Genomic DNA, 70,163 nt, shown 5'->3' on the forward strand with positions numbered 1-70,163 from the left:
CGGAAACCGCTGAATGGAAAAATTTGTAACTTGGCACAACATTGTCAAGTACTTCCAATAGGGAACAAAAGCATGATAATGATGACATATGTGAAGTGGTATACTAGTCAAAAATGTTTGAATGAAATTCCTTATCATAAAAATCTTAAATTGCATGCATATGATCTATGACCCATTCGTATTAATATATTAAATTCATAACATCATAGGTCACATGATTTGGCAGCCATATTGGATATAGCCCTAAACCTTAAAAAAGCATCTTCTCCCAAACCACCAAATTGTTTGACTCAAAACTTTACGTGTGTCATTGACAAGGCATGGTGATTAAAATATTATCAAGAAAACATCATTGGTCACATGGTGTGGCAGCCATTTTGGATTGAAGGAAAATATTTAATAACTATATCTCTGAAACCGCTTACCCTATCGATGCGAAATTTTACAAATATCATCTCGTACCATTGCTGCATATAGTTTGAAAATGATGATGTCGTAGGTCACATGGTTTGGTAGCCATCATGGATAGAAAAACTAACCTTATCCGATGAACACAAAACTTCACAAACGCGATACTCTACCCATACATATGCAGAGTGTACATTTTTTAAAGGTCATATGTCATGTGGTATGGCAGCCATATTAGCTTGAAAGCCGATATTTAAAGAAATCCCTTCTCTGAAACCGCTTCACCGATCGAGGTGAAACCTGTCATGGCTGGTGAAAATGTGATGCTTGAAAACAGCTGAAGGGATTTAGCTCAAACTTGTTTATTTTTAGGACAGTGAACGAGGGCATCTACCCATTGTGGGACTATGCGGAGGCATATTGGTGACAGTCGCATTGCTCTAGTTTGATTTGTTTTGTCTGGATCTAAACTCTAAAGGCCTTAGGCTTGAATTTGAGGACTTCCACCTTTCCACTGTAATCTTTTAATCAACTGGTGGAATTGGTTGGGTCTCAATCTCAAGGCCCTGCACTTGAATTGATCGACTCCACTATTACTGTGTGATCTTCTTTTCACTTGCTCTAACCATTACACCACTGAGTGTAACTGAGCGGATGCTGTAACCATTACACCACCGAATCTGGTAGAAATAATATACCATTTAATTTTGGTTGTGGCAATTAAAGATGAGACTCATTTTATTCTACAAAACAGAGGATCATGAAAGAGCGTGGCGACAGATGACCACGCACTGACAGCGGAGTAATGAACAGGAAAAGTGGTGATTGGACACTCACATGACCCCTACGAGGATGCACGAAAAACAGACGTGAAGGTGCACAACACGCAAACGCATTACATTCGCAAACTAACTCCAACCAACAACTGTTAAACCAGACTATTCCTGAAAAGATATCCTCAGCTTTTGAAGACAGTCTCTCGAAGCACAGAAAATGGCATCTGGTCAGGATGGAACCTTTTTAGGAGCATCCAACCCCCACCCCTCAGTTATTTCCTTAATAAATGTCGACATAAGTGGTGGTTTCGATGTAAATTGATAGGGTACATGTCGAAGCATGTTCAGGAGAAACCTAAACGTCTTTCTCTGCCATTCTGCAATGTCTATCTCCCGCTACCCCAACTCCAATCCTCTAAATCGCCCCATCGGAAATCTGTCTGAATGTTCTCTTTGAAGTATTTATGAGTGGCTGCTGTGCACGAATGGGACTAATATGAAGGGAGGGAGGGAGGGAACACACCATGTCGTAGAACAGCACGTCGGCGGCTGTACCAGGACACTAAACATCTTGCAAGGCCGGAAGATTCAGGAAAGTGAGGCTGCTCCAGCCGAGATAATTAAAAGGCTGTACGGCAGAGCTGTGTTATGGAGCTGGTGTGCTTGGTTGGAATTGCTGGCTCGGTACGATTAAACAGAGAGTCGGTTGAGGGTCCATTTGTGTGAGGCTGGATGAAGGTGCGTAAAAGGACAAAAAAGACGTGAACGGCGACTGGCTAGGCCTGTGGAGGCTGATGGACCTCACGGCACGTTCGGAGGAGGATGGCAGCAATGCGGTCACGCAATCCCCACGACTGCCATTCACGCTGCCACCACTAAGCGACACCCCGTGCAAAGAAAGGTTTTTCTGTCTTGCTGCCAGTGGTGTGAGTGGTTTAAATAATTGACAAGTCGCTGGAACGACATGAAGAACGTGCGGTTGGATTATAAAAGCACGGTTATGATAAAACCTGCGACTTAGAAATTGGTGCCAACTTCGTTAGGATGACTAAGTTACAGTGGGTTTTGCTAATGGGTGCCCCATTTGCCTGCCCCTCATTTTCAAACCGACGGAAGCATCGCAGGTGGCTGACTTGTTGAGGTTTGTGTGTTAACAGAAGCAAATATCTATATAGGCTTTCCTGGAAGACGTACAGCCCCATTCCAGGGAATCTGTCACTAGATCGGTGACGGTCCGGGTGGGAGATTTGTACCCGTCCACTTGGTCCACCGTAACAAAATATAGTACAATTTCATGTTCAATGATGTGATTTTGATTTCAACCCACTCATTCCCTGTTCCACCTCAAATGCCCCTTCCATGATCTTGACGAAAATAGAAAATAACCAAAATATTTTCCGTGCACAAAACCATCCTTCTTCTTCCACCAAGTTCAAGATCAAGTTCTTCCACCCAGCCCTCTACCCCACATGTCGGTTCTCATAAACTTGCATAATTGTTCTTTCTCTTCTTTGATCCAGAATAAATCCGAGGTTCTGCCCTTTCCCAACAATGAGCAGCCTTTCTCCTTGCCGGAGGAAATCATGGCTGTGAGAGCGAGCAAGAATGGTGAGAGTCACAGGGTTCTTGTTGGGTATGCAAAGGAAGGCCTGTTATTATTTGCTGATTACCAGGGGAGCTCCCCAACTATGAAGCAAACGGTTTTCCTGGTTTTGGGAGTTTTTAGATTTGTCAAGGAACCTGATGGTGGGGAGGGAGGTAATCTAGCCTTGACTTAACTTCAAATTGAATCGTTAAAATCACAGCAATATCTTGTCGTTTGCAATTGCAGTGAAAGGAGGGGAAGGTTTCAATGACATGGACAAGCCCAGTCAACCATGCACGTCTGCTGAGAAGAGCAAGATGGTGGCGAGCGTCTCCTTGAAGGGTGAATATGTCTGTCGCTATCAATGGAACCTTCTTATTACTTGCAAAATCGAAGATTTTTCAAGTATATTTGTTGGTTGCGTTTGTTATTCTGTCTGTTTGTTTGTCACCGGCCCAGGCCCACAGGTCACAATTCTAAACCGATCGTCATGAAACTTCAAGCTGAAGAGGTCGTCACAATTGAGAAGCCTATTGATTTTGAGGTCAATGGTCAAAGGACACATGGTCAAACTTCCAAAATCATCAATTTTCATCTCGCAAACCATCGATTTTCATCAGATTAACTTGGAAATTAAATAGGAATTGCACAGTGCCTCACTGAATTGAGAAACCAACTATTTTAAGGTCAAAATTTCAAAGGTCGACTCGAGGTCAAACTTCAAAAATGATCATTTTCATCCTATTAACTTGAAAATGAATGAAGGAATGATCGTTTTAAGGCCATTTTTCCCCGCTATAGCGGGGGTTAGCCTTGCGGGCCCCATGACAATCATGGTTCCCTGTTTGAGGCAATGTTTTTATGGCCGGATGCCCTTCCCGACACCAACCCTTGGTCACGCTTTTTCGATGCGCAGGGATACGGTGTACCTATTCTAAATCGGGGTACACACCGTGATCATTCATCCCAGCAAGCTGGTACTCAATTTGCCGACCTCGGAAGGATGACAGGCTGAGTCAACCCCCCTGGCGTTAATTCAGTGATCGACCGGGATTCGAACCCAGGGTCCTAGGATCCCCAGCCGGCACCCTAACCGCTAGGCCAACACCAGGCTTTTATTAACTTGAAAAATTAACAGCAATTACGTAGTGTACCGCTGGTTTGGGAAACCTACTATTAAGGGCAAAACGTCAAAGGTAAGCTCAAGGTCAAAGGCCAGCTCAAGGTCAAAGGTCAACTCAAGGTCAAAAGTCTTCTTGAGGTCAAATTTATATCAATTTTCATCTGAAAAATCATCCATTTTTAATCCAGTTGATCCTAGCTTTGATTTAGATCATCAATTTAAATCTTAGTGAAATGGACAATTTGATGTATCAATAACAACGTTTTGGGGGGGGGGGGGGGGGGGGAGGGTGGATTTTGCAAGTATTGTGCTCTTCATGACGTCTTCTTGTTTTTTAGCTCACCTGGAACTAAGTTTAGAGGAGCTTATGCGATGGCGCGTCATCCATCCATCCATCCATCCGTCAGTCTGTCCAAAAACACTTGAAACTTCTTCTCCGAAACCGCTGATGGGATTGCGACCAAATTTGGCACAAATGATACTGCTGTGACTAAAGTTTGTTTACGGCATTAAAAAAAAATCGGGGTCTAAGGAGTCTGCCAGGGGTCAAAGTGGATCCAGGTTTGACCCCCCCCCCCCCCCCAAAAAATAGGAATTTGCAGAGTTTGTTCACAGTACTAAGAAGATTGAAGTCTAAGGGGGTCAAAGTGAGTCCAGGTTTGACCCCCCCCCCCCCCCCCCCAAAAAAAAATCGATGTTTGCTTTCTTCTCAGAAACTACACACACAATTTTGATAAAACTTCACCACAACCTACATCATCCATGTTGTACCAAACTTTGATCCTGGCATTAAAAAAATTGGGGTCTAAGGTGGTCTATGGGAGGGGGGGGGGGCGGAGTAGGGTGGTTGCCCCCCAAAATAGTTATTTTTTTGTTTGTTTAAAGTCTTATGATTATGTTGGCACGATTCTACATGCTTCCCTGTGTCTAACAAGCATTGAAATTGGTTTAAAATACCTTTAGTCAGTGCAGTATACTGTTTATTCTACCAGGTGAGGGCCTGGGGTATTGCCCCTATGTTTATCTTTTGTGCCTTTGCATTTTTTTTTTCGTTTTGATAGCAAGTGCTAGCTATTACGACCACCTCTTTCCCATCCCGCATAACTATCCCCTTCATCCACGCCACACATTCTCCATTTTGCTATCTGTTGGTTTAAGTATGTAACAGCCAGGCAATTCGGTAAACACATGATCCGATGTGGCTTTTTCAGGGATAATTTCCAATGGTGAAGGGATTCAAGTCAAACGTGGTTTAAGTATGTATAATGATGCAAAGATGAACTGCTTAGATTTTGGACTCAAAAGGTCAGAGGTCATGTGAGGTAAAAATTCTGTGGCTGCGATAACTTGTGAACCAGTGATGGGATTTTGACCAAATTTGGTACAAGTATGTATTATGATGCAAAGATGAACTGATTAGATTTTGGGGGTAAGAGGTCAAAGGTCAAATGTCAGACATCCTGTCAGGTAAAAATTCTGTGACTGAGCTATCTTGTGAACCAATAATGGTATTTTCACCAAACTTGGTATGATTATATATTATGATGCAAAGATAAACGGATTCGATTTTGGGGTGAAGAGGTCAAAGATCAGAGGTCATGCTAAGTTACAATTATTGTTTTACCGTGATAACTTAAGAACGGCTGAAGGGATGCAAGTCAAACTTGGTGCAGGTATGTATAATAATGTTGAAATGAACTGATTAGATTTTGGGGTCAAGGTAGAGTGGGGGTAGAGGCACTGTTGTCTCTTGCTCACCCCTCCCAGCTTTTTTTGTTCTGTGAAGACAACTTTCTGCATTTGTCTTGTTTCAATCCAAGGGGCTGGCTGTTCTGCTTTTGTTGTCCCCCGTCGCACCGCGGAGCGAAAGGGGGACTATGGTTTTCCCGTCCGTCCATGCGTGTGTGCGTAAGCGAAGGACCGCATTCGAATTTGGTGTGTGGGTGCAACCCACGTCAAAATCCAAGATGGCCGCCACCATATATATGTCTGAACCTTGTGAGCAAAATATCTTGAAAAATAAGCGAAGTACCAACTTCTAATCTGGTGTGTGGGTGTATCTCGGCATAAGGAAGAACGCTGTTTAAAATTGGGTCGCCACGTCAAAATACAAGATGGCCGCCGCCATGTATGTCTGAACCTTGTGAGCGAAATATCTTGAAAAATAAGCGAAGTACCAACTTATATTCTGGTGTGTGGGTGTATCAAGGCATAAGGAAGAACCCTATTGAAAATTGGGTCGCCACGTCAAAATCCAAGATGGCCTTCGCCATGTATGTCTGAACCTTGTGAGCGGAATATCTTGAAAAATAAGCGAACTACCAACTTCTAATTTGGTGTGTGGGTGTATCTAGGCATTAGGAAGAACGCTATTGAAAATTGGGTCGCCACGTCAAAAATCCAAGATGGCCGCCTTGCGTCTTCCACTTTGTCAACTCACATTACATCACCGACGGGTGACCTAGGCATAACGCTTGTTTTGTTTTTACTTTCTCTCTTTGTTTTACTCATTTCACTTTCCATCCTCTTCTTCATCCAATCGCTGATATTTTGTGGATTTTTATTTTCAATTGCACCATAATGTTAAATTTTTCATAAAATTGTTGACTTCTCTTTTTCTTTCCTTCTACACACTCTATTCTCTTTTTCACAGACCCTGTGTTGAAGAACGGGCAAGAGGGGGGCAAGGGTAGTGAAAAGGCGAAGCCTGGTCACCTCAGAACCTCCACAGGGCAAAATAGCCACCCCTCACGTCCGAGGGGCGTTGGGAAGGTGACCGCTGTTAAACGCAAGCGTGAGTGAAACAACTTCACCTTGTCCACTCACAGCCACACGTTCTTCTTAGCCCACAAGTGCCTTGATGAAGAGAAACATTAATACTTTGTAATTACATCTGAATTGAGCTGTAGGATATTCTGTTTTTGAGACAAAATGTGGTATGTGATTCATAAGGGATTGCGTTTCGTAATTGTAAGGGTACGTTATGACAAGCTCATGATAGCCCTCCTGGGTGGCCTGCATTAACGCGGCGCCCCTCTGCAGGCCTACTTTAACGTCTCGCCTGTCTGCAGGCCAACGTTGGCGTCACACCCATGGGCGATGCTTTGCTGATGTTTGCTCAATGTCGTGAACTAATGATGTTATCCCCCCTGACTGGAGAAAAGGCTCCATTGTATAGCTGCCCAAGAAAGAATATCTTGGTAACTGTGACAACTAGCGGGGCATAACACTACCTTTAATCCCCAGCAAGGTCTTTTATAGGCTACACCTCAAAAGAATCGACATCAAGTTGAGATGGGAGCAAGTAGGGTTCAGAGCAGGAAGAGGGAGGCATTGACAAAATCTTTCCACAACGTAACATCCAAGAGCGTTGTAACCATATGTGTCGGTAGAACTCGGAGATGAGTCTGTAGAAGTCGGAGTCGGTAGCAGTCCAAGTCAGAGTCGGTAGAAGTCGGAGTCGGAAGAAGGAGTAGGAGGAGTCGGTATGCCCTCCAAGTGTGATGAAACAATTTCACTTTTCATCCTCATGTAGAAAAGGTAGAAAAGGGTAGAAAAGCGGGAGGGCCGACGGGAGTTGTGGGAGATATGTTGAAGGCAGCAGGAAGTTGGGGTGTGAAGAGAATGACAGAGATCTGTAATCTGGTGGTGAAAAAAGGCCGCATTCCAGTGGATTGGGAACTGAGTACCCTCGTCCCTCTATACAAGGGGAAAGGTGACCCTCTGGAGTGTGGCTCGTACCGAGCGATAAAGTTATTGGAGCATGGAATGAAGGTATTGGAACGGGTGTTGGAGAGGAGGATAAGGAAGAAAGTGAAGATCGACGAAATGCAGTTTGGATTCATGCCAGGAAGAGGAACGACAGACGCGCTTTTCATTGTGAGGCAGTTGCAGGAGAAGTACATGGAGAAGAGGAAGAAGTTGTTTCTTGGGTTTGTTGATCTGGAGAAAGCATTCGATCGGGTTCCACGCAAAGTATTGACATGGGCATTGAGGAAGTTAGGAGTGGAGGAATGGTTGATCAGAGTAGTGATGGCAATGTACAAAAGAGCGCGCACAGCTGTAAGGACGAAGGACGGGAACAGTGGTGAATTTGAGGTGAAGGTGGGAATGCATCAGGGGTCGGTACTAAGTCCACTACTATTTGTAGCTGTGATGGAGGTGCTGGCTCAGAACGTAAAGGAGGGTTTCCCATGGGAGTTGTTGTATGCAGATGATCTGGTGTTGATTGCGGAAAGTATGGATGGACTGAAGGAAAAGATGAACACGTGGAAGGAATGTTTGGAGACAAAAGGTCTGAAGGTGAATATCGGAAAGACGAAGGTGATGGCAAGTGGTAAAGCATGTGGTGAGGTGGAAAGAACTGGGAAGTGGCCCTGTGCTGTGTGTAGGAAGGGTGTCGGAGTGAACTCCATTCAGTGTACAATGTGCGCTGAGTGGGTTCATCAAAAATGTAGTGGTCTGAGAGGGTCATTAACCAGTGGGGCAGCTACATTCAAATGTAAGGTGTGCACAGAGGGAGCTGCAGATGGAGGAAATGTTGAGTTGGATCTTGGAGACGGCGTGAAGCTGGAAGGTGTGAAAACATTTTGCTACCTCGGAGACATGCTGAATGGAGAAGGTGGATCAGACTCGGCAACGGTTGCTCGAGTGAGATGTGCATGGAAGAAGTTTCGGGAATTGAGTGGCGTGCTGATGATGAGAGGAGTGTCGTTGAGGTGTCGTTGAGTGTCGTTGAATGAACACGTGGAAGGAATGTTTGGAGACAAAAGGTCTGAAGGTGAATATCGTTGTTGTGTCGTTGGGAAAGGTGTATGCTGCATGTGTGAGAAGTGTTATGATTTATGGGAGCGAGACATGGGTAATGAACGTAGAGCAGCAACGAAGGTTGGAAAGGGTGGAAATGCGAATGGTTCGACGGATGTGCGGAGTATCGTTGAGAGAGAGGAAGACAAATGATGAATTGCGAAAGATGATGGGAATAGAGCCTGTGATTGATGCTGTGAAGAGGAACAGGTTGAGATGGTTTGGTCATGTGTTGAGGAAGGATGAAAGTGACTGGTTGAGAAGAGTGATGGAAATGAATGTAGAAGGAAGTAGAAGACGAGGAAGACCGAGAAAGACTTGGCTAAAGATGGTGGAGGAAGAAATGCGGGCAAAGGGGGTTAACAAGGAGAGATGCAGAAAATAGGGCAAAATGGAGAAGATTGTCATGGGGACCGCAAGGCTAACCCCCGCTCTAGCAGGGAAAATGGCCTTTAAAATGCATGTTGTTGTATCCTCATGATCATCGAATTGCTGATATTTTTTGTGGATTGTTATTTATAATTGCACCTTCATGTTCTTTTTTTTCCTTAAAATTGTTGACTTACCTTTTCTTTTATTTTTTCCTTCTCCACACTCTCTTCCCTTTTTCACAGAACGTGTGCCAAGGAAGGGGCAAGAGGAGGGCAAGAGGAGTAAAAAGGCAAAGCCTGGGCACCCCAGAACCTCCACAGGGCAAAATATCAACCCCTCACGTCCGAGGGGTGTTGGGAAGGTGACCGCTGTTAAACGCAAGCGTGAGTGAAACAACTTCACCTTGTCCACTCACAGCCACACGCCCTTCATTGCCCACTCCTGTCTTGACGAAGAAAAAATATGAATACTTTGTAATTACTTCTGAATTGAGCTGTAGGATATTCTGTTTTTGAGACAAAATGTGGTATGTGATTCATAAGGGATTGCGTTTCGTAATTGTAAGGGTACGTTATGACAAGCTCATGATAGCCCTCCTGGGTGGCCTGCATTAACGCGGCGCCCCTCTGCAGGCCTACTTAAACGTCTCGCCTGTCTGCAGGCCAACGTTGGCGTCACACCCATGGGCGATGCTTTGCTGATGTTTGCTCAATGTCGTGAACTAATGATGTTATCCCCCCTGACTGGAGAAAAGGCTCCATTGTATAGCTGCCCAAGAAAGAATATCTTGGTAACTGTGACAACTAGCGGGGCATAACACTACCTTTAATCTCCAGCAAGGTCTTTTATAGGCTACACCTCAAAAGAATCGACATCAAGTTGAGATGGGAGCAAGTAGGGTTCAGAGCAGGAAGAGGGAGGCATTGACGAAATCTTTCCACAACGTAACATCCAAGAGCGTTGTAACCATATGTGTCGGTAGAACTCGGAGACGAGTCTGTAGAAGTCGGAGTCGGTAGCAGTCCAAGTCGGAGTCGGTAGAAGTCGGAAGAAGGAGTAGGAGGAGTCGGTATGCCCTCCAAGTGTGATGAAACAATTTCACTTTTCATCCTCATGTAGAAAAGGTAGAAAAGGGTAGAAAAGGGTAGAAAAGCGGGAGGGCCGACGGGAGTTGTGGGAGATATGTTGAAGGCAGCAGGAAGTTGGGGTGTGAAGAGAATGACAGAGATCTGTAATCTGGTGGTGAAAGAAGGCCGCATTCCAGTGGATTGGGAACTGAGTACCCTCGTCCCTCTATACAAGGGGAAAGGTGACCCTCTGGAGTGTGGCTCGTACCGAGCGATAAAGTTATTGGAGCATGGAATGAAGGTATTGGAAAGGGTGTTGGAGAGGAGGATAAGGAAGAAAGTGAAGATCGACGAAATGCAGTTTGGATTCATGCCAGGAAGAGGAACGACAGACGCGCTTTTCATTGTGAGGCAGTTGCAGGAGAAGTACATGGAGAAGAGGAAGAAGTTGTTTCTTGGGTTTGTTGATCTGGAGAAAGCATTCGATCGGGTTCCACGCAAAGTATTGACATGGGCATTGAGGAAGTTAGGAGTGGAGGAATGGTTGATCAGAGTAGTGATGGCAATGTACAAAAGAGCGCGCACAGCTGTAAGGACGAAGGACGGGAACAGTGGTGAGTTTGAGGTGAAGGTGGGAGTGCATCAGGGGTCGGTACTAAGTCCACTACTATTTGTAGCTGTGATGGAGGTGCTGGCTCAGAACGTAAAGGAGGGTTTACCGTGGGAGTTGTTGTATGCAGATGATCTGGTGTTGATTGCGGAAAGTATGGATGGACTGAAGGAAAAGATGAACACGTGGAAGGAATGTTTGGAGACAAAAGGTCTGAAGGCGAATATCGGAAAGACGAAGGTGATGGCAAGTGGTAAAGCATGTGGTGAGGTGGAAAGAACTGGGAAGTGGCCCTGTGCTGTGTGTAGGAAGGGTGTCGGAGTGAACTCCATTCAGTGTACAATGTGCACTGAGTGGGTTCATCAAAAATGTAGTGGTCTGAGAGGGTAGGGTCATTAACCAGTGTGGCAGCTACATTCAAATGTAAGGTGTGCACAGAGGGAGCTGCAGATGGAGGAAATGTTGAGTTGGATCTTGGAGACGGCGTGAAGCTGGAAGGTGTGAAAACATTTTGCTACCTCGGAGACATGCTGAATGGAGAAGGTGGATCAGACTCGGCAACGGTTGCTCGAGTGAGATGTGCATGGAAGAAGTTTCGGGAATTGAGTGGCGTGCTGATGATGAGAGGAGTGTCGTTGAGGTGTCGTTGAGTGTCGTTGAATGAACACGTGGAAGGAATGTTTGGAGACAAAAGGTCTGAAGGTGAATATCGTTGTTGTGTCGTTGGGAAAGGTGTATGCTGCATGTGTGAGAAGTGTTATGATTTATGGGAGCGAGACATGGGTAATGAACGTAGAGCAGCAATGAAGGTTGGAAAGGGTGGAAATGCGAATGGTTCGACGGATGTGCGGAGTATCGGATGTGCGGAGTATCGTTGAGAGAGAGGAAGACAAATGATGAATTGCGAAAGATGATGGGAATAGAGCCTGTGATTGATGCTGTGAAGAGGAACAGGTTGAGATGGTTTGGTCATGTGTTGAGGAAGGATGAAAGTGACTGGTTGAGAAGAGTGATGGAAATGAATGTAGAAGGAAGTAGAAGACGATGAAGACTTGGCTAAAGATGGTGGAGGAAGAAATGCGGGCAAGGGGGTTAACAAGGAGAGATGCAGAAAATAGGGCAAAATGGAGAAGATTGTCATGGGGACCGCAAGGCTAACCTCCGCTCTAGCAGGGAAAATGGCCTTTAAAATGCATGTTGTTGTATCCTCATGATCATCGAATTGCTGATATTTTTGTGGATTGTTATTTATAATTGCACCTTCATGTTCTTTTTTTTCCTTTAAATTGTTGCCTTACCTTTTCTTTTATTTTTTCCTTCTCCACACTCTCTTCCCTTTTTCACAGAACCTGTGTCAAGGAAGGGGCAAGAGGAGGGCAAGGGGAGTAAAAAGGCAAAGCCTGGGCACCCCAGAACCTCCACAGGGCAAAATATCAACCCCTCACGTCCGAGGGGTGTTGGGAAAGTGACCGCTGTTAAACGCAAGCGTGAGTGAAACAACTTCACCTTGTCCACTCACAGCCACACGCCCTTCATTGCCCACTCCTGTCTTGACGAAGAAAAAATATGAATACTTTGTAATTACCTCTGAATTGAGCTGTAGGATATTCTGTTTTTGAGACAAAATGTGGTATGTGATTCATAAGGCATTGCGTTTCGTTATTGTAAGGGTACGTTTTGGTGTCCACTGGGCTTCATTGCTGTTTGCATTAACAGCAGTTATGGTTTGTCTCCACCAGCAAGTTCTAACTTGTCTGGATCCTCGAGGGTCTTATTGAAAGCATTGCAAGTGCATGATAGCCCCCCTGGGCACCCTACCTTCATGTGGTGCATCTGGGCGGCCTACCTTCATGTGGTGCGTCTAGGTGGCCGACCTTCATGTGGTGCGTCTGGGTATCCTACTTTCACGTAGTGCCCCTGGGTGGCCTTCTTTCACGCAGTGCCCCTGGGTGGCCTTCTTTCACGTGGTGCCCCTGGTTGGCCTTCTTTAACGCGGTCCCACTGGGCAGCCTACGTTAACATGGTGCCTCACTGCAGACCTACTTTAATGTCACATCCATAGGCAATGCTTTGCTGATGACTGCTCTCAATAGCTTGGACCAATGATGTAATCCCCTCCTGACTTGACAAAAGGCTCCATTGTCAAGCTGCCGAAAAAAGGTGATCTTGGAAACCGTGACAACTGGCAGGGATTACACTCCTTTTAATCCCCAGTAAGGTTTTTTTTATAGGCTCCTCAACAGAATCAACAAGGATATTGACATCCAGTTGAGACGGGAGCAAGCGGGATTCAGAGCAGGAAGAGGGTGTATCGACCAAATCTTTCCACCACCTAAAATCCAAGAGCGATGTAACCATATGTGTCGGTCGAAGTCGGAGAGGAGTCGGTCGAAGTAGGAGTAGGACTCGGTCGAAGTAGGAGTAAGACTCGGTCGAAGTAGGAGTAGGACTCGGTCGAAGTAGGAGTAGGACTCGGTCGGAGTAGGAGTCGGACTCGGTCGGAGTAGGAGTCGGACTCGGTCGGAGTAGGAGTCGGACTCGGTCGGAGTAGGAGTCGGACTCGGTCGGAGTAGGAGTCGGACTCGGTAGGAGTCGGACTCGGTCGGAGTAGGAGTCGGACTCGGTCGGAGTAGGAGTCGGACTCGGTCGGAGTAGGAGTCGGACTCGGTCGGAGTAGGAGTCGGACTCGGTCGGAGTAGGAGTCGGACTCGGTCGGAGTAGGAGTCGGACTCGGTCGGAGTAGGAGTCGGACTCGGTCGGAGTAGGAGTCGGACTCGGTCGGAGTAGGAGTCGGACTCGGTCGGAGTAGGAGTCGGACTCGGTCGGAGTAGGAGTCGGACTCGGTCGGAGTAGGAGTCGGACTCGGTCGGAGTAGGAGTCGGACTCGGTAGGAGTCGGACTCGGTCGGAGTAGGAGTCGGACTCGGTCGGAGTAGGAGTCGGACTCGGTCGGAGTAGGAGTCGGACTCGGTCGGAGTAGGAGTCGGACTCGGTCGGAGTAGGAGTCGGACTCGGTCGGAGTAGGAGTCGGACTCGGTCGGAGTAGGAGTCGGACTCGGTCGGAGTAGGAGTCGGACTCGGTCGGAGTAGGAGTCGGACTCGGTCGGAGTAGGAGTCGGACTCGGTCGGAGTAGGAGTCGGACTCGGTCGGAGTAGGAGTCGGACTCGGTCGGAGTAGGAGTCGGACTCGGTCGGAGTAGGAGTCGGACTCGGTCGGAGTAGGAGTCGGACTCGGTCGGAGTAGGAGTCGGACTCGGTCGGAGTAGGAGTCGGACTCGGTCGGAGTAGGAGTCGGACTCGGTCGGAGTAGGAGTCGGACTCGGTCGGAGTAGGAGTCGGACTCGGTCGGAGTAGGAGTCGGACTCGGTCGGAGTAGGAGTCGGACTCGGTCGGAGTAGGAGTCGGAGTCGGACTCGGTCGGAGTAGGAGTAGGAGTCGGACTCGGTCGGAGTAGGAGTCGGACTCGGAGTAGGAGTAGGAGTCGGTCGGAGTAGGAGTAGGAGTAGGAGTCGGTCGGAGTAGGAGTAGGAGTCGGTCGGAGTAGGAGTAGGAGTAGGAGTCGGTCGGAGTAGGAGTAGGAGTCGGTCGGAGTAGGAGTAGGAGTCGGTCGGAGTAGGAGTAGGAGTAGGAGTCGGTCGGAGTAGGAGTAGGAGTAGGAGTCGGTCGGAGTAGGAGTAGGAGTCGGGGTCGGAGTAGGAGTAGGAGTAGGAGTCGGACTCGGTCGGAGTAGGAGTAGGACTCGGTCGGCGTAGGAGTAGGACTCGGTCGGAGTAGGAGTAGGACTCGGTCGGAGTAGGAGTAGGAGTCGGACTCGGTCGGAGTAGGAGTAGGAGTCGGACTCGGTCGGAGTAGGAGTAGGACTCGGTCGGAGTAGGAGTAGGAGTCGGACTCGGTCGGAGTAGGAGTAGGACTCGGTAGGAGTCGGACTCGGTCGGAGTAGGAGTCGGACTCGGTCGGAGTAGGACTCGGTCGGAGTAGGAGTAGGAGTCGGACTCGGTCGGAGTAGGAGTCGGACTCGGTCGGAGTAGGAGTCGGACTCGGTCGGAGTAGGAGTCGGACTCGGTCGGAGTAGGAGTCGGACTCGGTCGGAGTAGGAGTCGGACTCGGTCGGAGTAGGAGTCGGACTCGGTCGGAGTAGGAGTCGGACTCGGTCGGAGTAGGAGTCGGAGTCGGTCGGAGTAGGAGTCGGACTCGGTCGGAGTAGGAGTCGGACTCGGTCGGAGTAGGAGTCGGACTCGGTCGGAGTAGGAGTCGGACTCGGTCGGAGTAGGAGTCGGACTCGGTCGGAGTAGGAGTCGGACTCGGTCGGAGTAGGAGTCGGACTCGGTCGGAGTCGGACTCGGTCGGAGTAGGAGTCGGACTCGGTCGGAGTAGGAGTCGGACTCGGTCGGAGTAGGAGTCGGACTCGGGCGGAGTAGGAGTCGGACTCGGTCGGAGTAGGAGTCGGACTCGGTCGGAGTAGGAGTCGGACTCGGTCGGAGTAGGAGTCGGACTCGGTCGGAGTAGGAGTCGGACTCGGTCGGAGTAGGAGTCGGACTCGGTCGGAGTAGGAGTCGGACTCGGTCGGAGTAGGAGTCGGACTCGGTCGGAGTAGGAGTCGGACTCGGTCGGAGTAGGAGTCGGACTCGGTCGGAGTAGGAGTCGGACTCGGTCGGAGTAGGAGTCGGACTCGGTCGGAGTAGGAGTCGGACTCGGTCGGAGTAGGAGTCGGACTCGGTCGGAGTAGGAGTCGGACTCGGTCGGAGTAGGAGTCGGACTCGGTCGGAGTAGGAGTCGGACTCGGTCGGAGTAGGAGTCGGACTCGGTCGGAGTAGGAGTCGGACTCGGTCGGAGTAGGAGTCGGACTCGGTCGGAGTAGGAGTCGGACTCGGTCGGAGTAGGAGTCGGACTCGGTCGGAGTAGGAGTCGGACTCGGTCGGAGTAGGAGTAGGACTCGGTCGGAGTAGGAGTAGGACTCGGACTCGGTCGGAGTAGGAGTAGGAGTCGGACTCGGTCGGAGTAGGAGTCGGAGTCGGACTCGGTCGGAGTAGGAGTCGGACTCGGTCGGGGTCGTCGGGAGTCGGGAGTCGGAGGTGTGGTCGTCGGGAGTCGGGAGTCGGAGGTGTGGTCGTCGGGAGTCGGGAGTCGGAGGTGTGGTCGTCGGGAGTCGGGAGTCGGAGGTGTGGTCGTCGGGAGTCGGGAGTCGGAGGTGTGGTCGTCGGGAGTCGGGAGTCGGAGGTGTGGTCGTCGGGAGCCGGGAGTCGGAGGTGTGGTCGTCGGGAGTCGGGAGTCGGAGGTGTGGTCGTCGGGAGCCGGGAGTCGGAGGTGTGGTCGTCGGGAGTCGGGAGTCGGAGGTGTGGTCGTCGGGAGTCGGGAGTCGGAGGTGTGGTCGTCGGGAGTCGGGAGTCGGAGGTGTGGTCGTCGGGAGTCGGGAGTCGGAGGTGTGGTCGTCGGGAGTCGGGAGTCGGAGGTGTGGTCGTCGGGAGTCGGAGGTGTGGTCGTCGGGAGTCGGAGGTGTGGTCGTCGGGAGTCGGAGGTGTGGTCGTCGGGAGTCGGAGGTGTGGTCGTCGGGAGTCGGAGGTGTGGTCGTCGTGAGTCGGAGGTGTGGTCGTCGTGAGTCGGAGGTGTGGTCGTCGGGAGTCGGAGGTGTGGTCGTCGGGAGTCGGAGGTGTGGTCGTCGGGAGTCGGAGGTGTGGTCGTCGGTTGCCGGAGTCGTCGGTTGCCTTTAGCCGGGGTCGTCGGGAGTCGGAGGTGTGGTCGTCGGTTGCCGGAGTCGTCGGTTGCCTTTAGCCGGGGCCGTCGGTCGTCGGGAGTCGGAGGTGTGGTCGTCGGTTGCCGGAGTCGTCGGTTGCCTTTAGCCGGGGCCGTCGGTCGTCGAGAGTCGGAGGTGTGGTCGTCGGTTGCCGGAGTCGTCGGTTGCCTTTAGCCGGGGCCGTCGGTCGTCGGGAGTCGGAGGTGTGGTCGTCTGTTATCGGTGGTCGGGGTTGTCGGTGGCCGGGGCCGTCGGTTGCCGGGGCCGTTGGTTGGTTGCCGGGGCCGTCTGTTGCCGGGGCCGTCTGTTGCCGTAGGATGAGTCGGAAGGAGTAGGATGAGTCGGAAGGAGTAGGATGAGTCGGAAGGAGTAGGATGAGTCGGAAGGAGTAGGATGAGTCGGAAGGAGTAGGATGAGTCGGAAGGAGTAGGATGAGTCGGAAGGAGTAGGATGCGTCGGAAGGAGTAGGATGCGTCGGAAGGAGTAGGATGAGTCGGAAGGAGTAGGATGAGTCGGAAGGAGTAGGATGAGTCGGAAGGAGTAGGATGAGTCGGAAGGAGTAGGATGAGTCGGAAGGAGTAGGATGAGTCGGAAGGAGTAGGATGAGTCGGAAGGAGTAGGATGAGTCGGAAGGAGTCGGATTAGTCGGAATGAGTAGGATTAGTCGGAATGAGTAGGATTAGTCGGAATGAGTAGGATTAGTCGGAATGAGTAGGATTAGTCGGAATGAGTAGGATTAGTCGGAATGAGTAGGATTAGTCGGAATGAGTAGGATTAGTCGGAATGAGTAGGATTAGTCGGATGGAGTAGGATGAGTAGGATTAGTCGGAAGGAGTAGGATGAGTAGGATTAGTCGGAAGGAGTAGGATGGGTCGGAAGGAGTAGGATGGGTCGGAAGGAGTAGGATGGGTCGGAAGGAGTAGGATGGGTCGGAAGGAGTAGGATGGGTCGGAAGGAGTAGGATGGGTCGGAAGGAGTAGGATGGGTCGGAAGGAGTAGGATGGGTCGGAAGGAGTAGGATGGGTCGGAAGGAGTAGGATGGGTCGGAAGGAGTAGGATGGGTCGGAAGGAGTAGGATGGGTCGGAAGGAGTAGGATGGGTCGGAAGGAGTAGGATGGGTCGGAAGGAGTAGGATGAGTAGGATTAGTCGGAAGGAGTAGGATGAGTAGGATTAGTCGGAAGGAGTAGGATGAGTAGGATTAGTCGGAAGGAGTAGGATGAGTAGGATTAGTCGGAAGGAGTAGGATGAGTAGGATTAGTCGGAAGGAGTAGGATGAGTAGGATTAGTCGGAAGGAGTAGGATGAGTAGGATTAGTCGGAAGGAGTAGGAGGAGTCAGTATGCCCACCATGTGTGATGGAACCATTTCACTTTTCATCCTCTTGATCATCGAATCGCTGATATTTTTTGTGGAATGTTATTTATAATTGCATCTTCATGTTCTTTTTTTTTTTCCTTAAAATTGTTGACCTCTTTTTCTTTCCTCCACACTCTCTTCTCTTTTTCACAGAACATGAGTCGAGAAAGGGACAAGAGGAGGGCAAGGGGAGTAAAAAGGCAAAGCCTGGGCATCCCAGAACCTCCACAGGGCAAAATATCAACCCCTCACGTCCGAGGGGTGTTGGGAAGGTGACCGCTGTTAAACGCAAGCGTGAGTGAAACCCCTTCACCTTGTCCACTCACAGCCACACGCCCTTCATTGCCCACTCCTGTATTGACGAAGAAAAAAATTCATACTTTATTTCTTCTGAATTGAGCTGTAGAATATTCTGTTTTTAAGACAAAATGTGGTTTGTGATTCGGAAGGGAACGGTTTCGTTTCCACTGGGCCTCATTGCTGTTTGGATTATCAGTGGTTATGGTTTGTCTCCACCAGCAAGTTCTAACTTGTCTGGATCCTCGAGGGTCTTATTGAAAGCATTGCAAGTGCATGATAGCCCTCCTGGGCACCCTACCTTCATGTGGTGCATCTGGGCGGCCTACCTTCATGTGGTGCGTCTAGGTGGCCGACCTTCATGTGGTGCGTCTGGGTATCCTACTTTCACGTAGTGCCCCTGGGTGGCCTTCTTTCACGCAGTGCCCCTGGGTGGCCTTCTTTCACGTGGTGCCCCTGGTTGGCCTTCTTTAACGCGGTCCCACTGGGCAGCCTACGTTAACATGGTGCCTCACTGCAGACCTACTTTAATGTCACATCCATAGGCAATGCTTTGCTGATGACTGCTCTCAATAGCTTGGACCAATGATGTAATCCCCTCCTGACTTGACAAAAGGCTCCATTGTCAAGCTGCCGAAAAAAGGTGATCTTGGAAACCGTGACAACTGGCAGGGATTACACTCCTTTTAATCCCCAGTAAGGTTTTTTTTATAGGCTCCTCAACAGAATCAACAAGGATATTGACATCCAATTGAGACGGGAGCAAGCGGGATTCAGAGCAGGAAGAGGGTGTATCGACCAAATCTTTCCACCACCTAAAATCCAAGAGCGATGTAACCATATGTGTCGGTCGAAGTCGGAGAGGAGTCGGTCGAAGTAGGAGTAGGACTCGGTCGAAGTAGGAGTAAGACTCGGTCGAAGTAGGAGTAGGACTCGGTCGGAGTAGGAGTAGGACTCGGTCGGAGTAGGAGTAGGACTCGGTCGGAGTAGGAGTAGGACTCGGTCGGAGTAGGAGTAGGACTCGGTCGGAGTAGGAGTAGGACTCGGTCGGAGTAGGAGTAGGACTCGGTCGGAGTAGGAGTAGGACTCGGTCGGAGTAGGAGTAGGACTCGGTCGGAGTAGGAGTAGGACTCGGTCGGAGTAGGAGTAGGACTCGGTCGGAGTAGGAGTAGGACTCGGTCGGAGTAGGAGTAGGACTCGGTCGGAGTAGGAGTAGGACTCGGTCGGAGTAGGAGTCGGACTCGGTCGGAGTAGGAGTCGGACTCGGTCGGAGTAGGAGTCGGACTCGGTCGGAGTAGGAGTCGGACTCGGTCGGAGGAGGAGTCGGACTCGGTCGGAGTAGGAGTCGGACTCGGTCGGAGTAGGAGTCGGACTCGGTCGGAGTAGGAGTCGGACTCGGTCGGAGTAGGAGTCGGACTCGGTCGGAGTAGGAGTCGGACTCGGTCGGAGTAGGAGTCGGACTCGGTCGGAGTAGGAGTCGGACTCGGTCGGAGTAGGAGTCGGACTCGGTCGGAGTAGGAGTCGGACTCGGTCGGAGTAGGAGTCGGACTCGGTCGGAGTAGGAGTCGGACTCGGTCGGAGTAGGAGTCGGACTCGGTCGGAGTAGGAGTCGGACTCGGTCGGAGTAGGAGTCGGACTCGGTCGGAGTAGGAGTCGGACTCGGTCGGAGTAGGAGTCGGACTCGGTCGGAGTAGGAGTCGGACTCGGTCGGAGTAGGAGTCGGACTCGGTCGGAGTAGGAGTCGGACTCGGTCGGAGTAGGAGTCGGACTCGGTCGGAGTAGGAGTCGGACTCGGTCGGAGTAGGAGTCGGACTCGGTCGGAGTAGGAGTCGGACTCGGTCGGAGTAGGAGTCGGACTCGGTCGGAGTAGGAGTCGGACTCGGTCGGAGTAGGAGTCGGACTCGGTCGGAGTAGGAGTCGGACTCGGTCGGAGTAGGAGTCGGACTCGGTCGGAGTAGGAGTCGGACTCGGTCGGAGTAGGAGTCGGACTCGGTCGGAGTAGGAGTCGGACTCGGTCGGAGTAGGAGTCGGACTCGGTCGGAGTAGGAGTCGGACTCGGTCGGAGTAGGAGTCGGACTCGGTCGGAGTAGGAGTCGGACTCGGTCGGAGTAGGAGTCGGACTCGGTCGGAGTAGGAGTCGGACTCGGTCGGAGTAGGAGTCGGACTCGGTCGGAGTAGGAGTCGGACTCGGTCGGAGTAGGAGTCGGACTCGGTCGGAGTAGGAGTCGGACTCGGTCGGAGTCGGACTCGGTCGGAGTAGGAGTAGGAGTCGGACTCGGTCGGAGTAGGAGTAGGAGTCGGTCGGAGTAGGAGTAGGAGTCGGACTCGGTCGGAGTAGGAGTAGGAGTCGGACTCGGTCGGAGTAGGAGTAGGAGTCGGACTCGGTCGGAGTAGGAGTAGGAGTCGGTCGGAGTAGGAGTAGGAGTCGGACTCGGTCGGAGTAGGAGTAGGAGTCGGACTCGGTCGGAGTAGGAGTAGGAGTCGGACTCGGTCGGAGTAGGAGTAGGAGTCGGACTCGGTCGGAGTAGGAGTAGGAGTCGGACTCGGTCGGAGTAGGAGTAGGAGTCGGACTCGGTCGGAGTAGGAGTAGGAGTCGGACTCGGTCGGAGTAGGAGTAGGAGTAGGAGTAGGAGTCGGACTCGGTCGGAGTAGGAGTAGGAGTAGGAGTAGGAGTCGGACTCGGTCGGAGTAGGAGTAGGAGTAGGAGTCGGACTCGGTCGGAGTAGGAGTAGGAGTAGGAGTCGGACTCGGTCGGAGTAGGAGTAGGAGTAGGAGTCGGACTCGGTCGGAGTAGGAGTCGGACTCGGTCGGAGTAGGAGTCGGACTCGGTCGGAGTAGGAGTAGGAGTCGGACTCGGTCGGAGTAGGAGTAGGAGTAGGAGTCGGTCGGAGTAGGAGTAGGAGTCGGTCGGAGTAGGAGTAGGAGTAGGAGTCGGTCGGAGTAGGAGTAGGAGTAGGAGTAGGAGTCGGTCGGAGTAGGAGTAGGAGTAGGAGTCGGACTCGGTCGGAGTAGGAGTAGGAGTAGGAGTCGGACTCGGTCGGAGTAGGAGTAGGACTCGGTCGGAGTAGGAGTAGGACTCGGTCGGAGTAGGAGTAGGAGTCGGACTCGGTCGGAGTAGGAGTAGGAGTCGGACTCGGTCGGAGTAGGAGTCGGACTCGGTCGGAGTAGGACTCGGTCTCGGTCGGAGTAGGAGTCGGAGTAGGTCTCGGTCGGAGTCGGACTCGGTCGGAGTAGGAGTCGGACTCGGTCGGAGTAGGAGTCGGACTCGGTCGGAGTCGGACTCGGTCGGAGTAGGAGTCGGACTCGGTCGGAGTAGGAGTCGGACTCGGTCGGAGTAGGAGTCGGACTCGGTCGGAGTAGGAGTCGGACTCGGTCGGAGTAGGAGTCGGACTCGGTCGGAGTAGGAGTCGGACTCGGTCGGAGTAGGAGTCGGACTCGGTCGGAGTAGGAGTCGGACTCGGTCGGAGTAGGAGTCGGACTCGGTCGGAGTAGGAGTAGGAGTCGGACTCGGTCGGAGTAGGAGTCGGACTCGGTCGGAGTAGGAGTCGGACTCGGTCGGAGTAGGAGTCGGACTCGGTCGGAGTAGGAGTCGGACTCGGTCGGAGTAGGAGTCGGACTCGGTCGGAGTAGGAGTCGGACTCGGTCGGAGTAGGAGTCGGACTCGGTCGGAGTAGGAGTCGGACTCGGTCGGAGTAGGAGTCGGACTCGGTCGGAGTAGGAGTCGGACTCGGTCGGAGTAGGAGTCGGAGTCGGAGTCGGAGTAGGAGTCGGACTCGGTCGGAGTAGGAGTCGGACTCGGTCGGAGTAGGAGTAGGACTCGGACTCGGTCGGAGTAGGAGTAGGACTCGGACTCGGTCGGAGTAGGAGTAGGACTCGGACTCGGTCGGAGTAGGAGTAGGACTCGGACTCGGTCGGAGTAGGAGTAGGACTCGGACTCGGTCGGAGTAGGAGTAGGACTCGGTCGGAGTAGGAGTAGGACTCGGACTCGGTCGGGGTCGTCGGGAGTCGGGAGTCGGAGGTGTGGTCGTCGGGAGTCGGAGGTGTGGTCGTCGGGAGTCGGGAGTCGGAGGTGTGGTCGTCGGGAGTCGGGAGTCGGAGGTGTGGTCGTCGGGAGTCGGGAGTCGGAGGTGTGGTCGTCGGGAGTCGGGAGTCGGAGGTGTGGTCGTCGGGAGTCGGGAGTCGGAGGTGTGGTCGTCGGGAGTCGGAGGTGTGGTCGTCGGGAGTCGGAGGTGTGGTCGTCGGGAGTCGGAGGTGTGGTCGTCGGGAGTCGGAGGTGTGGTCGTCGGGAGTCGGAGGTGTGGTCGTGAGTCGGAGGTGTGGTCGTCGTGAGTCGGAGGTGTGGTCGTCGTGAGTCGGAGGTGTGGTCGTCGGGAGTCGGAGGTGTGGTCGTCGGGAGTCGGAGGTGTGGTCGTCGGTTGCCGGAGTCGTCGGTTGCCTTTAGCCGGGGCCGTCGGTCGTCGGGAGTCGGAGGTGTGGTCGTCGGTTGCCGGAGTCGTCGGTTGCCTTTAGCCGGGGCCGTCGGTCGTCGGGAGTCGGAGGTGTGGTCGTCGGTTGCCGGAGTCGTCGGTTGCCTTTAGCCGGGGCCGTCGGTCGTCGGGAGTCGGAGGTGTGGTCGTCGGTTGCCGGAGTCGTCGGTTGCCTTTAGCTGGGGCCGTCGGTCGTCGGGAGTCGGAGGTGTGGTCGTCTGTTATCGGTGGTCGGGGTTGTCGGTGGCCGGGGCCGTCGGTTGCCGGGGCCGTTGGTTGGTTGCCGGGGCCGTCTGTTGCCGGGGCCGTCTGTTGCCGTAGGATGAGTCGGAAGGAGTAGGATGAGTCGGAAGGAGTAGGATGAGTCGGAAGGAGTAGGATGAGTCGGAAGGAGTAGGATGAGTCGGAAGGAGTAGGATGAGTCGGAAGGAGTAGGATGAGTCGGAAGGAGTAGGATGCGTCGGAAGGAGTAGGATGCGTCGGAAGGAGTAGGATGAGTCGGAAGGAGTAGGATGAGTCGGAAGGAGTAGGATGAGTCGGAAGGAGTAGGATGAGTCGGAAGGAGTAGGATGAGTCGGAAGGAGTAGGATGAGTCGGAAGGAGTAGGATGAGTCGGAAGGAGTCGGATTAGTCGGAATGAGTAGGATTAGTCGGAATGAGTAGGATTAGTCGGAATGAGTAGGATTAGTCGGAATGAGTAGGATTAGTCGGAATGAGTAGGATTAGTCGGAATGAGTAGGATTAGTCGGAATGAGTAGGATTAGTCGGAATGAGTAGGATTAGTCGGAATGAGTAGGATTAGTCGGAAGGAGTAGGATGAGTAGGATTAGTCGGAAGGAGTAGGATGAGTAGGATTAGTCGGAAGGAGTAGGATGGGTCGGAAGGAGTAGGATGGGTCGGAAGGAGTAGGATGGGTCGGAAGGAGTAGGATGGGTCGGAAGGAGTAGGATGGGTCGGAAGGAGTAGGATGGGTCGGAAGGAGTAGGATGGGTCGGAAGGAGTAGGATGGGTCGGAAGGAGTAGGATGGGTCGGAAGGAGTAGGATGGGTCGGAAGGAGTAGGATGGGTCGGAAGGAGTAGGATTGGTCGGAAGGAGTAGGATGAGTAGGATTAGTCGGAAGGAGTAGGATGAGTAGGATTAGTCGGAAGGAGTAGGATGAGTAGGATTAGTCGGAAGGAGTAGGATGAGTAGGATTAGTCGGAAGGAGTAGGATGAGTAGGATTAGTCGGAAGGAGTAGGATGAGTAGGATTAGTCGGAAGGAGTAGGATGAGTAGGATTAGTCGGAAGGAGTAGGATGAGTAGGATTAGTCGGAAGGAGTAGGATGAGTAGGATTAGTCGGAAGGAGTAGGATGAGTAGGATTAGTCGGAAGGAGTAGGATGAGTAGGATTAGTCGGAAGGAGTAGGAGGAGTCAGTATGCCCACCATGTGTGATGGAACCATTTCACTTTTCATCCTCTTGATCATCGAATCGCTGATATTTTTTGTGGAATGTTATTTATAATTGCATCTTCATGTTCTTTTTTTTTTTCCTTAAAATTGTTGACCTCTTTTTCTTTCCTCCACACTCTCTTCTCTTTTTCACAGAACATGAGTCGAGAAAGGGACAAGAGGAGGGCAAGGGGAGTAAAAAGGCAAAGCCTGGGCATCCCAGAACCTCCACAGGGCAAAATATCAACCCCTCACGTCCGAGGGGTGTTGGGAAGGTGACCGCTGTTAAACGCAAGCGTGAGTGAAACCCCTTCACCTTGTCCACTCACAGCCACACGCCCTTCATTGCCCACTCCTGTATTGACGAAGAAAAAAATTCATACTTTATTTCTTCTGAATTGAGCTGTAGAATATTCTGTTTTTAAGACAAAATGTGGTTTGTGATTCGGAAGGGAACGGTTTCGTTTCCACTGGGCCTCATTGCTGTTTGGATTATCAGTGGTTATGGTTTGTCTCCACTAGCAAGTTCTAACTTGTCTGGATCCTCGAGGGTCTTATTGAAAGCATTGCAAGTGCATGATAGCCCCCCTGGGCACCCTACCTTCATGTGGTGCATCTGGGCGGCCTACCTTCATGTGGTGCGTCTAGGTGGCCGACCTTCATGTGGTGCGTCTGGGTATCCTACTTTCACGTAGTGCCCCTGGGTGGCCTTCTTTCACGCAGTGCCCCTGGGTGGCCTTCTTTCACGTGGTGCCCCTGGTTGGCCTTCTTTAACGCGGTCCCACTGGGCAGCCTACGTTAACATGGTGCCTCACTGCAGACCTACTTTAATGTCACATCCATAGGCAATGCTTTGCTGATGACTGCTCTCAATAGCTTGGACCAATGATGTAATCCCCTCCTGACTTGACAAAAGGCTCCATTGTCAAGCTGCCGAAAAAAGGTGATCTTGGAAACCGTGACAACTGGCAGGGATTACACTCCTTTTAATCCCCAGTAAGGTTTTTTTTATAGGCTCCTCAACAGAATCAACAAGGATATTGACATCCAGTTGAGACGGGAGCAAGCGGGATTCAGAGCAGGAAGAGGGTGTATCGACCAAATCTTTCCACCACCTAAAATCCAAGAGCGATGTAACCATATGTGTCGGTCGAAGTCGGAGAGGAGTCGGTCGAAGTAGGAGTAGGACTCGGTCGAAGTAGGAGTAAGACTCGGTCGAAGTAGGAGTAGGACTCGGTCGAAGTAGGAGTAGGACTCGGTCGAAGTAGGAGTAGGACTCGGTCGGAGTAGGAGTAGGACTCGGTCGGAGTAGGAGTAGGACTCGGTCGGAGTAGGAGTAGGACTCGGTCGGAGTAGGAGTAGGACTCGGTCGGAGTAGGAGTAGGACTCGGTCGGAGTAGGAGTAGGACTCGGTCGGAGTAGGAGTAGGACTCGGTCGGAGTAGGAGTAGGACTCGGTCGGAGTAGGAGTAGGACTCGGTCGGAGTAGGAGTAGGACTCGGTCGGAGTAGGAGTAGGACTCGGTCGGAGTAGGAGTAGGACTCGGTCGGAGTAGGAGTAGGACTCGGTCGGAGTAGGAGTAGGACTCGGTCGGAGTAGGAGTGGACTCGGTCGGAGTAGGAGTAGGACTCGGTCGGAGTCGGAGTAGGAGTCGGACTCGGTCGGAGTAGGAGTCGGACTCGGTCGGAGTAGGAGTCGGACTCGGTCGGAGTAGGAGTCGGACTCGGTCGGAGTAGGAGTCGGACTCGGTCGGAGTAGGAGTCGGACTCGGTCGGAGTAGGAGTCGGACTCGGTCGGAGTAGGAGTCGGACTCGGTCGGAGTAGGAGTCGGACTCGGTCGGAGTAGGAGTCGGACTCGGTCGGAGTAGGAGTCGGACTCGGTCGGAGTAGGAGTCGGACTCGGTCGGAGTAGGAGTCGGACTCGGTCGGAGTAGGAGTCGGACTCGGTCGGAGTAGGAGTCGGACTCGGTCGGAGTAGGAGTCGGACTCGGTCGGAGTAGGAGTCGGACTCGGTCGGAGTAGGAGTCGGACTCGGTCGGAGTAGGAGTCGGACTCGGTCGGAGTAGGAGTCGGACTCGGTCGGAGTAGGAGTCGGACTCGGTAGGAGTAGGAGTCGGACTCGGTAGGAGTCGGACTCGGTCGGAGTAGGAGTCGGACTCGGTAGGAGTCGGAGTCGGACTCGGTCGGAGTAGGAGTCGGACTCGGTCGGAGTAGGAGTCGGACTCGGTCGGAGTAGGAGTCGGACTCGGTCGGAGTAGGAGTCGGACTCGGTCGGAGTAGGAGTCGGACTCGGTCGGAGTAGGAGTCGGACTCGGTCGGAGTAGGAGTCGGACTCGGTCGGAGTAGGAGTCGGAGTAGGAGTCGGACTCGGTCGGAGTAGGAGTCGGACTCGGTCGGAGTAGGAGTCGGACTCGGTCGGAGTAGGAGTCGGACTCGGTCGGAGTAGGAGTCGGAGTCGGACTCGGTCGGAGTAGGAGTCGGACTCGGTCGGAGTAGGAGTCGGACTCGGTCGGAGTAGGAGTCGGACTCGGTCGGAGTAGGAGTCGGACTCGGTCGGAGTAGGAGTCGGACTCGGTCGGAGTAGGAGTCGGACTCGGTCGGAGTAGGAGTCGGACTCGGTCGGAGTAGGAGTCGGACTCGGTCGGAGTAGGAGTCGGACTCGGTCGGAGTAGGAGTCGGACTCGGTCGGAGTAGGAGTCGGACTCGGTCGGAGTAGGAGTCGGACTCGGTCGGAGTAGGAGTCGGACTCGGTCGGAGTAGGAGTCGGACTCGGTCGGAGTAGGAGTCGGACTCGGTCGGAGTAGGAGTCGGACTCGGTCGGAGTAGGAGTCGGACTCGGTCGGAGTAGGAGTCGGACTCGGTCGGAGTAGGAGTCGGACTCGGTCGGAGTAGGAGTCGGACTCGGTCGGAGTAGGAGTCGGACTCGGTCGGAGTAGGAGTCGGTCGGAGTCGGACTCGGACTCGGTCGGAGTCGGACTCGGTCGGAGTCGGAGTCGGACTCGGTCGGAGTCGGACTCGGTCGGAGTCGGACTCGGTCGGAGTCGGACTCGGTCGGAGTCGGACTCGGTCGGAGTCGGACTCGGTCGGAGTCGGAGTCGGTCGGAGTCGGAGTCGGACTCGGTCGGAGTCGGACTCGGTCGGAGTCGGACTCGGTCGGACTCGGTCGGACTCGGTCGGAGTCGGACTCGGTCGGACTCGGTCGGAGTCGGACTCGGTCGGAGTCGGACTCGGACTCGGTCGGAGTAGGAGTCGGACTCGGTCGGAGTAGGAGTCGGACTCGGTCGGAGTCGGACTCGGACTCGGTCGGAGTCGGAGTCGGACTCGGTCGGAGTAGGAGTCGGACGGAGTAGGAGTCGGACGGAGTAGGAGTCGGACGGAGTAGGAGTCGGACGGAGTAGGAGTCGGACTCGGTCGGAGTAGGAGTAGGAGTCGGACTCGGTCGGAGTAGGAGTAGGAGTCGGACTCGGTCGGAGTAGGAGTAGGAGTCGGACTCGGTCGGAGTAGGAGTAGGAGTCGGACTCGGTCGGAGTAGGAGTAGGAGTCGGACTCGGTCGGAGTAGGAGTAGGAGTCGGACTCGGTCGGAGTAGGAGTCGGACTCGGTCGGAGTAGGAGTAGGAGTCGGACTCGGTCGGAGTAGGAGTAGGAGTCGGACTCGGTCGGAGTAGGAGTCGGACTCGGTCGGAGTAGGAGTCGGACTCGGTCGGAGTAGGAGTCGGACTCGGTCGGAGTAGGAGTAGGAGTCGGACTCGGCCGGAGTAGGAGTCGGACTCGGCCGGAGTAGGAGTCGGACTCGGCCGGAGTAGGAGTCGGACTCGGTCGGAGTAGGAGTCGGACTCGGTCGGAGTAGGAGTCGGACTCGGTCGGAGTAGGAGTAGGAGTAGGAGTCGGACGCGGTCGGAGTAGGAGTCGGACTCGGTCGGAGTAGGAGTAGGAGTCGGACGCGGTCGGAGTAGGAGTCGGACTCGGTCGGAGTAGGAGTAGGAGTCGGACGCGGTCGGAGTAGGAGTCGGACTCGGTAGGAGTAGGAGTCGGACTCGGTCGGAGTAGGAGTAGGAGTCGGACTCGGTCGGAGTCGGAGTAGGAGTCGGACTCGGTCGGAGTAGGAGTCGGAGTAGGAGTCGGAGTCGGTCGGAGTAGGAGTCGGAGTAGGAGTCGGAGTAGGAGTCGGAGTAGGAGTAGGAGTAGGAGTCGGAGTCGGACTCGGTCGGAGTAGGAGTAGGAGTCGGAGTAGGAGTCGGAGTAGGAGTAGGAGTCGGAGTAGGAGTCGGACTCGGTCGGAGTAGGAGTAGGAGTCGGACTCGGTCGGAGTAGGAGTAGGAGTCGGACTCGGTCGGAGTAGGAGTAGGAGTCGGACTCGGTCGGAGTAGGAGTCGGATTCGGTCGGAGTAGGAGTAGGAGTCGGACTCGGTCGGAGTAGGAGTCGGATTCGGTCGGAGTAGGAGTAGGAGTCGGACTCGGTCGGAGTAGGAGTAGGAGTAGGAGTCGGACTCGGTCGGAGTAGGAGTCGGACTCGGTCGGAGTAGGACTCGGTCGGAGTAGGACTCGGTCGGAGTAGGACTCGGTCGGAGTAGGACTCGGTCGGAGTAGGACTCGGTCGGAGTAGGACTCGGTCGGAGTAGGAGTCGGACTCGGTCGGAGTAGGAGTCGGACTCGGTCGGAGTAGGAGTAGGAGTCGGACTCGGTCGGAGTAGGAGTAGGAGTCGGACTCGGTCGGAGTAGGAGTAGGAGTCGGACTCGGTCGGAGTAGGAGTCGGACTCGGTCGGAGTAGGAGTAGGAGTCGGACTCGGTCGGAGTAGGAGTCGGACTCGGTCGGAGTAGGAGTCGGACTCGGTCGGAGTAGGAGTCGGACTCGGTCGGAGTAGGAGTCGGACTCGGTCGGAGTAGGAGTCGGACTCGGTCGGAGTAGGAGTCGGACTCGGTCGGAGTAGGAGTAGGAGTCGGACTCGGTCGGAGTAGGAGTAGGAGTAGGAGTCGGACTCGGTCGGAGTAGGAGTCGGACTCGGTCGGAGTAGGAGTAGGAGTCGGACTCGGTCGGAGTAGGAGTCGGACTCGGTCGGAGTAGGAGTAGGAGTAGGAGTCGGACTCGGTCGGAGTCGGACTCGGTCGGAGTCGGACTCGGTCGGAGTCGGACTCGGTCGGAGTCGGACTCGGTCGGAGTCGGAGTCGGACTCGGTCGGAGTCGGACTCGGTCGGAGTAGGAGTCGGACTCGGTCGGAGTAGGAGTCGGACTCGGTCGGAGTAGGAGTCGGACTCGGTCGGAGTAGGAGTCGGACTCGGTCGGAGTAGGAGTCGGACTCGGTCGGAGTAGGAGTCGGACTCGGTCGGAGTAGGAGTCGGACTCGGTCGGAGTAGGAGTCGGACTCGGTCGGAGTAGGAGTCGGACTCGGTCGGAGTAGGAGTCGGACTCGGTCGGAGTAGGAGTCGGACTCGGTCGGAGTAGGAGTCGGACTCGGTCGGAGTAGGAGTCGGACTCGGTCGGAGTAGGAGTCGGACTCGGTCGGAGTAGGAGTCGGACTCGGTCGGAGTAGGAGTCGGACTCGGTCGGAGTAGGAGTCGGACTCGGTCGGAGTAGGAGTCGGACTCGGTCGGAGTAGGAGTCGGACTCGGTCGGAGTAGGAGTCGGACTCGGTCGGAGTAGGAGTCGGACTCGGTCGGAGTAGGAGTCGGACTCGGTCGGAGTAGGAGTCGGACTCGGTCGGAGTAGGAGTCGGACTCGGTCGGAGTAGGAGTCGGACTCGGTCGGAGTAGGAGTCGGACTCGGTCGGAGTAGGAGTCGGACTCGGTCGGAGTAGGAGTCGGACTCGGTCGGAGTCGGACTCGGTCGGAGTAGGAGTCGGACTCGGTCGGAGTAGGAGTCGGACTCGGTCGGAGTAGGAGTCGGACTCGGTCGGAGTAGGAGTCGGACTCGGTCGGAGTAGGAGTCGGACTCGGTCGGAGTCGGACTCGGTCGGAGTCGGACTCGGTCGGAGTCGGACTCGGTCGGAGTCGGACTCGGTCGGAGTCGGACTCGGTCGGAGTCGGACTCGGTCGGAGTCGGACTCGGTCGGAGTCGGACTCGGTCGGAGTCGGACTCGGTCGGAGTCGGACTCGGTCGGAGTCGGAGTCGGACTCGGTCGGAGTCGGACTCGGTCGGAGTCGGACTCGGTCGGAGTAGGAGTCGGACTCGGTCGGAGTAGGAGTCGGACTCGGTCGGAGTCGGACTCGGACTCGGTCGGAGTAGGAGTCGGACTCGGTCGGAGTAGGAGTCGGACGGAGTAGGAGTCGGACGGAGTAGGAGTCGGACGGAGTAGGAGTCGGACGGAGTAGGAGTCGGACTCGGTCGGAGTAGGAGTCGGACTCGGTCGGAGTAGGAGTAGGAGTCGGACTCGGTCGGAGTAGGAGTAGGAGTCGGACTCGGTCGGAGTAGGAGTAGGAGTCGGACTCGGTCGGAGTAGGAGTAGGAGTCGGACTCGGTCGGAGTAGGAGTAGGAGTCGGACTCGGTCGGAGTAGGAGTAGGAGTCGGACTCGGTCGGAGTAGGAGTAGGAGTCGGACTCGGTCGGAGTAGGAGTAGGAGTCGGTCGGAGTAGGAGTCGGACTCGGTCGGAGTAGGAGTCGGACTCGGTCGGAGTAGGAGTCGGACTCGGTCGGAGTAGGAGTCGGACTCGGTCGGAGTAGGAGTCGGACTCGGTCGGAGTAGGAGTAGGAGTCGGACTCGGCCGGAGTAGGAGTCGGACTCGGCCGGAGTAGGAGTCGGACTCGGTAGGAGTCGGACTCGGTCGGAGTAGGAGTCGGACTCGGTCGGAGTAGGAGTCGGACTCGGTCGGAGTAGGAGTAGGAGTAGGAGTCGGACGCGGTCGGAGTAGGAGTCGGACTCGGTCGGAGTAGGAGTAGGAGTCGGACGCGGTCGGAGTAGGAGTCGGACTCGGTCGGAGTAGGAGTAGGAGTCGGACGCGGTCGGAGTAGGAGTCGGACTCGGTAGGAGTAGGAGTCGGACTCGGTCGGAGTAGGAGTAGGAGTCGGACTCGGTCGGAGTCGGAGTAGGAGTCGGACTCGGTCGGAGTAGGAGTCGGAGTAGGAGTCGGAGTCGGTCGGAGTAGGAGTCGGAGTAGGAGTCGGAGTAGGAGTCGGACTCGGTCGGAGTAGGAGTAGGAGTCGGACTCGGTCGGAGTCGGACTCGGTCGGAGTAGGAGTAGGAGTCGGAGTAGGAGTCGGACTCGGTCGGAGTAGGAGTAGGAGTCGGACTCGGTCGGAGTAGGAGTAGGAGTCGGACTCGGTCGGAGTAGGAGTAGGAGTCGGACTCGGTCGGAGTAGGAGTCGGATTCGGTCGGAGTAGGAGTAGGAGTCGGACTCGGTCGGAGTAGGAGTCGGATTCGGTCGGAGTAGGAGTAGGAGTCGGACTCGGTCGGAGTAGGAGTAGGAGTAGGAGTCGGACTCGGTCGGAGTAGGAGTCGGACTCGGTCGGAGTAGGACTCGGTCGGAGTAGGACTCGGTCGGAGTAGGACTCGGTCGGAGTAGGACTCGGTCGGAGTAGGACTCGGTCGGAGTAGGACTCGGTCGGAGTAGGAGTCGGACTCGGTCGGAGTAGGAGTCGGACTCGGTCGGAGTAGGAGTCGGACTCGGTCGGAGTAGGAGTCGGACTCGGTCGGAGTAGGAGTAGGAGTCGGACTCGGTCGGAGTAGGAGTAGGAGTCGGACTCGGTCGGAGTAGGAGTAGGAGTCGGACTCGGTCGGAGTAGGAGTCGGACTCGGTCGGAGTAGGAGTAGGAGTCGGACTCGGTCGGAGTAGGAGTCGGACTCGGTCGGAGTAGGAGTCGGACTCGGTCGGAGTAGGAGTCGGACTCGGTCGGAGTAGGAGTCGGACTCGGTCGGAGTAGGAGTCGGACTCGGTCGGAGTAGGAGTAGGAGTCGGACTCGGTCGGAGTAGGAGTAGGAGTAGGAGTCGGACTCGGTCGGAGTAGGAGTAGGAGTCGGACTCGGTCGGAGTAGGAGTAGGAGTCGGACTCGGTCGGAGTAGGAGTCGGACTCGGTCGGAGTAGGAGTAGGAGTCGGACTCGGTCGGAGTCGGAGTCGGACTCGGTCGGAGTAGGAGTCGGACTCGGTCGGAGTCGGAGTCGGACTCGGTCGGAGTAGGAGTCGGACTCGGTCGGAGTAGGAGTCGGACTCGGTCGGAGTAGGAGTCGGACTCGGTCGGAGTAGGAGTCGGACTCGGTCGGAGTAGGAGTCGGACTCGGTCGGAGTAGGAGTCGGACTCGGTCGGAGTAGGAGTCGGACTCGGTCGGAGTAGGAGTCGGACTCGGTCGGAGTAGGAGTCGGACTCGGTCGGAGTAGGAGTCGGACTCGGTCGGAGTAGGAGTCGGACTCGGTCGGAGTAGGAGTCGGACTCGGTCGGAGTAGGAGTCGGACTCGGTCGGAGTAGGAGTCGGACTCGGTCGGAGTAGGAGTCGGACTCGGTCGGAGTAGGAGTCGGACTCGGTCGGAGTAGGAGTCGGACTCGGTCGGAGTAGGAGTCGGACTCGGTCGGAGTAGGAGTCGGACTCGGTCGGAGTAGGAGTCGGACTCGGTCGGAGTAGGAGTCGGACTCGGTCGGAGTAGGAGTCGGACTCGGTCGGAGTAGGAGTCGGACTCGGTCGGAGTAGGAGTCGGACTCGGTCGGAGTAGGAGTCGGACTCGGTCGGAGTAGGAGTCGGACTCGGTCGGAGTAGGAGTCGGACTCGGTCGGAGTAGGAGTCGGACTCGGTCGGAGTAGGAGTCGGACTCGGTCGGAGTAGGAGTCGGACTCGGTCGGAGTAGGAGTCGGACTCGGTCGGAGTAGGAGTCGGACTCGGTCGGAGTAGGAGTCGGACTCGGTCGGAGTAGGAGTCGGACTCGGTCGGAGTAGGAGTCGGACTCGGTCGGAGTAGGAGTCGGACTCGGTCGGAGTAGGAGTCGGACTCGGTCGGAGTAGGAGTCGGACTCGGTCGGAGTAGGAGTCGGACTCGGTCGGAGTAGGAGTCGGACTCGGTCGGAGTAGGAGTCGGACTCGGTCGGAGTAGGAGTCGGACTCGGTCGGAGTAGGAGTCGGACTCGGTCGGAGTAGGAGTCGGACTCGGTCGGAGTAGGAGTCGGACTCGGTCGGAGTAGGAGTCGGACTCGGTCGGAGTAGGAGTCGGACTCGGTCGGAGTAGGAGTCGGACTCGGTCGGAGTAGGAGTCGGACTCGGTCGGAGTCGGAGTAGGAGTCGGACTCGGTCGGAGTAGGAGTCGGACTCGGTCGGAGTAGGACTCGGTCGGAGTCGGACTCGGACTCGGTCGGAGTAGGAGTCGGACTCGGTCGGAGTAGGAGTCGGACTCGGTCGGAGTAGGAGTCGGACTCGGTCGGAGTAGGAGTCGGACTCGGTCGGAGTAGGAGTCGGACTCGGTCGGAGTAGGAGTCGGACTCGGTCGGAGTAGGAGTCGGACTCGGTCGGAGTAGGAGTCGGACTCGGTCGGGGTCGTCGGGAGTCGGAGGTGTGGTCGTCGGGAGTCGGAGGTGTGGTCGTCGGGAGTCGGAGGTGTGGTCGTCGGGAGTCGGAGGTGTGGTCGTCGGGAGTCGGAGGTGTGGTCGTCGGGAGTCGGAGGTGTGGTCGTCGGTTGCCTTTAGCCGGGGCCGTCGGGAGTCGGAGGTGTGGTCGTCGGTTGCCGGAGTCGTCGGTTGCCTTTAGCCGGGGCCGTCGGTCGTCGGGAGTCGGAGGTGTGGTCGTCGGTTGCCGGAGTCGTCGGTTGCCTTTAGCCGGGGCCGTCGGTCGTCGGGAGTCGGAGGTGTGGTCGTCGGTTGCCGGAGTCGTCGGTTGCCTTTAGCCGGGGCCGTCGGTCGTCGGGAGTCGGAGGTGTGGTCGTCGGTTGCCGGAGTCGTCGGTTGCCTTTAGCCGGGGCCGTCGTGAGTCGGAGGTGTGGTCGTCGGTTGCCGGAGTCGTCGGTTGCCTTTAGCCGGGGCCGTCGGGAGTCGGAGGTGTGGTCGTCTGTTATCGGTGGTCGGGGTTGTCGGTGGTCGGGGTTGTCGGTGGCCGGGGCCGTCGGTTGGTTGCCGGGGCCGTCTGTTGCCGGGGCCGTCTATTGCCGTAGGATGAGTCGGAAGGAGTAGGATGAGTCGGAAGGAGTAGGATGAGTCGGAAGGAGTAGGATGAGTCGGAAGGAGTAGGATGAGTCGGAAGGAGTAGGATGAGTCGGAAGGAGTAGGATGAGTCGGAAGGAGTAGGATGAGTCGGAAGGAGTAGGATGAGTCGGAAGGAGTAGGATGCGTCGGAAGGAGTAGGATGAGTCGGAAGGAGTAGGATGAGTCGGAAGGAGTAGGATGAGTCGGAAGGAGTAGGATGAGTCGGAAGGAGTAGGATTAGTCGGAATGAGTAGGATTAGTCGGAATGAGTAGGATTAGTCGGAATGAGTAGGATTAGTCGGAATGAGTAGGATTAGTCGGAATGAGTAGGATTAGTCGGAATGAGTAGGATTAGTCGGAATGAGTAGGATTAGTCGGAATGAGTAGGATTAGTCGGAATGAGTAGGATTAGTCGGAATGAGTAGGATTAGTCGGAATGAGTAGGATTAGTCGGAAGGAGTAGGATGAGTAGGATTAGTCGGAAGGAGTAGGATGAGTAGGATGGGTCGGAAGGAGTAGGATGGGTCGGAAGGAGTAGGATGGGTCGGAAGGAGTAGGATGGGTCGGAAGGAGTAGGATGGGTCGGAAGGAGTAGGATGGGTCGGAAGGAGTAGGATGGGTCGGAAGGAGTAGGATGGGTCGGAAGGAGTAGGATGGGTCGGAAGGAGTAGGATGGGTCGGAAGGAGTAGGATGGGTCGGAAGGAGTAGGATGGGTCGGAAGGAGTAGGATGGGTCGGAAGGAGTAGGATGGGTCGGAAGGAGTAGGATGAGTAGGATTAGTCGGAAGGAGTAGGATGAGTAGGATTAGTCGGAAGGAGTAGGATGAGTAGGATTAGTCGGAAGGAGTAGGATGAGTAGGATTAGTCGGAAGGAGTAGGATGAGTAGGATTAGTCGGAAGGAGTAGGATGAGTAGGATTAGTCGGAAGGAGTAGGATGAGTAGGATTAGTCGGAAGGAGTAGGATGAGTAGGATTAGTCGGAAGGAGTAGGATGAGTAGGATTAGTCGGAAGGAGTAGGAGGAGTCAGTATGCCCACCATGTGTGATGGAACCATTTCACTTTTCATCCTCTTGATCATCGAATCGCTGATATTTTTTGTGGAATGTTATTTATAATTGCATCTTCATGTTCTTTTTTTTTTTCCTTAAAATTGTTGACCTCTTTTTCTTTCCTCCACACTCTCTTCTCTTTTTCACAGAACATGAGTCGAGAAAGGGACAAGAGGAGGGCAAGGGGAGTAAAAAGGCAAAGCCTGGGCATCCCAGAACCTCCACAGGGCAAAATATCAACCCCTCACGTCCGAGGGGTGTTGGGAAGGTGACCGCTGTTAAACGCAAGCGTGAGTGAAACCCCTTCACCTTGTCCACTCACAGCCACACGCCCTTCATTGCCCACTCCTGTATTGACGAAGAAAAAAATTCATACTTTATTTCTTCTGAATTGAGCTGTAGAATATTCTGTTTTTAAGACAAAATGTGGTATGTGATTCGGAAGGGAACGGTTTCGTTTCCACTGGGCCTCATTGCTGTTTGGATTATCAGTGGTTATGGTTTGTCTCCATGAGCAAGTTCTCACTTGTCTGGATCCTCGAGGGTCTTATTCAAGGCATTACAAGCTCCTGATAGCCCCCCTGGGCGGCCTTCTTTAATGCGGCGCCCCATTGCAGGCCTTCTTTAATGTGGCACCCCTCTGCAGGCCCTCTTTAATGTGGCGCTCCACTGCAGGCCCTCTTTAATGCGGCGCTCCACTGCAGGCCTACTTTAATGTGGCACCCCTCTGCAGGCCCTCTTTAATGCGGCACCCCTCTGCAGGCCCTCTTTAATGCGGCGCTCCACTGCAGGCCTACTTTAATGTGGCGCCCCTCTGCAGGCCTTCTTTAATGTGGGGCCCCTCTGCAGGCCTTTCTTAATGTGGCGCCCCTCTTGCGGCCTTCATTAACGTGGCGCCCCTCTGCAGGCCGACGTTAATACGCCTCTCCACTGCAGGCCTTCTTTAATGTAAGTACCATAGGCGATGCTTTGTTGATGACTGCTCAATGGTTTGGGCCAATGATGTTATCCCCCCTGACTAGACAAAAGTCAAGCTGCCTCTGAAAGGTGATCTTGTTAACTGTCACAACTGGTGGGGGATAACACTACTTTTAATCCCCAGCAAGGTCTTTTGTAGGCTACTCCTTAATAGAATCGACAAGGTTATTGTCCCCCGTCGCACCTCGGAGCGAAAGGGAGACTATGGTTTTCCCCTCCGTCCGTGTGTGCGTCCGTGCATACGTGCACTGCAATATCTTTATAAAAGTAAGCGAAGCACCGAATTCTAATTTGGTGTGTGGGTGCAACTAGGCATATGGAAGAACCCTATTGAAAATTAGGTCGCCACATCAAAATCCAAGATGGCTGTCACCATATCTAAACCTTGTGAGCGCAATATCTTGAAAAATTAATGAACTACTAACTTCTAATCCAGTGTGTGGGTGTATCGAAGCATAAGGAAGAACGCTATTGAAAATTGGGTCGCCACGTCAAAATACAAGATGGCCGCCACCTTATATATGTTTGAACCTTGTGAGCGAAATATCTTGAAAAATAAACGAACTACTAACTTCTAATCTGGTGTGTGGGTGTATCCACGCATAAGGAAGAACGCTATTGAAAATTGGGTCGCCACGTCAAAATCCTAGATGGCTGCCTTGCGTCTTCCACTTTGTCAACTCGAATCATTTCACCGATGGGGGACCGAGGCGTAACGCTTGTTGGCATCAAGTTGAGGCAGGAGCAAGCGGGATTCTGAGCAGGAAGAGGGTGTATAAACCAAATCTTTCCACAATGTAACATCCAAGTGTGATGTAACCATATGTGTCGGTAGAAGTCTGGGAGGAGTCGGTGTGAGGAGGATAAGAAGTCGGTAGGCCCTCCAAGTGTGATGGAACTGTTTACATTCCATCCGCTTGTTCAACCAATCACTGATATTTTTAGTGGATTATTTTCAATTTCACTTCAATGTTCTTTTTGTCTTAAAATTGTTGACCTCTCTTTTTCTTTCCTCCTCCACACTCTTCTCTTTTTCACAGAACGTTTGTCGAAGAAGGGGCGGGAACAGGGCAAGTGGACTACAAAGGTGAAGCCTGCGCTCCCCAAAACCTCAGGGAAAAATAGCAACTCCTCACGTCCAAGGGGTGTGAGCAAGGCGACCGCTGTTAAACGCAAGCGTGAGTGAAACCACTTCACCCTGTCCAATCACAGCCACACGCCCTTCATTGCCCACAAGTGCCTTGACGAAGAAAAAAATTCACACTTTATCTTACTTCTGAAATGAGCTGTGGGACATTCAACTTTTGAGACAAAATGTGGTATGTGATTCATAAGGGATTGCGTATGGAAATTGTAAGGTTACTTTTTAGTGTCCACTGGGCTTCATTGCTGTTTGCATTAACAGCGGCTACGGTTTGTCTCCACCAGTAAGTTCTAACTTGTCTCGCTTCTCGAGGGTCTTATTGAAAGCAATGCAAGCTCATGATAGCCCCCCTGGGCGACCAACGTCAACATCGTATGTCTGGGCATCATACTTTAACGCGGTACTCCTTTGCTACATCCGGTATCGTGGTGCACCTGGGTGGCCTACTTTAACGCGGTGCCCCTGGGTGGCCTACTTTAACGCGGTGCCCATGTGCGGCCTACTTTAACGCGGTGCCCATGTGCGGCCTACTTTAACGCGATGCCCCTGTGCCGCCTACTTTAACACGGTGCCCCTGGGCGGCCTACTTTAACGCGGTGCCCTTGGGTGGCCTTCTTCAACGCGGTGTCTCTGGGAGGCCTACTTTAACGCGGTGCCCCTGAGCGGCCTACTTCAACGCGGTGCCCCTGGGCGGCCTACTTCAACGCGGTGCCCCTGGGCGGCCTACTTTAACGCGGTGCACCTGGGCGACCTACTTTAACGCGGTGCACCTGGGCGACCTACTTTAACGCGGTGCCCCTGGGCGGCCTACTTTAACGCGGTGCCCCTGGGCGGCCTACTTTAACGCTGTGCCCCTGGGCGGCCTACTTTAACGCGATGCCCCTGAGTGGCCTACTTTAACGCGGTGCCCCTGGGCGGCCTACTTTAACGCGGTGACCTTTGACGCGGTGCCCCTGGGTGGCCTTCTTTGACGCGGTTATCCCCCCATGGGCAAAAGACTCCATTGTCAAGCTGCCCAAGAAATGTGATCTTGGTATCCGTGACAACTGATGGGGGATAGCGCTACTTTTAATCCTCAGCAAGGTCTTTCATCGGCTACTCCTCAACAGAATGAACAGGGATATTGATATCAAGTTGAGATGGGAGCAAGCGGGATTCTGAGCAGGAAGAGGGTGTATCAACCACATCTTTCCATGACGTAACAACCAAGTGTGATGCAACCTTTTGTGTCGATGGCAGGAGGTCGGAGGAGGAGTCTGTCGGCCCTTCAAGAGTGACTGATCCATTTCAATTTCCATCCTCTTGGTCATTGAGTCGCTGATATTTTTTGTGGATTGTTATTTTTAATTACACCTCAATGTTTTTCGTTTTTTTTCTTGAAATTGTTGACCTCTTTTTCTTTCCTCCACACTCTCTTCTCTTTTTTTCACAGAACCTTCATCGAGGAATGCGCGAGAGGGGGACAAGGGTAGTAAAAGGGCAAAGTCTGGGCGCCCCGGAACCTCCACGTGGCGAAGTAGCAACCCCTCACATTCGAGGGGTGTTGGGAAGGCGACCGTTGTTAAACGCAAGCGTGAGTGAAACCACTTCACCTTGTCCACTCACAGCTACACACCCTTCATTGCCCACAAGTGCCTTGACGAAGAAAAAAATTAATACTTTATTTCTTATGAATTGAGCTGTAGGATATTCTGTTTTTGAGACAAAATGTGGTATGTGATTCGAAAGGGATTGCGTTTGGCAATTGTAAGGTACGGTTGAGTATCCACTGGGTTTCATTGCTGTTTGGATTAACAGTGGTTATGGTTTGTCTCCATGAGCAAGTTCTAACTTGGCTGGATCCTCGAGGATCTTATTGAAGGCATTACAAGCTCATGAAACCTCCCTGGGCGGCCTACTTTAACGTGGCGCCCCTCTGCAGGCCTTCTTTAATGTGGCGCCCCTCTGCAGGCCTTCTTTAATGTGGCGCCCCTCGGCAGACCTTCTTTAATGTGGCGCCCCTCGGCAGACCTTCTTTAACGTGGCGCCCCTCTGCAGGCCTTCTTTAATGTGGCGCCCCTCTGCAGGCCTTCTTTAATGTGGCGCCCCTCTGCAGGCCTTCTTTAATGTGGCGCCCCTCTGCAGGCCTTCTTTAATGTGGCGCTCTTCTGCAGGCCTTCTTTAACGTGGTACCCCTCTGCAGGCCTTCTTTAATGTGGCGCCCCTCTGCAGGCCGCCTTTAACGTGGCGCCCCTCTGCAGGCCTTCTTTAATGTGGCGCCCCACTGCAGGCCTTCTTTAATGTGGGGCCTCTCTGCAGGCCTTTCTTAATGTGGCGCCCCTCTGCAGGCCTTTCTTAATGTGGCGCCCCTCTGCAGGCCTTCTTTAATGTGGTACCCCTCTGCAGGCCTTCTTTAATGTGGCGCCCCACTGCAGGCCTTCTTTAATGTGGGGCTCCTCTGCAGGCCTTAATATGGTGCCCCTCTGCAGGCCTTCTTTAACGTGGTACCCCTCTGCAGGCCTTCTTTAATGTGGCACCCCACTGCAGGCCTTTCTTAATGTGGCGCCCCTCTTGCGGCCTTCTTTAACGTGGCGCCCCTCTGCAGGCCGACGTTAATACGCCTCTCCACTGCAGGCCTTCTTTAATGTAAGTACCGTAGGCGATGCTTTGTTGATGACTGCCCAATGGTTTGGGCCAATGATGTTATCCCCCCTGACTAGACAAAAGTCAAGCTGCCTACGAAAGGTGATCTTGTTAACTGTCGCAACTGGTGGGGGATAACACTACTTTTAATCCCCAGCCAGGTCTTTTGTAGGCTACTCCTCAACAGAATCGACAAGGTTGTTGTCCCCCGTCGCACCTCGGAGCGAAAGGGGGACTATGGCCTTACCCTCCGCCCGTGTGTGCGTCCGTGCGTACTTGCACTGCAATATCTTTATAAAAGTAAGCGAAGGACCGAATTCTAATTTTGTTTGTGGGTGCAACTAGGCATATGGAAGAACCCTATTGAAAATTAGGTCGCCATGTCAAAATCCAAGATGGCTGTCACCATATCTAAACCTTCTGAGCAGATATCTTGAAAAGTAAATGTCTTTTTTTTTTTCTTTTTTTTCTTTTTTTGTATACAAGATCGAGGCTCGTGAAAGAGCTAACATTAATCACACAAAAAGACCAACTGACAACTGACAAACTGACAACTGACAAAACTGACAAACTGACACACAAAACACAAAAAACAAGGGGAGCGGCAGACAAGATGGGGAGAGAGGGGGAAGGACACAAAAGAGAGGGGGAAGAGGGGGAAGGACACAAACACAACATTTGAGAGCAGCGACATCGGGAGGACTTGGGGGGGGTGGGGGGGAGGTGGGAGAGGAATAAAACATATGAACACTGCAAGGACTCTGGGGTGAATTACTGGGGGTAGAAAAGATCAAGGTTTTCGATGGGGGAAGATAAGAGATGGTGGTGAACAGCTGTTTTAAAGACCTGGAGGGAGGAGTGGGATTGAAGGGAGTGGGGGAGTTTGTTCCAGAGGCGGGAGAAAAGGGGAATGAAAGAGTGAAGGTGAGCAGAGAGCCTAGACTTTGGCAGTTTAACCATAAGAGGGTTGCAGGCAGATCTTGTGCGACCTGAAGGAATATTGGGGGGACAGAGCACAGAGAGAGCTGGGGGAGCAAGGCCGGAGAGGAGTCGGTAGAAGACAGAAAGACCACCAACCTGCCTGCGGTGAGTGAGTGAAAGGCCCTCGGTGTTGACTACATCGCAGGAGATTCCAATGATTCTGAAAGCTTTGGCCTCAACAGCGTGAAGCTGAGCAAGGTGTGAGGCAGGAGCACCAGCCCAGAGGGGGGAACAGTATTCCATTGAGCTGCGGAATAAAGCCTTGTATGTGGTGAGGAGCTCAGGTGTGCCAAGGAAGGACTTCGCACGATGGAGGATGCCCAGTCGGCGACTGGCTTTGGAGGCCAGCTAGGAAATGTGGTTTTCCCAAGAAAGATCATGGCAGATAGTGAGACCCAAAAGCTTGAGCGACAGAACTTCTTGGAGAGGATTGTTGAGAAAGTAGATGGGAGAGTTGTCCAGTCGGTCCTTTCGGAGAGACATTGTAAGAGTGTGAGATTTGTCAGGATTGAAAGACATGTTCCACTTGTTTGACCAGTCTGTGATTTTGTCCAGGTCTGCAGAGAGTGAGGAGGCTGCAGACTGCCGATCTGAGGGATGAGGAATGGAGCGACAGAGAGTAGAGTCGTCAGCAAAGAGATAGAGAGGATTTTCAAGAGAGTCAGAGAGATCATTGATGAAGACCAGAAAAAGCACAGGGCCCAGAACACTACCTTGGGGAACTCCAGCCTGAACAGGAAGAGGAGATGAGAGAAACCCATTCAGGGCCACATGTTGACTACGACCAGAGAGGAAGTCCGCCAGCCATGCGTGGAGATTTCCATGGATACCAAAGGAGGAGAGTTTGGTGAGCAGAGCAGGGTGCCAGACCGTATCGAAGGCACGTGAAATGTCAAGGGAAACAGCTCTAATTTCCTGTTTGGCGTTGAGGACCTCCATCCATTGTTGAGAAAGCAGAAGCAGCATGTCCAGAGTAGAGTGACCAGGTCTGAAACCAAATTGATGATCAGAGATCAAGCCATTGGAGAAGAGGAAAGATTTAATATCTGAAGCAATGATGGATTCCATGACTTTGCTGATAATTGGGAGAAGGCTGATTGGTCTGTAGTTGCTGGGATCTGTTTTTGCACCTTTTTTGTGCAAAGCGGTGATGTTGGCTGATTTCCAAGCAGATGGCAGATGACATTGAGCAAAAGAGAGGGTGAAGAGAACAGAAAGAGGGAGTGAAAGAGCAGAAGAACATGATTTTAGGACCCGTGGGCTGATGCCGTCAGGACCAGTTGCAGAATCAGAGTCGAGGGTTGACAGAAACTTTTCCACCTTGTCAGGAGGAAAGGACACAGAGTCCAGGAGCAGCTGGGTACGACTGGGTACGGTGGATACAGAGAGGGATGGGTTTGGGACACAAGATTTAGAGGCAAACACAGAGTTGAGGCATTCAGCTTTTTCACGTGCGGAGTTGGCCGTTAAGCCGTTTGAGGTGAGGGAGGGGATGGAGGCGGAACTTTGTGAGCGGAATATCTTAAAAAATTAATGAACTACTAACTTCTAATCTGGTGTGTGGGTGTATCCACGCATAAGGAAGAACGCTATTGAAAATTGGGTCGCCACGTCAAAATCCAAGATGGCCGCCTTGCGTCTTCCACTTTGTCAACTCACATCACTTCACCGATGGGGGACCGAGGCGTAACGCTTGTTGGCATCAAGTTGAGGCAGGAGCAAGAGGGATTCTGAGCAGGAAGAGGGTGTATCGACCAAATCTTTCCACAATGTAACATCCAAGTGTGATGTAACCATATGTGTCGGTCGAAGTCGGGGAGGAGTCGGTGTGTGGAGGATAAGAAGTTGGTTGGCCCTCCAAGTGTGATGGAACTGTTTACTTTCCATCCGCTGGTTCATCCAATCACTGATATTTTTCGTGGATTATTTTTAATTGTACTTCAATGTTCTTTTTGTCTTAAAATTGTTGACGTCTCTTTTTCCTCCTCCACACTCTTCTCTTTTTCACAGAACCTTTGTCGAAGAAGGGGCGGGAGCAGGGCAAGTGGACTACAAAGGTGAAGCCTGCGCGCCCCAAAACCTCAGGGAAAAATAGCAACTCCTCACGTCCAAGGGGTGTGAGCAAGGCGACCGCTGTTAATCGCAAGCGTGAGTGAAACAACTTTTTTTTTTTCTTTCTTTTTTTCTATACTGAATCGAGGCTCGTGAAAGAGCTAACATTTACTTCACAAACAAATCAACCAGACAAACAAAATATATAAAAAGAGGGAGCGGAAGATAAGATGGGGAGAGAAGGGGAAGCACACAAACACAACATTTGAGAGCAGGGAGATGTGTTGGAGGGAGAGGGCTTGGGGGGAGGAGGCGTGGGAAGGGGGGGGGGGGGGGGTGGGAGAAGTATAAAACACAAGGACACCAAGGACTTCCAGGACAGAAGTTGGTATTTCAAAAAAGTGGAGTTGGGGTGAAATTAGCGGGGGTAGAAAAGATCAAGGTTTTGGATGGGGGAAGATAAGAGATGGTGGTGAACAGCTGTTTTAAATACCTGGAGGGTGGAGTGGGATTGAAGAGAGTGAGGGAGTTTGTTCCAGAGGCGGGAGCAAAGAGGAATGAAGGAGTGAAGGTGAGCAGAGAGTCTGGATTTTGGCAGTTTAACCATAAGAGGGTTGCAGGTAGATCTTGTGCGACCTGTAGGAATATTTGCGTGACAGAGCCCAGAGAGAGCTGGGGGGGCAAGGCCAGAGAGGAGTCGGTAGAAGACGGAAAGACCACCAACCTGCCTGCGGTGAGTGAGTGAGAGGCCCTTGGAGTTAGCTTCATCGCGGGAGATTCCAATGATTCTGAACGCTTTGTTTTCAACAGCGTGAAGACGAGCTAGGTGTGAGGCAGGAGCACCAGCCCAGAGGGGAGAGCAGTATTCCATTGAGCTGCGGATGAAAGCCTTGTATGTGGTGAGGAGCTTAGGTGTGCCAAGGAAGGACTTCGCACGATGGAGGATGCCCAGTCGGCGAATGGCTTTGGAGGCCAGATTTGAAATGTGGGTTTCCCAGGAAAGATCATGGCAAATAGTGAGATCAAAAAGCTTGAGTGACAGAACGTCTTGGCGAGGATTATTCAGAAAGTGGATGGGAGGGTTGTCCAGTCGGTCTTTCCGGAGAGACATCGTAAGTGTGAGATTTGTCAGGATTGAAAGACATGTTCCACTTGTTTGCCCAGTCTGTGATTTTGGCCAGGTCTGCAGAGAGTGAGGAGGCTGCAGACTGCCGATCTGAGGGATGAAGAATGGAGCGACAGAGAGTAGAGTCATCAGCAAAGAGATAGAGAGGATTTTCAAGAGAGTCAGAGAGATCATTGATGAAGACCAGAAAAAGCACAGGGCCCAGAACACTGCCTTGGGGAACTCCAGCCCGAACAGGAAGAGGAGATGAGAGAAACCCATTCAGGGCCACACGTTGACTACGACTAGAGAGGAAGTCCGCCAGCCATGCGTGGAGATTTCCATGGATACCAAAAGAGGAGAGTTTGGTGAGCAGAGCGGGGTGCCAGACCGTATCGAAGGCACGTGATATGTCAAGGGAGGGAGACAGCTCTAATTTCCTGTTTGGCATTGAGGACCTCCATCCATTATTCAGAAAGCAGAAGCAGCATGTCCAGAGTAGAGTGACCAGGTCTGAAACCAAATTGATGATCAGAGATCAAGCCATTGGAGAAGAGGAAAGATTTCATATCTGAAGCAATGATGGATTCCATGACTTTGCTGATAATTGGGAGAAGGCTGATTGGTCTGTAGTTGCTGGGATCTGTTTTTGCACATTTTTTGTGCAAAGCGGTGATGTTGGCAGATTTCCAAGCAGATGGCAGATGACCTTGAGCAAAAGAGAGGATGAAGAGAACAGAGAGGGAGTGAAAGAGCGGAAGAACAGGATTTTAGGACCCGTGGTCTGATGCCGTCAGGTCCAGTTGCAGAATCAGAGTCGAGGGTTGACAGAAACTTTTCCACCTTGTCAGGAGGAAAGGACACAGAGTCCAGGATCCGCTGGGTACGACTGGGTACGGTGGGTACAGAGAGGGATGGGTTTGGGACACAAGATTTAGAGGCAAACACAGAGTTGAGGCATTCAGCTTTTTCACGTGCCGAGTCAGCCGTGTGGCCGTTTGAGGTGAGGGAGGGGATGGAGGGGGAACAAACACCAGAAGCGGATTTGACCAGACGCCACCAGGATTTGTAAGAGGGAGACAGACAAGAGAGTTCGGTCCTGAGAACGGAGAGATATTGTTTGCTGGCTCTCCTGAAGGTGGACACACACTTGCTTCGGGCTTTGTGAAAGGAAATGAGATTTCCTTCCGTTGGATTTGCTTTCCAGGAGACGAAAGCAAGTTGTTTCTGGGCAACAGCCTCACCACAAGATTCCGTGTACCATGGACGGGAGGAAGGGTATGACAACAAGACGAGATGGGATAAATCTTTGCATGAGAGAGAGCAATTTACTTTGGAAGAATTCCCAGGATGAATTGATGTCAGAGGCAGTGGAGATGGGAGACCAGTCCAGATGATTGATGGCTGCTTGAAGACCGTGCCAGTTGGCCTGAGTGAAATGCCAGACTCGTCGACGCTGAGGAGGCTCTCTGAAAATGGTCAGAGAGATGTCCACTTTAACAAGCACATGATCAGATGAGCCGATTGGAGCAGAAGAAGAGCAGCAGACATTTTCAGGGAAGTTAGTCATAACCAAGCCCAGAAGAGAAGATGCTCCGTTGACTGAGATCCGGGTCGGGAAATTGACAGATTGTGTCAGTCCCAGTGAGTCACAGAAGTCCTTTGCTGAAGAGCCATGGCGGGTGAGAGAGGTAGTCACACCCAGCCAACTGGCATGGTGACAATTGAAATCACCACATATGAGGAAGAGAGAGTTGGGATGGGTAGATAGACGTTGGTCCATATTATCAGACAGCGAGATGTAGATGGAGTCATCACTGTTTGGTGGACGGTACAACACACATATGAACAAAAGGTGGGAGGAAAGGGGAAGCCGTAGCCAAAGGTATTCCTGGTGGTGAGGTGGAGAGGGGGCAGTGCAGGGCGAGTGAGGAAGAGTTTTTTTTAATAAAGATAGCAACCCCACCTCCAGGACGAGGCTCAGGTCTATCATACCGGAGGAGGGAGTAACCTGGGAGAGATACCAAGGAATCAGAGACATCATGAAGGAGGAAAGTTTCTGTTAAGCAGATCACGTCTGGTTTGTCAGAAGCAACCTGTCTAGAGAGATCAGTCAAGTTTGAGTGAAGGCCCCGGATGTTTGAGGTCCATACTGTTAAAGAAGAGGAAGGGGGAGCATCGGATACAGAACAGGGGGGGGAGGGGTAGGGTAACATGTGGAAGGTGTGTCAGAGATTTCAGAATAGCTTGGACCATGTCCAAGGTCCACTTAATCCTTGTCCAAGGTCCACAAGAATAGCTTGGACCACTTAACCTTGTCCACTCACAGCCACATGCCCTTAGTTGCCCACTCGTGTCTTGAAGAAAAAAAATTAATACTTTGTTATTTCTTCTGAAATGAGCTGTAGGATATTCAATTTTTGAGACAATATGTGGTATGTGATTCATAAGGGATTGCGTATGGCAATTGTAAGGGTATGTTTTAGTGTCCACTGGGCTTCATTGCTTTTTGCATTAACAGCGGTTATGGTTTGTCTCCACCAGCAAGTTCTAACTTGTCTGGCTCCTCGAGGGTCTTATTGAAAGCATTGCAAGTTCATGATAGCCCCCCATGGGCCGCCAACGTTAACGTCGTGCGTCTGGGCATCGTACTTTAACACGGTTCCTCTGGGCGTCCCACTTTAATGCCGTGTCCCTGGGCGGCCTACTGTAACGCTGTGCCCCTGGGTGGCCTACTGTAACGTGGTGCCCCTCTGCAGGCCTACTTTAATGTAACTCCCATAGGTGATGCTTTGTTGATGACTGCTCAATGGTTTGGACCAATGATGTTAACCCCCTGACTGGTCAAAAGGCTCCATTGGCAAGCTGCCAAAGAGAGGTGATCTTTGTAATTGTTGCAGCTGGTGAGGAATAACACTGCTTTTATTCCCCAGCCTGGTCTTCTGTGGGATACTCTTCAACAGAATTGACAAGGTTAGTGGTATCAAGTTTTGACAGAAGCAAGTGGGATTCAGAGCAGGAAGAGACGAAATATTTCTACTTCGTACCATCACAAAACAATGCTTAAAATGGAATACACCTCTTTATATCAACTTGACTTCAAGAAGGCATTTGATGGCGTACATGGAGCGAGCCTGTGGAAGATACTGAGATCTTATGGCATTCCGCAGAAGATGATCGATCACTCTCAGAAGTAAATTCTATGAACGCTTTGAATGCAGTGTCATCATGAACTCTTGGTGGGGGTTGAACGCTTTGAATGCAATGTCTCAACTCCTTGTCAGAGTGGTTCCTGGTGGATTCTGGAGTTCACCAAGGTTGTATTATATCACCGATCCTCTTTCTGATTATTATCGACTGGAGCACGAGGAAAACCACATCAGATAGATCTCGAGGCATCCAGTGGAGCCTTTCACCCAACTTGAAAATCTTGACTTTTATGATGATTTAGCTGTTGTGTCATCAAGGAACACGCATTTGAACATCAACACCGCAGCTTATGTGCCCATTTACTGCAAACGGAGAAGCCCGTGAGACTGTAGGTTGGGTTTACATACCTAGTCTAATCAGCGAAGATAATGGAGTCAAGAAAGACATCAAGGCAAGACTCTGCAAAGCTTGTAACGCATTCGCTAAACTCCATTCTATCTGGAAGTCGAAGCAGTACAGCCTGAAGACAAAGATACGACTCCATAACAGCAATGTCGTCTGTTCTTCGATATAATCTCTGAGTGCTGCCGGTAATTAAGTCAGATTCGATGTTAATTAAAAACGGGAATAAAATTGGATGAAAGTTACCGTTTATAGAACAAAATGCATTTCCAAAGGCCTGTAACATAAACACCATTGACACTCTCACGGCTTTATCTCCACTCTAATTCACCATCTGATTTCATTTTTATCGATGGTTTTAGACTCGGTTTCAGCAATAATTGAGAAAATTCACAAACACACACGGGAAATTTATCGACCTGTTACAGACTTTGACCTTTGCCCCCAATTCTAATCAGATCTAATCAGTTAATCTTTACAACATCATACATACCTGTACCAAGTTTAAAAACAGATCCTTGCAACTACAGACCAATCAGCCTGCTCCCAATTATCAGCAAAGTCATGGAATCCATCATTGCTTCGGTTATCAAATCCCTCCTCTTCTCCAATGGCTTGATCTCCGATCATCAATTTGGATTCAGACCAGGTCATTGTACTCTGGACATGCTGCTTCTACTGTCTCAACAATGGATGGAGGTCCTCAATGCCAAACAGGAAATCAGAGCTGTCTCCCTTGACATATCACGTGCCTTCGATACGGTCTGGCACCCAGCTCTGCTCACCAAACTCTCCTCCTATGATATCCATGGAAATCTCCATGCATGGCTTGCGGACATCCTCTCTGGTCGTAGTCAACGTGTGGCCCTGAATGGGTTTCTCTCATCTCCTCTTCCTGTTCGGGCTGGAGTTCCCCAAGGCAGTGTTCTGGGCCCTGTGCTTTTTCTGGTCTTTATCAATGATCTCTCCGACTCTCTGGAAAATCCTCTATCTCTTTGCTGATGACTCCACTCTCTGCCGCTCCAAGCCTCTTCCCTCAGATCGGCAGTCTGCAGGCTCCTCACTCTCTGAAGACCTGGACAAAATCACAGACTGGTCAAACAAGTGGAGCATGTCTTTCAATCCTGACAAATCTCACACTCTTACGATGTCTCTCCGAAAACATCGATTGGACAACCCTCCCATCTACTTTCTCAACAATCCTCTCCAAGAAGTTCTGTCGCTCAAGCTTTTGGGTCTCACTATCTGCCATGATCTTTCTTGGGAAAACCACATTTCCAAGCTGGCCTCCAAAGCCAGTCGCCGACTGGGCATCCTCCGTCGTGTGAAGTCCTTCCTTGGCACACCTGAGCTCCTCACCACATACAAGGCTTTCATCCGCAGCTCAATGGAATACTGTTCTCCCCTATGGGGCCGGTGTTCCTGCCTCACACCTAGCTCGGCTTCATGCTGTTGAAACCAAAGCTTTCAGAATCATTGGAATCTCCCGTGATGAAGCTATCTCCGAGTGCCTTTCACTCACTCACCGCAGGCAGGTAGGTGGTCTTTCTGTCTTCTTCCGACTCCTCTCCGGCCTTGCTCCCCCAGCTCTGTGTGCTTTGTCCCCCAAATATTCCTACAGGTCGCACAAGATCTGCCAGCAACTCTCTGATGGTTAAACTGCCGAAATCTCGGCTCTCTGCTCACCTTCACTCTTTCATTCCTCTTTTCTCCCGCCCTCTGGAACAAACTCCCACACTCCCTTCAATCCCACTCCTCCCTCCAGGTCTTTAAAACAGCTGTTCACCACCATCTCTTATTTTCCCCCATCCAAAACCTTGATCTTTTCTACCCCTGCTAATTCACCCCAGATCCACCTTGTTTGAAATTCCAACTTCTTTCCTGGAAGTCCTGGCAGTGTCCATATGTTTTATCCCTCTCCCACCCACCACCTTCCCATGCCCCCCCCCCCCCCAAAGCCCTCTCCCTCCCACAGATCTCTCAATGTCCCTGCTCTCAAATGTTGTGTTTGTGTCCTTCCCCCTCTCTCCCCATCTTGTCTACTGCTCCCCATGTTATATGTTTTATGTGTCGGTTTTTCTTTCTGTGTGATTGATGTTCGCTCTTTCACGAGCCTTGATCTTGTATACAAGCAAAAAAAAAAAATCCCTTTATCTGTTCTCAAGTTATAGAACTACTAGTGGGGTCACCTGTGGGAATCCCACGGGCATGGACGTATGTGACATTTGGACATCTTCATTTAGTTGCTGCACATTTTCAGTTTTACAAAATGGTTACTGGCAATTTATCAGATCCACAAATGATGTATCGACACAATGTATTTACTTCTGATAACATTTGAATGCATGTGCGTGCACATGGGAAATAGTTTGAAATGTGTCATTACATCTCATGTAAAATGTGACTTCAAGAGCTCAAATCCTCTCCCTCCCACATCACGCACACTGCATCAGTGAGTGGGGTCACACACATGGGGGAGTGGGTCACTCACACACACACACACACACACATGCTTTTGTGTCGCTTTACTCCTCCCTCCTCATTCCTTTCCAACTCCTCCTCACTCCTCTCCCCCCCTCCCCCTCCCCTCCCCCTCCTCTCCCCCTCCTCTCCCCCTCCCCCAGTCTCCTCTCCCCCTCCCCCAGTCTCCTCTCCCCCTCCCCAGTCTCCTCTCCCCCTCCCCCCCAGTCTCCTCTCCCCCCTCCCCCAGTCTCCTCTCCCCCTCCCCCCAGTCTCCTCTCCCCCTCCCCCAGTCTCCTCTCCCCCTCCCCCAGTCTCCTCTCCCCCTCCCCCAGTCTCCTCTCCCCCTCCCCCAGTCTCCTCTCCCCCTCCCCCAGTCCTCCTCTCCCCCTCCCCCAGTCTCCTCTCCCCCCCTCCCCCAGTCCCCTCACCCCCCCTCCCCCAGTCTCCTCTCCCCCCTCCCCCAGTCTGATATATTAAAAAACGCCGAGATATATTTATATAAAAAAATCACGGCATGATGTATCATACACCACCCAAATAAAACAGAAGGGAAATTGCCGAGATATATAAAAAATTTGTGGCACGATGTATCATACACCGCCCAAATAACACACAGGAAATTGCCGAGATGGATAAAAAAAATTTGTGGCACGATGTATCATACACCACCCAAATAAAACAGACGGGAAATTGCCGAGATATATTAAAAAATTGCGGCACGATGTATCATACACCGCCCAAATAACAGATGGGGAAAATGCCGAGATATATTTAAAAATTGCGGCACGATGTATCATACACCGCCCAAATAACAGATGGGGAAAATGCCGAGATATATTTAAAAATTGCGGCACGATGTATCATACACCACCCAAATAACACAGATGGGGAAAATGCCGAGATATATTAAAAATTTGAGGCGGACTTTTCCATTTGATGACAGTCGTCACAAAAAGTCAACAATGTGGAGAGGGGCAGAGCTTCGTTCACGTATCACCACAGACGGGAAATTGCCGACAGATATTTCTTAGTTCTAATTTCATTCATCATTATTATCCGGAAGTAAAGGTAATCCTGTTTAAACACTCCATTCATTCCATCAATCTTTTTTTGTTTTGTTTTCACACCAGTTTTCAAGGCTGAATCGTGTTCACATCCAGAATTAATAAACAAACTCCATTTCACGTGTGCATGGACGTCTAATTCACATATGATCCACCACGCGATAACCCAGGTTGCCCCGTGATTTTAAATCATTTTACATAATCTTTTAGGGGGAGTGTAACCCGGGTTCACGTGATAGGAAAATTCTTTGTGGCACAAAGGATTTTCCTATCACGCGAACCCGGGTTACACTCCCCCTAAAATAGATTAATTGATTATGTAAAATGATTAAAAATCACGGGCAACCCGGGTTATCGCGTGGTGGATCATATGTAAAATAAATAAATAAACAGACAGGAAATTGCTGAGATATTTTTTCGTGATTTTATAAGCTTTGTGCACATACACTTTAAAGAAGTTTATGTGAAATCTTTAATGTAAAAAATGTCATTTTGTATGCTGTAACGAAAAGAGTAACTTTGGTTTTCGTGGGACAGAAAGGTGCAATGTAATGTTCTTATACACCGCCCAAAATACTTTTTTCCAAGGGACTTTTCCATTTGAGCTGTATTCTTTATATCATCGGAATGTTTCATTCTTTCGATGTAGTCACAATAAAAAAGTTACATTTAGGTACTCTGCACTTGGGGAGAGGGGCGGAGCATCGTTTACATTTACGAGGTGGAGAGGAGACTGGGGGAGGGGGGAGAGGAGACTGGGGGAGGGGTAGAGGAGACTGGGGGAGGGGGAGAGGAGACTGGGGGAGGGGGGAGAGGAGACTGGGGGAGGGGGAGAGATGGGAGGGGACTGGGGGAGGGGGAGAGTAGACTGGGGGGGAGGGGGAGAGTAGACTAGACTGGGGAGGGGGAGAGAGTAGACTGGGGGAGGGGGAGAGTAGACTGGGGGAGGGGGAAAGGAGACTGGGGGGAGGGGGAAAGGAATGAGGGGGAGGACTAAAGCTGTGTTTGTGTGTGTGTGTGACCCCCCCCCCCCCCCCCCACTCCTTGGTGCAGTGTGCGTGACGGGGGTGGGGAGAGAGAGAGAGAGGATTTGAGCTCTTGAAATGACATTTTACACGAGATGAAATTACACATTTCAAACTGTATTTCCCATGTGCATTCACACGTTATCAGAAGTAAATATAGTGTAGATTACATCATTTGTGGATCTGATAAATTGCAAGTAACCATTTTGTAAAACTGAATGTGCAGCAACTAAATGAGGATGTCCAAATGTCACACACGTCCATGCCTGTGGGATTCCCACGGGTGAGGTCTATAACTTGAGAACAGATAAAGTGATCTAATTCAAACGTGGTACAGGTATGTTTGATGTAAAGATTAACTGATTAGATTTTGGGGTCAAAGGTCAAAGTCTGTAATAGGTCTATAACTTGAGAACAGATAAAGGGATCTAATTCAAACTTGGTACAGGTATGTATAATGTTGTACACATTAACTGATTAGATATTGGGGTCAAAGGTCAAAGGCCGTAATCGGTCTATAACTTGAGAACGGCTGGAGTGATCTAATTCAAACTTGGTTCAGGTACAGTATGTATAATGATGTAAAGATTAACTGATTAAATTTTAGGGTCAAAGTCTGTAATACGTCTAACTTGAGAACAGATAAAGGGATCTAATTGAAACTTGGTACAGATATGTGTAACGATGTAAAGATTAACTGATTAGATTTTGGGGTCCCGAGGTCAAAGGTCAGAGGTCATGTCAGGTGAAACTGTGATAACTTGTGAACAGCTGAAGGGATTTAAATGAAAACTCGGTACAGGTATGTATAATGATGTAAATATGAACTAAATAAATGTTGGATTCAAGAGGTCAGAGGTCATGTCAGGTAAAAATGAGATGACGTGAAAACAGCTGAATGGATATAAAGCAAACTTGGTATTATCTATCTATAATTCCAGTAATCTCTGTCTGTACGTTTGTACGTCTGTACGTCTGTTTGTCTGTGACCGCTGTTTCTCGACAACCACGGGTCCGATATACTTTTAACTTGCCAGGTATATTGCTGGGGACCCGAGGATGTGCCTTTTCAAGGTTTCATATTAATCGGACAATTACTTACCGAGCTATGTCCAAAAAACGATTCAAACCAATCAGAGAGCAGCGAACGATCGCGTGTGCCGAACGTGGAGGACACACTCTGCCTCGGATGGCACATTTGAGAGCGTATTCATTTATTTCACGTTTGCAAACTATGTTGGCGTTAAACTATGTTTTAAAACTAATAAAACCGAATTTGCGATTCATTCGCTTTCCTGCGCGTTTGTGCACGCGATGGCGATTTCTTTACCAAACTCCGGAAGCCGTTCGCTTTGGACCAAACCATTGCATGTAAATAGAGGGGGGGATTGTCACCACTCGCAAGCCGTTCGCTTTGGACCAAACCATTTCATGTAAATAGAGGGGGGGGATATAATTTTAGATATAGATATAGTACGGGCAATGCCCTAGTAATATAAATTATAATAATGTAATTATGTAGGCGGAGGGATATTGGTCGACGTCGTGATGTCGAAGAGTGGTGTTCTAGTTATTTTTTGTCTTAAAATTGTTGACTTATCTTTTTCTTTCCTCTCTCCACACTCTCTTGTTTTTTTTCATAGAACCTGCGTCGAAGAAGGGGGAGAGGAGGGTTGAAAAGGCGAAGTCTGGGCGCCCCGGAACCACCACAGGGCGAAGTAGCAACCCCTCACATCCTCGGGGTGTTGGGAAGGCGACCGTTGTTAAACACAAGCGTTAGTGAAACCACTTAACCTCGTCCACCCACTGCCCCACATCCTTCATTGCCCACAAGTGCCTTGACGAGGAAAAAAAAAAAAAAACTTCCGAAATTACTTCTTGCTTACTTGCTGGAATTTTTGGATGTGAATGTTAACTTTTGTTTAGATATAAATTTTGTTCATTTTGCTGTTAACACTGAATCGGAGAAGGCTGAAGGTTTTAAAACTCTTTTTAAACCTTGTTTGGAAATGTTTACTTATTTGAAAGCATTTTTAACCCTTCAATATAGTTTGACGTTTTGTGACCTCATTCAACCAAGTATTGGTTTACTGTGAACTGCTTTGGGAAGGAATGACTATTAGATGGTCCGTGTTACTCGATGCTTGCATGTTTAAATGCGGGAACAGAAAAACATTGCATCCCTTGTGGGTAACACACTCGAGCGGGTTTTATATGTTTTTGTCGCCAACTTGTTCGTGTTCTGTGTTGATTTGTTGTTGTTTTTTCCACGAGTTGAATAAATTGATTACCGTGATGGCTCATTGTGCACCAATAATTATGGGGCGGGATAAAATTGTTTGGGTAAAACTGACTGTCCCATTCACTGCATCATCAAATATTTAGTTATTTCTAACCCCTCCCTGACTCGTGCGTATAAATGTTTCGTATTTTCCAGGTGGGCAAAAAAGTTGAACTTTGGCATTCTGATGTAATTTGAAGCCACAATTCTGGAACACACTCCACCCCCATCCCCACATATCTGGCGACATTAATGATCTGATTTCTCCAAACATCCTTTTCCTGCACTGCTCCCTGAGGCTCTGGCCGACATCGCTTGGTTGCATCTTTTACTCCACCCATCCAGCACATACAAGATCTGCCTCTTCTTCTTTTCTGTATCTAGTATCTGCAGGACGCACAAGGTCCACCATCAACCCACTCTTAGTGAAACGACCTAAATCCAGAACCACTGCTCACCTCCACTCATTTATTCCTCGTTTCCCGCCTATGGAACCACCTTCCACGCTCTTTTTCCATTCTTCCCCCCCAGGTCTTTAAGACAGCTGTTCACCACCATCTCGTCATCCCCCCCCCCCCCCCCCCCATCCAAAATCATGATCTTTCTCCATCCATTAATCCACCCATCCCCAAATTATGCTTGCATATCCATGTTGTCCATCACTTGCTTTCTCCCTTACCATTCATCGTTACCTGCATCCTTTGGTTGTCCGTCTCCGTCGACTTTCTCCTTCTGCCCTGCAGTTGGCATCTCCCTTTTCTCCTGCTCTTCCCTTTGTTGTGTTGTGTTCTGATCTGTTCTGTCTTCGGTCTTCCACGAACCTTCACCATATATATATATATGTATTTAAAACTTCAGCAGGGCGGAGGTATGCGCTCTACCGAGTGTCGTTCTAGTTTCAGGTTGTCACAGTTGGTGATGCATGATATGGCAAGATGCCATCCCTTGATGAATAGGACGTTCTTGGCTCCAATTGCAGTACTTTAAAATTTTCGAGAATGGGAAGGCACATGTCAAAGAAAGTGAAATGTTTCGAATTTTGTGATAAGGGACGTATTTTTGGTGTCTGCTCAAAGTGTGTCTGTGAGTGCGTGAGCCTTTCTGATGGGCAGTTGAGTATCGGTGATGAAACTGGTAGATGTTTGACCACTGAATGAATCTATTTTGATCCATCCTTACTGTCTACTCCTTAAAATGGCCTTAAAATGCATGTTGTTACTGTCTACTCCAAAAACTTCCCAATCCATTCTTGCTTACTAAAATGGCGGCTGAGCGACCCCATTGCAAGGCACCCGTCACGGCCGAATGGGCTGCCTTTTAGCATCCCATTGTCTTTTGGAACAATGGACGGATCGTCTACGTCACATCCGTTATTCCCCTGCCGCTTTCGCACGATTTTCCTGGCCCCTCACGTCGGTTTGTTTTATTCTTTTAAAATCGTTCGGGACATTTTATTCTTCAAGTTGCAATCTTTATGATCTGAGTATCATTACATATTAATGTTATACCTTCAGTACGAAACTTGTTCAATATAGCGATAAAAGGGAGGGACCAGTATAGCTACAAGGAATCCTTGCTATACACCCTATTTTTATCTCCCTTGTGTTGAAGGGAAATAAATGAAAATGGCAAACCTGGAATTCGGTATAGAATACCGGAAAGAGGTTTCACAGCACTGGGGTCTGGCGCAGTAAAGAGGATCCCGCGTTTAAAACGTTTGGAGTTGAAGAAACATGTCCGTGGATATAAGTTGATCCGTGTGATCGCTGCGACAAATGAAGAAGAAGAGCCTGCGTTTAAAAAAAGAAATTCTGTCGCAGCGAGCACGTGATCCCGCGGGATTTGACGGGATTTCCCGGCGAGATCGCGTGCGCGCGGCCGCGGAAATCCGCGTTTCCCGCCTGCTGGGTTCGAGTTGGGTGCTCGTTCATCACGGTGGCGTTGCCAGCAGCACGATGGCTGTGCAAAGTGAGATGGCTGCGCCAGAGGGAAATGGGGTTTCCGTGTTTTTGTTGTTTGTGAAGCGTTCCGTGTTGGCGGGTGAGAAGACAACTGCGGCTAGTTCGTTCGGAGCTCGTCTGCTCTTAATTCAATAATTGTGTTTCGTTTTAATCAAAAGTCAACGCTTTGCCAATAGATGGAATGGTGGTGGTGGTGGTTGGTGGTGGTGGTGTGGGGTAGTGGTGGTGGTGGTGGTGGGCTGCTTTGTTTTTGTCATCGGTCTGTCACCTGAAGGTCTTTATACTTATAGTAGTAGTACATTCCCGAGGGTTGTGGTGCATTTGGCAGGGGGCTTGGAACAGCAAACTCCAAACAAGAAACCCATGTGGCATGTTTACAAACTACAATGTTCTTCTTGGTTAAGGTTTTATTTTATAAAATATATGGTGGGGGTAATAGGGGTTTGGTGGTTTATAACTATTGGGCATCTTTTCATCTCTCCACGGGTCTCCTCAGAGTGTGGTTCCACCTTCTCATTATAACCTGGCTTTCAGTGGTTGTTCGAACCTTCTTCGTGAACCCTCGCCACAGCGGATCGTGACATCGACACACATATACATACATATTAGTGTGGTCCAACAAAAAAAAAATTTCAAAATGTTTATGTCTTACCCTATAATATTGTTACACATGATGAGGAGATAATATGTGTGAAATTTCAAGAAGATTGGTTGATATTTAGATGGTGCTACCATGTTTTGAAGTTTCACCATATATACGCAATACGGTTAAACATATACTATAACGGTGTCATCTGGAGCTTCACAATCTCACAAATTGGCGGCACCACACTCCTAATAAACATGCCACTAATGAGATAAGGGCTACATCATTGAGTCATAAAAATGCCATCTGGTGATAGTTACAAGGTGGTGTAGGGTTACTACAGCAGTTAAAAGTCTAGGCGAAAATTTGGAAGATGTAGTATGCAGTCGCTCAACGATTCGTCGCAAAAGAATTGAATTCAGGAAAAATGTCGCGAGCAGGTTGAAAGATGACTTTGCGCCATCCGTGCCATTGGTCGTTCATTGGGATGGGAAAATGTTATGCGACATTACTGGAAAAGAAACCGTAGACCGTCTTCCGATACTTGTAAGCGGTGCAGACGTCAATCAACTATTGGCTGTACCTAAACTCGGAGCAGGCACAGGCGAAGTAATGGCTACAACAGTGAAGGAAACAATAGATGACTGGGGTATATCGGATAGTGTTGCAGCGATGTGCTTCGATACTACCAGTTCCAACACAGGATGTCGTTTGGGCACGTGCATATTGCTTGAACAGAAATTGGGCAAAGATTTGTTGTATTTGGCCTGCCGTCATCATATTCACGAGATAGTTCTCGAGGCGATATTTTCATGCGCGATGGGTCCCTCGACTGGTCCGGACATTCTACTCTTCAAGCGTTTTCAAACGAAATGGTCATTCATTGCTAAAGATGATGTACAATGTGCGACAACTGACGACGAGGCTTTAAAGCATGTGACAGACGTAGCAGATGCCATAATAACCTTCGCCAATGAACAATTGTTAATACAGCAACATCGTGACGACTACAGAGAGCTTGAGTTGACCATCATATTCTTGGGTGGAGTTCCTCTTCGTGGCATCAAAATCATGGCTCCTGGTGCCCTTCATCGTGCCAGGTGGATGGCGAAAGCCATCTATGCACTCAAAGTTTGGATGTACCGAAAACAGTTCACGTTGACTAAAAGGGAGGATGTCGCTTTGCGCAATATCTGTGTGTTTGTTGTGAGAGTGTACGTGAAAGCTTGGTTTGTCGCCCCATCGCCGATTCTTGCACCATCTCAGGATCTCGCATTTCTCAAACAACTCGATCAGTACAAGGATATTAATTCAGAGATGGCGAAGGCCGCAGTGAACAAGATGTTGCGTCATTTGTGGTACCTGGGAGAGGAGCTTATCGCGTTGGCATTCTTTGATAATTCTGTGTCATCAGACACTAAACGAAAGATGGTGACTGCAATAAAGACATGTGACGAAGGAGTAGAGCCTAGTAAAAAAGCTGTAATTGACCACAAAGTAATTGCAGACAAAAGTTTGGAAGATTTTGTTACATCAAATACAAACCGATTTTTTAAGGCTCGGAATTTGTCTTCATCATTTTTGGAGATAGACCCAGATAACTGGGAGACCAATGACGCGTATCAAAGAGCGAGAGCAATTGTGAGTGAAATGAAGGTTGTAAATGACATTGCCGAGCGCGGAGTGGCGTTGATCACGGAATACAACAAATTACACACATGTGACGAAGAACAAAAACAGTATCTTTTGCGCGTCGTCGCCGATCACCCTCACCGATATCCAGACTGTAGTAGAAAGGCCCTCGCGCAATAATTCCTGTATGTATGTACTATGTATATTAGTTTACATCATGTACATGTACTCGTAGGCTGGGCCAAATCAGGGGTGATTCTCAATTTTTCATACTACAAGGTTGTAATTTACCTAAAAGTTGTGGCTGGGTAACAGAAACAAAACCATGAAATTTTTTTTCAAAAATATTGACGTCTTACGGTAAAACAGCCCGTTACCATAGCAACCATTACAGACGACTCAAAAAATTATTAAAATCGATGATTTCTCAGGCTGTGTATGACCCCCAGAGTTGATTCTGGTACCAAAAGATTCAGAATTGAAAGCCAAGGATGATTGGATAGCTTAACAATGTCTGTGACACAATTCAATACAACTTTTATCCCAAAAACTCATTTTTATCTCAAATTTAAGGCATTTGTTTGAAAAAAAAATGAAAATTTTGCTTTTTAATCATAGGATAATCATTAATCAGAGCTATAGTCAAATTAAATGTACTTTAAATTAACTTTTGTCATTGATTAAGCTTTTTTGTCTCAAATTTAAGGTCTGACATTGAACATTGATAACAAAATAAAAAACCTAGTCCCAATTGTAATCAATGGAGGCCAATGACTTCTTAGTCACAACCTCAGTGGATGTTGCCAGTCCATGCAGCTTCTCCCCGACGCCCTTCACAACCCTGTATAGAGCCTGGAGCTGCGCCTCAGATTTGGGGGCCTTGTTAGTGTTAAAATCTGTGGCGAGTCCAAGTGTCCGCTCTGCTGCGTCATTGACAACTGGGAGTTTGGCCACAACTTCCTTGCCATGACGATAGCTGTCTGAGGTGGGCCACTGTGCAACGGGGAGCTTGACAAAACTGGAGTCAATACCCAAGAGTTCAAACATGCTCCAAGAGTCGTAACCAACAAAGTCTTTGAGGGCTTTACTCCCCAATTGCTGTGAGGCTGGCATCTCCTGTATCATGTTATGTGCAGTCCCATGGTACCTGAGCATAGCCCTTCTCATAGTCTGCTTGTCAGATGACGTTCTGTCCGAGAAGAGTGCCAAAGACACCAATCTCTCTGAGAGGTACCACAAATGGTTTTGTAGCTTCTCTCGGGCCACAGTCACAAAGGACAGAAATTTGGCAGGCCACTTTGTTGGATTCTTTGCGATACTGGCCTCAGCCTTGAGGAGGTTCTTCAACAGGTACATGTCGTTAGATGGTGCATCTGCAGCACTGGTACATGTCAACCATGCTTTAGTGTAGAAGACTGACATGAATGCAGCGAGACTGGTTATGTCTTCCAGCTCTTCGGGTGTGTAGATATCTCCCAGCTGCCGACGGAAGAGTGCCACCTTTATAGTGTATAAAGTCTTGCTCATCCAACGGGCGTGGTCGAATGCCCCAGGAGCTTTGATAGTGATGGTCCTCATACCATCAGGGGCAGTCCCTCCAAGAAACAGCAGTGTGAGGTGTGCCAGCTCCAGGTAGTCGTGTCGAAGAGTCTCCTTTGTGCTATTGTCCATCCACGTCTGAAGGAAGGTGATGGTGGCATGTACATGGCCAGCCAGCTCTCTCTGTTGAGCAGACACCTCGACCAATGTGTAGTTGCCCTGGTCCAATTCACTCCAAGTGTTGAGCAGTCGCTTGAACAGCTGTTCATTAGGTCCTGTGGTGGGGCCATACACTATTGAGCAAGACGCCCCTCCAACCAATTCGTGGATGTGGTGCCGACACGCCAGTTGCAGAAGACTCCTGCCAAGCTCAGTCTCCAGTCTTACTACGACTCCACTCTTGACCCCAGAGTTCACTGCCGTTGTATCGAAGACAAGAGCGCCTATCCTTGATGTGTGCAAGAGCGCCTTGAACGCCCTGATGAATGGTTACAGTAACAACCGAAAGCAGGCATTAAAATTAATGATTGTAAGCTGCTTTTGTTAACTTTTTTGTATTGAAATGAAGATGGCCAAATTTAAACAACGTTATAACAGTTATAAAAACTGGACAATACAAGGTTGTAAAAGACAATTTAAAGTAAATTTAATCTGATTAATGGTTATCCTATGATTAAAAAGCAAAATTTTCAATTTTTTTCCATAAATATGCTTGAAATTTCAGACAAAAATCAGTTTTTTGGGATAAAAGTTGTATTGAATTGTGTCACAGACATTGTTAAGCTATCCAATCATCCTTGGCTTTCAATTCTGCATCTTTTGGTACCAGAATCAACTCTGGGGGTCAAACACAGCTTGAGAAATCGTCAATTTAGGCATTTTTTGAGTCGTCTGTAACTGTTGCTATGGTAACGGGCTGTCTGACCGTAAAACGTCAATATTTTTGAATTTTTTTTTCATGATTTTGTTCCTGATACTCACTCACAACTTTTAGGTAAATTACATTGAATTAGGAAAATCACCTCCGATTTGGCCCAGCCTAACATGTAGTTTATTTACTGTCTTCTAAAGTTGTTATTGAATGTCAAATTTAGTCTCTGAATTTTAAACACAAGTATACAAAGTCGCACATTATACTTACAGTAATACTGACATGCAAGTAGTGATGCTTGAATTAAAGCGGTTTTGTCTTAAATATGACGTATTGTGTATAGACCAGTTAGTATAATTCGTAATACAGACACATGAGTTTATAGAGTATTATTAAACTGTATTTTTCCTGCAATATACCATGGCATAACACTAAATTGAAACGTTTTTTTATATTTTTTACTGTACCGTATCATATCATATCATATCTGTATCATATCCTCTCGACACGTTAAAATAGCGCCAAACGACAAAACTTTGAACCCCGGTAGCAACCTCTAAATATCAACCAATCTTTATGAAAATTCACATATGTCGTTTTCTCATCACTGGCAACAATAATTTAGGGTGAGACATTAACATTTACAAAAAAATTATTTTGGACCACCCTAATACATATACATATACATATACATATACATATACACATACATATATATACATATACACATACATATATATATATACACATACATATATACATATACACATACATACATATCCACATACATCCATACATATACATACATGCATATACATATACACATACGTACGTACATACATACACTTACACTTACACTTACACATACATATATACATACATATACACACATATATACACATACACTTACACATACATATATACATATATACATACATACATACATATACACATACATACATACACATACATACATACACATACATATCTACATGCATATATACACATACATCCATACATATACAATTATACACATACATACATACATATATATATATGTACATATCTACATACATATACACACATATCTACATACATATACACACATCTACATACATATGTGCACATACATAAATACATATACATACATACATATGCACACACACACACATACATATATACATATACACACACACGCACATACATACATACATACATACATACATATCCACACATCTACATACATACATACATACATACATACATACATACATATACACACATCTACATACATATACACACACATACATACATATACACACATCTACATACATATACACATACATGCATACATACATATACATACCACTGATACACACACACACCTCTTCCTCTTCAAGTATGCATCCAGAGTTTTGGCAAAAAACCTGGGGGATTATTTGGACCACTCGCGCTTTATATAATGTTGATCTCAGGTTATTGTAAATAAGCCACAATGCAATAAGCTGCAATGCACTGTTTGTTCAAATACAAGTTTTCATCTCTTCCTCTTCCTCATTCTATCTTGTTTGTTTTTTTTAACTTTACACATTCAGCTGTTCGTTTTCAAAATATTTTCCTCACTTTCCTTTTCCTTGAGCATTCATCGTTTTTCCTTGTGTATGAATCCGCAAATCCTTCCCACCTGTTTCCCCCAGCTGCAGGCTTCAGCCCCATCCACCTACATCCCTTCGATCGTTCATCCCCACGGCATTCCCCATTACGGAACGGTCAGCACAAGGCTCCATGCCGACTGGACCTGTCGCTTCCCAGGTTCTACCCGGAATCCTCGAATCCAGACGTCTCCCCAGACCTCCACCCAGTTTCGCCGACCTCCTCACATGCATCCGACATGGTACAGAAAGTTTCAAATGAGCTTGTTTGTATGTGTATGTGCAAGTATGGCACACTCAAAACGCACATACATGTTCACCGACCTAACGAAGCCAATAACAATAACATGCTATTACATGCTTACAGGCTCCACTAGCGAGCAGTGGTAACAGAGGACAAGCGATAGGGCAAGAGAAGAAATTCCAAAGGCATGGAGGCAAAGTATTCCGCTACCAATATTTAAAGCAAAAGGGGACATCCAAGAATGCAAAAACTACCAAGGAATTAAACCTTCCACCACATTCCTTTTAAGATATGGGAGAGAGAGAGTGACAGTTATAGATCAGAGATTGAGAAAAATAGTAGAAATCCATGAAGGTTAATTTGGATTCATACCCGGAGGAAGTACGACAGACGCCCTTTTTGTTTCGAGCCAAGTGATGGAGCAATACCGGGAAGGTCAAATCAACAATGTCTGTATTCACTGGTAAAAAGAAGGCCGGGTGCTTCGGCCGCTACAGCATACAATGACATTCTAGACGATTGTGTGCTTCGAACCTTGCGGTAATAGTTTTGGGGAAGGTCCTTTCCTGTTTCAGTATGACAATTCCCCCGTGCACAAAGCGAGGTTCATACAGAAATGGTTTGTCGAGATCGGTGTGGAAGAACTTGACTGGCCTGCACGGAGCCCTGACTTCAACCCCATTGAACACCTTTGGGATGAATTGGAAACGCCGACTGCGAGCCAGGCCTAATCACCCAACATCAGTGCCCGACCTCACTAATGCTCTTGTAGCTGAATGGAAACAAATCCTCGCAGCAATGTTCCAGCATCTAGTGGGAAACCTTTCCAGAAGAGTGGAGGCTGTTATGGCAGCAAATGGGGGACCAACTCCATATTAATGCCCATGATTTTGGAATGAGATGTGTGATGTTCGGGTGTCCACATACTTTTGGTCATTTTGTGTATATATCTCCATATGAAGAGAGGAAACCAGGAAGAAGAAGAAGCGAAAGTCCAAAAACCCGATGGAAGGAAGTCTTGGCGAGAGATTTGGAAGAAAGATTGACATTGACAGTCGATGGAGAGAGGTGATCAAGCAACAATGTTGCGACCCCAAGTAAAATGGGAGAAGCCAAAATAAAGAAGAAGACTAGATAAATATACAAAGGTTGTGTATTTCCGACAGCGTTGTCCTCCATTACCACATTGCAGTCATCGTTACTGTGCAAAACAGCAATGGCCATTTGCATTATTAGCGAATGCGTTTTGGACTGAAATTGATGCCTGATGGTTGCATCATTAGTGAGGTGCACTGTACCGTCGTCGCCGCACGTTTGGGAAAGGCTTTGTTTGCAGTCTGTACAGAATGCCAGTGATAAGTTGCCTCCTCTTGGATCTTTGACGTCCACCAACGCTCCCAGTGCCTACAGAAGAGAGGGAAGATGACTGGCGCGCACACCCCCTGAGGCCTCGCCATGCATGTGAAACACCAGGGCGTCCGTTTATAGCTGCGCCGACATTCAGACCCACGCAAGACGACTCGGAGGGGAGTGTGCTTACTTCTAGGTTACCCTGCCAGGTTTACCAGTGAATACAAACTAGAAGTCCCTGGTGTTGGGCTAGCGGCTAGGGTGCCAGCTTAGGATCCAAGGATCCTGGGTTTGAATCCCGGTCGATCGCTGAATTAACGCCAGGGGGGTTGACTCAGCCTGTCATCCTTCCGAGGTCGGCAAATTGAGTACCAGTTCACTGGTAATTCCCTGTTTGTCGTAAAAAGGTGACAAACAGGGTTGGCGGCAGGAAGGGCATCCGGCCGTAAAACATTGCTTCAAAAAGGGGACCAAAAAACAACAACAACCACGGTCCCCGAAAAGGCCAACCCCCGCTTTGCGGGGAAAAATGGCCTCTAAACGGTTTTTTTTTTGGTTTTTTTAGGTTACCCTGCTAGGCCAACATGCCAGTCTTGCCAGTTGTTTTAGCCATTGTTAATTTGCAAGGAAGAATAAACCAACTGCATTTGTATCGTCGTATCCTGCCAATATTTTCTTGTGGTGTGGGGATAGGGATGGTGTGCGGAGTGGGCGTGGTATGTTTTGATTGGGAGGCCGCTGTGTACTGATACCTTGGCCAAATTTGCTATTTCGGGTTACCTGTGCAGGTTTGCATGACCCTGACTGTGGTCACCTCTGCATTCATATCAAACTGAGCATTGTGCGGTTTTGAAATGTTTGTGATGACCCGTTCCGAATACCTCATCACCTTGCCCAGAAGTTCGTTGGGCTTTGTTTGACATTGAGCAATAAATCGATTGATGAACAAAACTAATGCGCTGCAGTCGAAACCTCCAAACCGCTGAACTTTGCGTCGGATCAGAAGGAACCGCGAACCACCAACATGTGTTTGCATTGCTAACAGGAAGTTATTTCTATGCTGTGTTTTCTGCTATTTGAGAAGTTTATACCAATGTTTATCAGACGTTTCCGCACCTGATGAACCTTTTCGACACAGACTCCCTCTTCTTGGAGCACGGGAGCTGTTACCCCGACCTCTCCGACGAAGCCGGCTTACCTGTGGTCCGTCGGTGAAGTGTGCCGCTGGTTGAAACGGCACTGTCCACGGCACTACCCGTCCTTGCTCGAGCTCTTCTCTCGACACGACATTACCGGTGAGCTTGGCTTTGTCTATGTCGCCCGGAGCATGAACCGAGTTGTTCGATGAATATGGCCACGAGCGCGATGCGTCATACCATGACGATGCAGTTTGAGGCGGTGTGTGCGGGTCAGGGCGGGTGTTGCTGCGCCTCACGGAGGCCACGTTGGCCAGGATGGGTATCGGCGGTTTGGCCCCTCGTCAAGACCTTCTCGCTCAGCTGCTGCTGCTTCGGCTCAGAGAGGACGCTCTGCACCTCTCGCTGCTTGCTCAAGGTTCCGAATGCTTTCTGGTTCTAACATCAAAATTGGTTGATTTGTGGGAATTGGAGGACAGCATAAGAAGGCTACAAGGTGTGTCGGTGTTGCGAGGAGAGTTGGGGGAGGGGGGACCTGGGAGGGAGAGAAGAGAGGGAACAGAAGAGAGGGAACAGAAGAGAGGGAACAGAAGAGAGGGAACAGAAGAGAGGGAGGGAGGGAAGAAAGGGAGGGAAGAGAGGGAGGGAAGAGAGAGAGGGAAGAGAGGAAGGGAAGAGGGAATTGAAGAAAGGGAATTGAAGAAAGGGAAGAGAAGAGAGGGAAGGGAAGAGAGGAGAGGGAAGGGAAGAGAAGAGAAGAGAGGGAAGAGAAGAGAGGGAAGGGAAGAGAAGAGAGGGAAGGGAAGGGAAGAGAAGAGAGGGAAGGGAAGAGAAGAGAGGGAAGGGAAGAGAAGAGAGGGAAGGGAAGAGAAGAGAAGAGAAGAGAGGGAAGGGAAGAGAAGAGAGGGAAGGGAAGAGAAGAGAAGAGAGGGAAGGGAAGAGAAGAGAGGGAAGGGAAGAGAAGAGAGGGAAGGGAAGAGAAGAGAGGGAAGGGAAGAGAAGAGAGGGAAGGGAAGAGAAGAGAAGAGAAGGAAGGGAAGAGAAGAGAAGAGAGGGGAGGGAAGGGAAGAGAAGGAAGGGAAGAGAGGGAAGAGAAGAGAGGGAAGGGAAGAGAGGGAAGGGAAGAGAGGGAAGGGAAGAGAGGGAAGGGAAGAGAAGAGAGGGAAGGGAAGAGAAGAGAGGGAAGGGAAGAGAAGAGATGGAAGGGAAGAGAAGGAAGGGAAGAGAAGAGAGGGAAGGGAAGAGAAGAGAGGGAAGGGAAGAGAAGAGAGGGAAGAGAAGAGAAGAGAAGAGAGGGGAGAGAAGAGAGGGAACAGAAGAGAGGGAACAGAAGAGAGGGAACAGAAGAGAGGGAACAGAAGAGAGGGAGGGAGGGAAGAAAGGGAGGGAAGAAAGGGAGGGAAGAGAGGGAGGGAAGAGAGGGAGGGAAGAGAGGGAGGGAAGAGAGGGAGGGAAGAGAGGAGAGGGAAGAGAGGGAGGGAAGAGAGGAGAGGGAAGAGAGGAAGGGAAGAGAGGGAGGGAAGAGAGGGAGGGAAGAGGGAATTGAAGAAAGGGAAGAGAAGAGAGGAGAGGGAAGGGAAGAGAGGAGAGGGAAGGGAAGAGAAGAGAGGGAAGGGAAGAGAAGAGAGGGAAGGGAAGAGAAGAGAGGGAAGGGAAGAGAGGGAAGGGAAGAGAAGAGAGGGAAGGGAAGAGAAGAGAAGAGAGGGAAGAGAAGAGAAGAGAGGGAAGGGAAGAGAAGAGAGGGAAGGGAAGAGAAGAGAGGGAAGAGAAGAGAAGAGAGGGAAGGGAAGAGAAGAGAGGGGAGGGAAGGGAAGAGAAGAGAGGGAAGGGAAGAGAGGGAAGGGAAGAGAGGGAAGGGAAGAGAGGGAAGGGAAGAGAGGGAAGGGAAGAGAGGGAAGGGAAGAGAAGAGAGGGAAGAGAAGAGAGGGAAGGGAAGAGAAGAGATGGAAGGGAAGAGAAGGAAGGGAAGAGAAGAGAGGGAAGGGAAGAGAAGAGAGGGAAGGGAAGAGAAGAGAGGGAAGGGAAGAGAAGAGAAGGAAGGGAAGAGAAGAGAAGGAAGGGAAGAGAAGAGAAGAGAGGGAAGGGAAGAGAAGAGAAGAGAAGAGAGGGAAGGGAAGAGAGGGAAGAGAAGAGAAGAGAAGGAAGGGAAGAGAAGAGAAGAGAGGGAAGGGAAGAGAAGAGAAGAGAGGGAAGGGAAGAGAAGAGAGGGAAGGGAAGAGAGGGAAGGGAAGAGAAGAGAAGAGAAGGAAGGGAAGAGAAGAGAAGAGAGGGAAGGGAAGAGAAGAGAAGAGAGGGAAGGGAAGAGAAGAGAGGGAAGGGAAGAGAGGGAAGGGAAGAGAAGAGAAGAGAGGGAAGAGAAGAGAAGAGAAGAGAGGGAAGGGAAGAGAAGAGAGGGAAGGGAAGAGAAGAGAGGGAAGGGAAGAGAAGAGAGGGAAGAGAAGAGAAGAGAGGGAAGAGAAGAGAGGGAAGAGAAGAGAGGGAACAAACGAGGAAGGATTAGGGGAGCGACGTCTCAGTCCATGATGCGATACACTCTGGGAGGGGAGAGACGGAGGACGGGAGGGTTGGGGTGGGAGAGCGAGGTCTGGGAGGTGCTGCATTTTATTAGGTGGGGGATGAGGAGGGTACAGATAGAGTGAAGGGGGAGGGGGGGAGGGAGGGGTGTAAGAGTCAGGGCAATGCCAAGTAGCTACAGGAGTATAGGTGAAACAAACAGGGTTTTGGTGTTTGTACTGGGGGTGAATTACAGGTACTGAATAGTATACATCAATAAGATAGTTTTAGCAATGTGTCCGAATTTATTGAGGGCCTCGTGAAGAATAATTTCAGGTTTGGGCACCACAACTCAGGAAGGACATTATCTGCCAAAGAGAGGGTTCAGCGCAGGGCTACTAGATCGATTCCGGGCCTAGCTCGACTCGACTATGAGGAGCGGCTGAAGGAGATAGGACTTATACATTAGAAAGGAGGTGGTTACGAGGGGATGATAGGTAGAGATGTTTAACATGATGAAGAAAGTCGACAAAATAAGTGCGGAGGAATGTTTCATCACAGTACACTGTGATAGGACCAAGGTCGGGGTGAAGATGGTCGTAAGGTTAGAGGTCGTTCACTCAGAGTAGTTAATGTATGGAATGGTCTCCTTGTAAATGTAGTGGCAGCAGAAACGGTAGATAAGTTTTTAAATTGGGATTCGATATGTACCTGGAAGTATTGGTGATAGAGGGGTACTCTACAGGTATGTTGGTCGGGACTTTTGGGTAACTTGGTTCTGAACGGGTGATTTTGTGCAGCTGTGCGGAGTATCGTGTCTGTGAGAAGGTCTCGTCAATGGTTAGTGTGTGGTTGGTGTTGTATATTTATTAACCCTAAACCACCTTGCCCACCCAAGCTCCTCCCACCACCCCCTCCGCCACTTAAAGTGAACGGAGGTTATGTTTTCACCCCTGTCTGGCTGTTTGTCTGTGAACAAGATATCTCTAAAAGTTGTGGACGAGTTGTGACAAAACTAGGTGACGAGAACAAGCATATCCGCTTCTGGTTAAGGTCTGGATCCGGATCCGGCCTATTGGTAGGATGCAAGCGTAAACTGTTCCGGCTGGCGGACGTATGCACTCTACTGAGAGTGGAGATGATTACGTGTGAGCGGGAAAGGCCTTCATCGATCGATTTCTTTCCCCAAGAGTTGGGCTGGTGATTTGTCGATCAAAGGCTTCTAAAAGCTCATGTCTGAATGATGCTCCAGGCGGCAGTTTAACGGCTGCCCTTCCTTTACAGCAAAGCAGTGGGCACTTCCGTGTTTTTCACAGACTGCAACTGAGCTCAGAATTCCTATTCAATTGTGAATAGGAATTCTGAGCTCAGGACGCGGGTAGCATCACTGGCTGAGGGTGAAGCTGTGCCTCTGATGCAGTGCCCTCTGCAGGTTAGGTCAGGAATTTGTGTTCACGGTGCCAGCGATAGCTCGCCTACTCTTCGCGAAGGACGCTTTGCGATCTTTCACGTCTACGAACGAATGCTGGCAGATGGGATGCCCATTTATTATCCATTCAGGGGACAGCACGCACGTTGATGAAACACCGGGATGAAAGTTTATTGTCTGTTCGGCATTTGAACCCAGGCTGGACAGCTTAGAGGCGAGTGCGTGTACCTCTAGGCCATCCTGTGAGGCCCCTTGCAGCAAGTGTTGGTTTGTCACAGTTTCCTGGTCACTAAAAGTTGCTATCCATCAGAGATCGGCAAAATGAGTGCCAGGGATAAGCTCGTGTTGTATCCACTGTCGGAGTGGCGACCCATCCAGGATTTTAACTTCTATTACATGACTGCAGCCTCCTGTACCCTGATGGCATGAGGAGGGTCATGCATTTCTGTGGTTTCGTATATTTATACTAGAACACCACTCACTGTGGGTGTTATTATCCTCTCTAGGAGATATATATATATATATATATATATATATATATATATATATATATATATATATATATATATATATATATATATATATATATATATATATATATATATATATATATATATATGACTTCCGTTGAACTTGGGGCCGACTCAGAAGAAGACCTTTGTTGGTCGAAAGCTTGTCGACAATTAAAGATCGACGTCCTGAAGCTACGTCTGCGTCTTATTTAATCTAACGATTATTTATTCAATGCAAATGAGACGCCCTGCTCGTACTGTGGAGTTTCTACTATTTCTTACAGTTATATGTATATATATATTGTTACAGATCGCGGTTTAG

At 50.4% G+C, this 70,163-nt stretch overlaps 2 protein-coding genes across 5 annotated transcripts in view; both read left to right on the top strand.

The window, feature by feature from the left end:
• Nucleotides 1-2,709: 2,709 nt before the first annotated feature.
• Nucleotides 2,710-54,448, top strand: LOC137428520 (uncharacterized). Of its 4 annotated transcripts, XM_078777184.1 has the most exons (14): nt 2,710-2,792; nt 3,016-3,111; nt 6,546-6,686; nt 9,313-9,453; nt 12,094-12,234; nt 12,487-12,630; nt 17,987-18,127; nt 24,185-24,325; nt 24,551-24,694; nt 35,319-35,459; nt 37,188-37,325; nt 38,724-38,864; nt 42,905-43,042; nt 53,799-54,448. In XM_078777184.1, the coding sequence occupies exons 1-14, from the start codon at nt 2,768-2,770 to the stop codon at nt 53,933-53,935; spliced, it is 1,809 nt and encodes a 602-aa protein (XP_078633310.1). In that variant the 5' UTR covers nt 2,710-2,767; the 3' UTR covers nt 53,936-54,448. The 4 variants fall into 4 exon arrangements, with proteins under 4 accessions (XP_078633310.1, XP_078633311.1, XP_078633312.1 ...); XM_078777185.1 differs by lacking the exon at nt 24,551-24,694; XM_078777186.1 differs by lacking the exon at nt 12,487-12,630.
• A 1,763-nt stretch (nt 54,449-56,211) lies between these two features.
• LOC137427447 (uncharacterized) overlaps nt 56,212-70,163 on the top strand; it is a 43,366-nt gene continuing 29,414 nt past the window's right edge. Inside the window, exons 1-4 of the mRNA XM_078777350.1 lie at nt 56,212-56,404; nt 62,723-62,919; nt 65,410-65,566; nt 65,685-65,825. Coding sequence (XP_078633476.1) covers nt 56,212-56,404; nt 62,723-62,919; nt 65,410-65,566; nt 65,685-65,825 — 688 coding nt within the window. The remainder of the gene's footprint in view (nt 56,405-62,722; nt 62,920-65,409; nt 65,567-65,684; nt 65,826-70,163) is intronic.

The sequence above is a fragment of the Myxine glutinosa genome, chromosome 5 (genome assembly GCF_964187855.1).
Source record: "Myxine glutinosa chromosome 5, kmMyxGlut1.1, whole genome shotgun sequence".
Classification (NCBI taxonomy): domain Eukaryota; kingdom Metazoa; phylum Chordata; class Myxini; order Myxiniformes; family Myxinidae; genus Myxine; species Myxine glutinosa.

What these genes read in the sequence shown, in the direction of transcription:
- LOC137428520 (XM_078777184.1), top strand. Translation starts at nt 2,768, where the DNA reads ATGGCTGTGAGAGCGAGCAAGAATG. An exon ending in GACCGCTGTTAAACGCAAGC is followed by an intron (nt 6,687 to 9,312) that starts GTGAGTGAAACA and finishes CCTTTTTCACAG; the next exon opens with AACGTGTGCCAAGGAAGGGG. An exon ending in GACCGCTGTTAAACGCAAGC is followed by an intron (nt 35,460 to 37,187) that starts GTGAGTGAAACC and finishes TCTTTTTCACAG; the next exon opens with AACGTTTGTCGAAGAAGGGG.